The 50,581-nt window shown below is 39.0% G+C and overlaps 3 protein-coding genes and 1 long non-coding RNA gene across 5 annotated transcripts in view; 2 read left to right on the top strand and 2 right to left on the bottom strand.

The window, feature by feature from the left end:
* LOC108674621 (E3 ubiquitin-protein ligase Su(dx)) overlaps positions 1-11,865 on the top strand; it is a gene marked incomplete at its 5' end in the record, with an annotated part of 12,784 nt that extends 919 nt beyond the window's left edge. The window contains 9 exon segments of the mRNA XM_047881399.1: positions 565-693; positions 2,312-2,398; positions 3,192-3,350; positions 3,637-3,796; positions 5,172-5,321; positions 6,090-6,350; positions 7,348-7,491; positions 8,593-8,689; positions 9,604-11,865. Coding sequence (XP_047737355.1) covers positions 565-693; positions 2,312-2,398; positions 3,192-3,350; positions 3,637-3,796; positions 5,172-5,321; positions 6,090-6,350; positions 7,348-7,491; positions 8,593-8,689; positions 9,604-9,662 — 1,246 coding nt within the window.
* A 10,645-nt stretch (positions 11,866-22,510) lies between these two features.
* Positions 22,511-25,076, top strand: LOC108674628. The gene is made up of 3 exons (XR_001931052.2): positions 22,511-22,719; positions 23,130-23,221; positions 23,669-25,076. It is a non-coding gene; the product is annotated as an uncharacterized LOC108674628 (long non-coding RNA).
* Positions 25,077-30,135: 5,059 nt separating this feature from the next.
* Positions 30,136-47,080, bottom strand: LOC108674619. Of its 2 annotated transcripts, XM_047881397.1 has the most exons (9): positions 46,626-47,080; positions 37,796-37,900; positions 36,339-36,456; positions 34,942-35,107; positions 34,175-34,463; positions 33,795-33,917; positions 32,383-32,528; positions 30,728-30,892; positions 30,136-30,334 (listed from the first exon to the last, which is right to left on the bottom strand). In XM_047881397.1, exons 6-9 carry the CDS (start codon positions 33,877-33,879, stop codon positions 30,290-30,292), a joined length of 441 nt encoding a protein of 146 aa, XP_047737353.1. In that variant the 5' UTR covers positions 33,880-33,917; positions 34,175-34,463; positions 34,942-35,107; positions 36,339-36,456; positions 37,796-37,900; positions 46,626-47,080; the 3' UTR covers positions 30,136-30,289. The 2 variants fall into 2 exon arrangements, with proteins under 2 accessions (XP_047737353.1, XP_047737354.1); XM_047881398.1 differs by lacking the exons at positions 34,942-35,107; positions 36,339-36,456; positions 37,796-37,900; positions 46,626-47,080 and having other exon boundaries at positions 34,211-34,257.
* Positions 47,081-48,305: 1,225 nt separating this feature from the next.
* On the bottom strand, positions 48,306-49,744 carry LOC108674618 (histone H1, gonadal-like). The gene has a single exon (XM_018162581.2). The coding sequence runs from the start codon at positions 49,322-49,324 to the stop codon at positions 48,554-48,556; it is 771 nt and encodes a 256-aa protein (XP_018018070.1). The 5' UTR covers positions 49,325-49,744; the 3' UTR covers positions 48,306-48,553.
* Between the last annotated feature and the right edge of the window lie 837 nt (positions 49,745-50,581).

Here is a 50,581-nt window from a genome sequence, read left to right as displayed (position 1 = left end):
CGGAGGGCGAAGTTGCTTGGCCGCAGCAAGGATTTGACACCAGTCTGAACTCGATACGGTCTCATACCAAGATTTCGAGCTCATTTCCTCATCGCCATGATTTTCCTTGCTCCTAGCCAGCAACTCACACCCAACCGAGGTCGACTCTCGGCTTCGAAATTTTTGACAGTCACTTCCACGGAGGGCGAAGTCTGTCTCTTATACACATCTAGATGTGTATAAGAGACAGCCACCAGCCGTTAGGCATTGGTCTAATAAGTGCTTCCGTCGGTATGCACACAAAAATGCACACACCTCGGGATATGAGTTGCATGTATTAGCTCTGGAATTACCACGGTTATCCAAGTATACCGTGAGGACGGACCCATTTGGACCTGTCTCTTATACACATCTAGATGTGTATAAGAGACAGACCCTCCTCCTTGTACCCCTCTAACGCCCCTACCAACGCACTACCCTCCTCCTTGTACCCCTCTAACGCCCCTACCAACGCACTACCCTCCTACTTATACCTCTCCAACGCCCCTACCAACACACTTCCCTCTAACGCCCCGTGCTCCGCAGGCTGGTGGTGGAGGAGGAGCCCCTGCCCTCAGGCTGGGAGATGCGTCTCACCGAGGACGGCCGCCCTTACTTTGTCGACCACAGCACTCGCACAACCACCTTCACCGACCCCAGGGGCGGTGCCCACAGGTGAAGGCATTACCTTGTCGTTGTTGTTCGTTGCGTCGAAATTCAGGCACGCAGAAGGTGCGTCCGTGGAAGGAGGAAGGTGGGACATATGATGGGAGCTTGGCTAGGAATGCTGCAGCCTGAAAGAGCTGTCCCTCTGAGAGGAGACGGGGAGGTCTGTGGGAAAAGACGGGCAGGAGAGGATGTGTTCTGTGAGGTGGAGAGAACCCATATAGGGAGCGGCCTTTAGGGAGCGGCCCATAGGAACGGCCTTTAGGGAGCGTCCGGCCCTGAATGTATAGGTAGCAGAGCGGTAAGGGCGAGTAAGCTAAGCTTTTTCAGGGGCCCTGGGGTTAGGTGGGGCGGCCAGAACCCTTTTTTTCTCAGCGGTTACTGCGGTGTGGGAGGCGATCGTCCTGCGAAGGGTGGACCTGGCCTCGCTATAGGTGCCCGCTAGCAGGCAGCCGTCAACCATTGCGCGGGCCACGAGTTGACCGAAACGAAACTACAAGGACTCCTTCATGAGTCTTTCCACAGGAAGGGCGGAGACGAGCATTGAAAAAAGGATAGTGTCTGAAGGATACTCGCTAGAAGCTGCAAGCCACCTAGCTCCCTGTGGGTGGCCTAGAGATGGACCCTTGTTTCAGTGTGCAGGTGGTCAATGTCGTCATTTTAGGCAGCTGGGGGCGAGCATTAAGGCAAAGTTCTGTATGACCTTGGCTTGCGACAGCGGAGCGAGAGGCAGGAGGATACCAAACTAGGGCAACGTAGTTAAGGATGGGTCAGGTGATGAATTTATATAGCCATGATTAGAGAGAAAGAGGATTTATAGGTAGACACTTCCTTAGAGGAACCCCCAGCTGGTGCCGGCCAGGGCCTTCAGAATGCATAGGTTGCTGGCTGCTTTTTAGACGATTTTATTAACGTGAGGGAGAAGTTGGTGTCCCAAGTGACTGCGAGGATTTTTGATGTCATGTCCAGTGGCATGTGGCTGTTGCCGATTAAGGCGATGGGGTAAACTCAAGAACTCGGGAGTGAAAAGTGAGGCCGAAGACTTTAATGGGGCTCTAGCCTGTCTTTTGGCGGCTTACCAGTCGTAAATGCCGGACAGTAACACTGCTTGGTCCGCCTCAATACAAATGCCGGACAGTAACACTGCTTGGTCCGCCTCAATACAAATGCCGGACAGTAACACTGCTTGGTCCGCCTTAGTGATTTGTAGTCTCGGGCAGATCGAAATTTAGCAGCCGGAGATGAAGTGATTGAAGAGGGCATGAGAGATGACGGACTCTTGGGGAACTCCCGTCTAAATGTTACTGGAAAGAAATTGTTTATATGCGTACAATTTATGACCAGAGAATGCATTATAATATTCAAGGAGTCGAACAATATAATGTTCTGTCCCTTATAATGCATTCCTTGGTCACAAATTGTACGCATATAAACAAGAAAATTCTGCCAACTTATAATATAAAGGGATTGTGTGCATAAATACAGCAGTGTCATAGGGGATTGTTTCTCCTGTTGACACTGCTGTTGACATTACTGCTGTTGACACTGCTGTTGACATTACTCCTGTTGACACTGCTGTTGACATTACTCCTGTTGACACTGCTGTTGACATTACTGCCGTTGACAGCGTGGCACGCGGGCCGTACGGCGCTGCCATCTCCTACGAGCGATCCTTCCGCTGGAAACTCGGCCAATTCCGCTACCTCTGCCACAGGTAATGATTATTAATTATTATTATTATTGGTAGTGATATAGGTTCTATTTAATTACCTTATAGGCAGTAATTAACGAGCTGTAATATGCTTGTGCCTCAGGTAATAATACTTTATATAATTACCTTGATATGTGCGCTAATTATTGAGTTGTATTTTAGCTCTGCTCTATATAATTGATATGCATACCTAGCACAATAACTGTCTGTGCCTAAATGTTCTTTTATTAATGGAAAGCTCACTCCATATTCATACATGTAATTTAGTGATAATACCTGTAATTTAGTGATAATACATGTAATTTAGTGATAATACATGTAATTTAGTGACAATACCTGTAACTTAGTGATAATACCTGTAACTTAGTGATAATACCTGTAACTTAGTGATAATACCTGTAACTTAGTGATAATACCTGTAACTTAGTGATTGGAAGCTCACGAATTTGAATGTAAAGCTCACTCGTCGGTTCGTTGAGGGCATTATACTGTGGCTCTCACGCACGCACGACTTGCACGCACTGTCAACCCGTGCATTAACGACCTTTCTTGATCATTTGTGATCAAGTTCACGGTGTAGAATCAAACTTGCTTAAATACACAATAAGAGTACCTATGATATTATGTTAAAATATCGATTAACAAAGTAATAAAATATGTATAATATGTTACAGCAATGCAGTAACAGGCCACATCAAGATCACGGTGTATAATCAAACTCGTTTAAAATAACAACGAAAGTGTGATATATTAAAATGTTATTAACAAAGTAATAAAACATGTACAATTTGTGCAGCAACGCAGTGACAGGCCACATCAAGATCACGGTAGCGCGGCCCACGATGTTCGAGGACAGCTACCATCAGGTGATGCGGTTACCTGCTTACGAACTCAGACGCAAGCTCTTCATCATCTTCAGGGGCGAGGAGGGGCTCGACTATGGCGGCGTGGCGAGGTTAGTGCAGTGTGGCGAGACTAGGGTGTGACCAGATATGAAAGTGTGGTGTGACTGGGCTATAATGTGGCGAGGTTAGTTGTGTGCGTGGTGGTGCCATGCCTATGTACGTTTCCATCGATAACGCCATATGTGCAGGGAGTGGTTCTTCCAGCTGAGCCACGAGGTTCTCAACCCTATGTACTGCCTCTTCAATAACGCCATATGTGCAGGGAGTGGTTCTTCCAGCTGAGCCACGAGGTTCTCAACCCCATGTACTGCCTCTTCAATAACGCCATATGTGCAGGGAGTGGTTCTTCCAGCTGAGCCACGAGGTTCTCAACCCTATGTACTGCCTCTTCGAGTACGCCAACAAAAGCAACTATTCGCTGCAGATCAACCCTGCCTCGGAAGTCAACCCTGACCATCTTGCGTACTTCAAGTTCATCGGACGCTTTATTGCCATGGTGGGAAATTCTATATTCTTGTTTTTTTTATAATATTTTAGTTAGTATTTTTTTTTTGTTGTCTTTTAGTTGCGATTTTCTTACTTTTTTATTATATTTTAGTCACCATTTTTTTTCATTTTAGTTGCAATTTTCTTACTTTTTTATTGTATTTTAGTCGGGATTTTTTTTTTGGTTTCTTTAGTTGGGATGTGGAAGAAGTTTTATTGTAGAGCTCAGCATTCACTGTATCAGGCAGAAGTGTGTTGGGTTAATTTCAAGATAATTATATTAATCGAACGTAAATAAGATGTGTGTAGATGCCTCATCAATTTTGTTACGCTAAAGCTGTTAAGTTAATCACAGTTGTATTCATGACATTAACGCGTCAACCGATGATAGGTATCTCTTGAGAGATGCATTAGGCGCATTTGCAAGCCATCTTTCATGTACAAATATATTTTTCATAATAAATAGATTTTCAGGTTTTTTGCACACATTTTTTTTTTCAAGATGTCAACAATGGTTTAAGTATTCTTTATTCATTCAATATGTTATGATCTTTTTGTAATCAATAACGCTTTAAAGCTCATCTGTTATAATTAATTGAATATACATGTAATATATATAATTGATTAATTGACAAGACACACGCTTTATTAGAAGCGTGGTCACGCGCATGCGTTGATCAACAAAAGTTCTTTACCCATCCCTTCTCTTCTACATTTGCTTTACGTGAACATTAAAAATATGTCCGACATTGGATTATATTGGCTGGTTATACAAAGCTTGTGCCTCATTTGAACAGTACACAATTGATCGACTAATTCCTTCACACCTTAATAGACCAACATTTACTGAATGTTTGCTGTGACAGGCGCTGTACCACAAAATGTTACTGATATTACATTATTATATTGGCTGGTTATACAGAACTTGTGCTTCATTTGAACAGTACCTACACAATTGATCGATTAATTCCGTCACACCTTAACACGTTGACTACGATTGCTTCATCTTGTACTATTATTTCATTTTTTGTACTTTTTTTAAGCAGGGTTGCCAGACGGTCATTTTTTCCGGATAAATTCCGTGATTTAGTTTTTCTCAATTGCGTTGGCTGGCTAAAATTTATGATAGGGGTACTTCCTAATTAAATTTTAAATACTGCAAAAAGAAAATAAATAGAATTTTTATAGCGGAACCTACAAATAAACTAGTATACATTGAGTTATCGGCCTTTTTGGCCGTTTTTGTTCTCGGATTTGGCCGATTTTAGGCAACCTGAATTATGTACCACTACCTCCTGGAGAAATACATTTCGTGGTACGCATATGTACCAATACGTAGTCAACGTGTCAATAGACCGACATTTACTGAATGTTTGCTGTGACAGGCGCTGTATCACGGCAAGTTCATCTACTCAGGCTTCACGATGCCCTTCTACAAGCGCATGCTGAGCAAGAAACTTACCATGAAGGATCTCGAGTCCATTGATCCTGAGTTCTACAGCTCTCTGTGCTGGGTGCGCGACAACAACATCGAGGTAAACCTCCCTACAAACTACCACTCATTATTATTAGTTAAACCTAATTATTAGACAACATCGAGGTAAACCCACTACCAAACTACCACTCATTATTATTAATAATTAAACATAATTATTAGACAACATCGAGGTAAACCTGCCTGCCAAACTACCACTCATTATTATTAGTTAAACCTAATTATTAGACAACATCGAGGTAAACCTCCTGCCAAACTACCATTCATCATTATTAGTTGAAAATAATTATTAGCAACAACGTCGAGGTGAGATATACCACTTGTCAAACTGCCACTCATGTTTAGTGACAACATCGAGGTGAGATATACCTCCGCACTAAAGTTAAGTCACAAAAGTTATAATAGTAGATTAAATTAAAGGTGTCCATATTAGTTATGCATCCATTTTATTAAATCAATATATTCCCAATGCAAACAAATATAAGTATTCTGTTATTCACAAGAGCATAAATCTGAAAATTGTATAATGAGGAGTCAGGTCACCCAAGAAGCCGAAATGCAATTTGAACGTAACCTAAGAATTAGGATGTGACACGAAACAATAATGTCACCCATCCTTAGTTAAACTCCTGTTAATTTTTTGAATGTAAGATTCTAACCAAAAACTACATTTTGTTGTGCGATACTCGAATTTTCTTCCTCATTACTCCAATTTTTTCTTCATACCTGACACGTGATCATTACATGACACTAGTTTTTTTCAATTCCCCGACGCGTGATCGTGACTTGACCTTACTTTTTTCAACAGGAATGTGACCTGGAAATGTTCTTCTGCACGAACTTCGAGGTGCTCGGCAAGATAACTGAAGTGGAGCTGAAGCCTGACGGCAAAGAAATACAAGTCACGGAGGAGAACAAGGAGGAGTACATCAACCTGATGATGCAGGTGCCTTACAGCTGCTAGACCATATCAACCTGATGATGCAGGTGCCTTACAGCTGCTAGACCATATCAACCTGATGATGCAGGTGCCTTACAGCTGCTAGACCATATCAACCTGATGATGCAGGTGCCTTACAGCTGCTAGACCATATCAACCTGATGATGCAGGTGCCTTACAGCTGCTAGACCATATCAACCTGATGATGCAGGTGCCTTACAGCTGCTAGACCATATCAACCTGATGATGCAGGTGCCTTACAGCTGCTAGACCATATCAACCTGATGATGCAGGTGCCTTACAGCTGCTAGACCATATCAACCTGATGATGCAGGTGCCTTACAGCTGCTAGACCATATCAACCTGATGATGCAGGTGCCTTACAGCTGCTAGACCATATCAACCTGATGATGCAGGTGCCTTACAGCTGCTAGACCATATCAACCTGATGATGCAGGTGCCTTACAGCTGCTAGACCATATCAACCTGATGATGCAGGTGCCTTACAGCTGCTAGACCATATCAACCTGATGATGCAGGTGCCTTACAGCTGCTAGACCATATCAACCTGATGATGCAGGTGCCTTACAGCTGCTAGACCATATCAACCTGATGATGCAGGTGCCTTACAGCTGCTAGACCATATCAACCTGATGATGCAGGTGCCTTACAGCTGCTAGACCATATCAACCTGATGATGCAGGTGCCTTACAGCTGCTAGACCATATCAACCTGATGATGCAGGTGCCTTACAGCTGCTAGACCATATCAACCTGATGATGCAGGTGCCTTACAGCTGCTAGACCATATCAACCTGATGATGCAGGTGCCTTACAGCTGCTAGACCATATCAACCTGATGATGCAGGTGCCTTACAGCTGCTAGACCATATCAACCTGATGATGCAGGTGCCTTACAGCTGCTAGACCATATCAACCTGATGATGCAGGTGCCTTACAGCTGCTAGACCATATCAACCTGATGATGCAGGTGCCTTACAGCTGCTAGACCATATCAACCTGATGATGCAGGTGCCTTACAGCTGCTAGACCATATCAACCTGATGATGCAGGTGCCTTACAGCTGCTAGACCATATCAACCTGATGANATATCAACGACTGGCAGAAACATACCACATACCGCAACTACAACAAGAATAGCAAGATAATTGCCTGGTTCTGGCAGGTTAGTTATATCAACGACTGGCAGAAACATACCACATACCGCAACTACAACAAGAATAGCAAGATAATTGCCTGGTTCTGGCAGGTTAGTTACTACATTGCGTGGTTCTGGCAGGTTAGTTACAACATTGCCTGGTTCTGGCAGGTTAGTTACAACATTGCGTGGTTCTGGCAGGTTAGTTACAACATTGCGTGGTTCTGGCAGGTTAGTTACAACATTGCGTGGTTCTGGCAGGTTAGTTACAACATTGTGTGGTTCTGGCAGGTTAATTACAACATTGCCTGGTTCTGGCAGGTTAGTTACAACATTGCATGGTTCTGGTAGGTTAGTTACAGCATTAGTGCTTGATTGCATTACTGTGTTCACAGTGTAACATGCTGCGTGTAACATGCTTCGTGTTGACAGTGCTGCGTGTAACATGCTTCGTGTTGACAGTGCTGCGTGTAACATGCTTCGTGTTGACAGTGCTGCGTGTAACATGCTTCGTGTTGACAGTGCTGCGTGTAACATGCTTCGTGTTGACAGTGCTGCGTGTAACATGCTTCGTGTTGACAGTGCTGCGTGTAACATGCTTCGTGTTGACAGTGCTGCGTGTAACATGCTTCGTGTTGACAGTGCTGCGTGTAACATGCTTCGTGTTGACAGTGCTGCGTGTAACATGCTTCGTGTTGACAGTGCTGCGTGTAACATGCTTCGTGTTGACAGTGCTGCGTGTAACATGCTTCGTGTTGACAGTGCTGCGTGTAACATGCTTCGTGTTGACAGTGCTGCGTGTAACATGCTTCGTGTTGACAGTGCTGCGTGTAACATGCTTCGTGTTGACAGTGCTGCGTGTAACATGCTTCGTGTTGACAGTGCTGCGTGTAACATGCTTCGTGTTGACAGTGCTGCGTGTAACATGCTTCGTGTTGACAGTGCTGCGTGTAACATGCTTCGTGTTGACAGTGCTGCGTGTAACATGCTTCGTGTTGACAGTGCTGCGTGTAACATGCTTCGTGTTGACAGTGCTGCGTGTAACATGCTTCGTGTTGACAGTGCTGCGTGTAACATGCTTCGTGTTGACAGTGCTGCGTGTAACATGCTTCGTTTTGACAGTGCTGCGTGTAACATGCTTCGTGTTGACAGTGCTGCGTGTAACATGCTTCGTGTTGACAGTGCTGCGTGTAACATGCTTCGTGTTGACAGTTCGTGCGTGAGATCGACAACGAACGCAGGGCTCGGCTGCTGCAGTTCGTGACGGGGACCTGCCGTGTGCCGGTGGGGGGCTTCTCCGAGCTCATGGGTGAGTCAATGTCATGTTAAGATAACAGAAAACTAGTTATTACAATTCTGAACTTGTTTATTATCTAAAAAAATCTAGTTAATACTCTTGAGAACTTGTTTTTTATCTTAAAAAACTAGTTAATACAACAGAGAACTTATTTATTATCTAAATAACTTGTTGATGCACTAAAAATCTTTTTAACACACTAGAAAAAATTACATATTTTCTGTATCCTGATCAAGGTGGAATTCTACACATAAACTATCCGATAATAAAAGAAAACTGTTAACTTAATAAAAAATAGTGTTTGCTTCTCTGTGCAACGTGAAATTCTACATAACATCAGATTCAGAAACAATTGTATCCCATTTTTTTTCTTTTGTGTAAATGGAAACTTGGCCAACGAAGTTGTTGGGCTGTTCAAAGCATAAGTTTCAATAGGTTGGGAATGCACTCTACTATTACTCTGGTCTCATGAAGTGTTAATGATCCACATCTTTCTTTATCACTCTAATATACGAAGATCATTTTCATCCATACATAGTATATATGATCAAATATCATGTACCTACACCGCACATGTACAGACTGTCACCACCGTGATGTTTAAGTATTATCTAGATCCCGTTACTGTTGTAGGGTAACAGATCCGTTTAACCTCTTTCTTCTTTTGTATTAATTTCCATTTAACAGCTGAAAACTCCGCATTTTTCACATTTCATTATAATTCGATTTTCTGTTCAATAATTCTTTCCCCTCCTTCCCCAAAAGTATGACCAGAGCTGAAGCTTCTTTCCAAAACCGTCAAATTTCTAGTGGTAGACTTATCGAAGTGGCGGTATCATGAACTGTTTACTGATGGATATAAATGGTTGGCGGTATCATGAACTGTTTTGTGACGGATATAAATGGTTGGCGGTATCATGAATCAGGAGTGATGGAGAAGCTTACCTTCGCCATCGAGGAAACAGAGGGATTCGGTCAGGAGTGATTGAGAAGCTTACCTTCGCCATCGAGGAAACAGAGGGATTCGGTGAGGTGTGATCACGTCATACGTAACAACCTAATTCAGTTCAGCTCCGAGAACTACAACAATTTTAACTCCCATGCCAATTTGCACAGAGCAGCCATCACTTCAAATGTCTGCCTTCGCGTTATTCTGGGACAACATTTACCAATGGTTGCATTATTTACTGGAGATTTTACAATTTTGCTGCGCTGAACAACAAATTCTATTTCTTTTGTCATGTTCAAGCTAATTTTTTTCTTTGTGAATGATCGGCTGGGCTAAACATTCATATTTCAAGTGTTTAGACAAAGTGGAAGTGTTGGCTCAAAACTGAGATTTTCTGTATTTATATACTATTAATATCAATGGTCGACATGATGGCTGGAACGTGTGTGCTCAAGCTGTGGCTATGTCCACCGGAGAAATGGTGGCGTATTAAAAATAAATTTGTGCAGTGTCATGCCAAACTGTGTTGAACCTGTTATTGCAAGTTTCAGGAGTGTATGTATAAAAGTTTTTTTTCCAAGTTAATTTTTGCTAGAGAATTGTTCTGCAAAAGTGGCAAATGTCAACCATGTTTCCATGTCTTGACAAAGCTATTTTTATTCTGGCAACTCCATGCCACTCTTGCGTGTGACAAGACTAATGAACTGAACTTTATTTCCATGTAATTTTTTTTGTAATTAAGCAGCAGGAATATGTCTTGCCATACCAAACTTACATTTTGATTCGTGGTAATATATGCAATTGACTTTTCTAGCAATACTAAGGAATTACAAGACTTCAGCGCTGCTAAACAAGTCTCGATCTACTGGTGGAGCAATCCGACACATTTTCTCCAGCTTGCACTACTTTATTTTCTCCAGTCTTTCACCCCATCCCTCTCCTCTCTTCTCCCCCTCCATCCTCTCTATTCCTCTACCTCTCGCTTCTCTTCCTCTTCACCCCCACCCCTCTCTTCTCCCCCTCCATCCTCTCAATTCCTTAACCTCTCACCTCTCTTCTTCCAGTAAAATATAAATTGTTTAGAGTGTTTGTTGAAATATTTTAACGCTATTCATTGCAAGCCTTAGTTTAATCATTTATAGCTTAATATTTGACTTTATTCCGACTGATAACAAATCAGGAACTACGTGTTAGCAGCTCGGGACCTGTTATGTGTGCGCACTTTTACAAATGAATATCCCAATGATTAGTTGATTAGTAAAAGATTTCCTATTATATATAGGAAATACGTATATTGTGTTATATATATTGTGTTGGCTAATTCTGTACCCATAATTTGATGTGACATGGAGGTTGTCTGAACATGTGTCATTTCAATTCTATTTATTCGTTTACTAATAAATATGTGGGAATCTGTTTATTGCAACAATATCTGTGTTCTGTGAGTGATGTGTTGTTTTAAACGTATGTTCCTAATGATATCTATGCATTGGCCTCACATATTTGCTATATATTTTGCATGTTTCTATCCAGTCTATCGGTTTCTCGCACTCTGAGTTATCTGTTCATTGCTTGTTAAAAGAATTTTCTTTCTGAGAGAATTACTTGACTTACTAATCTAATTTCCCTTAAATATCTTTCGGTAATTACATCAGGATATTTGAATGCCACAAATATTGCTACGCCATGGCGAGAACCTGTCGCTCCAGCCAAGATTGCGATTATAAATTATCATGGAGAAAAAACTTACGGCATCGTTCGGCTAGTGACAGTACCTTTAGCTTTCACGACTTTAGATATGAAAATTATTGGCATTTGTCAGATATACCAATAAACAAAGGGTTATATAAGAATATTTTCAGATGCCGAGTGCTGTAAATAAAAGGATAGACTTCGCTACACTAATCACTTTCCACTAGTTATTGTGATTTTTTTTTTTGCCGTTTTGTGTGACAATGAATGAGCCAAATTTGAATATCAGATTTCAGCATTGTTCAGTATAAGAAAAGACATTGTTAGAAACTGGGGGGACATATTTGCGTTGTTGTGTGCCTCTGTATGAAGCTTGTACTTCATTTATATTCCTTCGAATTTATTAAATTATTTTTATTGACTATTACTAAAGTGTTTTGGAAGGATATATGACTTGCTTCTATCGATTTATCTAAACCTATCTCCTTGTTTTAGATTAAGTTATATTTGTGAATTTTTTATTATATTTTCCTCATTGTTTAGCTTATTACAATTGTTTATCTTTTCTGGATATAATTCTTGAATAAGGTGGAGTATAAACGCTTCTAAAATTGGTTGCAGCTCAACAAAATGAACGTTTTCTCTTGGCTATGTTAAGAAAGAGCGTCACACAAACTGTGTAAGTGCCGGCAGCCCGTATGCAAATGTATAAATTGAACATAGTTAATGAATTAGCAAACATTATTCAGTGCTATGCGTGGTGGCAGTCTCGCGATCCAAGGAAGACGAGGCTCATACACGGCATCTCGGTGGCGTTAGATCATATCTCGTCTGAAAACCAAAACATCCTTTTTAGCGCATTTTCTCATTTATGGAGAAAATGCACTATTGTGCGCTCGCCAGCCCGTCTGTCTGTCCGTCTGTCCGTGACCTCAAGTTTTCGTCGACGAGAAAATGCGCTCTCTGTCACTCACTACAGTGAGTACTGAGTTACATTTTTTTTCTTGGTAAATCTTCTATTACGCGTTACTCAATGATGCTCTCAAGCGTAAAAATTTCTCTCTTAATGAAGACAGAGCTGCAACAATTTGTACATGGTTTCAAAGCCTTGACACAATACACATGTAACAATCCAGTTATTATGATGCCCGTCAGTTCACCGTTTAGTTGCGCCGAGATTCAAGTGCTCCGAATTCGAGTGAAATGAACTCGTTTAAGTTCATCTAGATCGCGTAGGCTTGAAGCTTCTCACTTGCAATGAATAGCAAAGTTAGGCCGGACCATTTTACAATTGTGTATTGCTGTGGCTTATTTTGCATGTCCATGCAGACGTCTATTTCTTTAGTTTGTTAGTCCGGCGTGGATGTGCTTATATATTTTGCAATTTGTTATACCTGGTTAATATTCAGTGACATATCTCTCTCGTATGCGCCTAACATTTAAATAAATGTTCTGACAGGAATTATATGGTGGTTACTAATTTCTACTGCCAAAAATCATAAAAAATTAAAAACTTCTTCGAGCGACTCGGTCGTGACGTTGCCGCCAGGCCTGTACTGCTTATCTTAACAATATTTTATGTAGAATTTTGACCTGGATACATTTTGTCTTGCATTTGTACATGTCTTTCTGTTAGTACGCTCCAAAGATGATATATAAATTTTTATTTTATGAATTATGTAGCATGAATGAAAAATGAAGGTGTAGGTGATGGTCGTGGCGCCTCGTGACCAGCACGCAACCATTCAGCGTCTGCCACGCGTTGTATATATAACTACATTTATTAGTGTAGTTAGGCAGAAGTTCTTCATTTATACAGGTTTGGTTGAAGACCAGAGCGTACTTTTTATTTACGATTTTCTTATTGTTCTTTTCGATAAGCCGAACGAAATTTCTAGCTGGAGCTTCTCTGATATTTGAAATTTCTTTGTCAATCGTTCTGTTTGCATACCCGTTGTTGACAAGAATTTGTTTGCAGGTCCGGAGTTCAGTTTTTAAGTCACGAGCGGATGTATAGGTCTTGAACGCTCGATGGATGAGAGCACGTATGGTGCTGATTTTGTAGCGTTGGGGACATTCGCTTTCTTGGTTCAGGACTTTTCCGACGTCTGTAGGTTTCCACTGCAATAAAATGTCATTCGGTAATCTACTTTTTGATCTCCAAGCTCCAGCTAGAAATTTCGTTCGGCTTATCGAAAAGAACAATAAGAAAATCGTAAATAAAAAGTACGCTCTGGTCTTCAACCAAACCTGTATAACTACATTTGTGAATATATTGTTATCAAGTCGGCGTGTCTCATTCTACCTTCTAAATGTCTGTTATACTTCAGTAAAATGGCATACATTTTTATTTAAGAAAAATCAACGAGTGTTTCGTCCAAATTATGTGCCTTCGTTCTTCAAGAAATGTGGTCACAACACCTCATCTTCCTTCAGTATCAACAGGTCACAGCTTGCGTAAGTTCAAATAGATTTATGGCTCCGAACTGCCACCTAAATTATTCACAATCCATGGCATGCTGAGCTGGGCACCTTCATGCAACATACAGGGTGCATTATGAAAGTAATGAGCATTTACCCGGAAAATAACATTTATTGTTCGTAATTTGTACAAATGTTCAATATTCTTCAAAATACATTACTCCTGCATCACTACACTTACGGAGACGTGTTTGCCGCGCTTGAAAGGCACCCTAAAACTCCTCGACTGGAATGCCTCTCATGAACGTTGCAACATGGTGTTGGATGTTTTCCACGGTTTCCCAATAGTTTCCTTTAATCTTTCTCTTGAGTCGCGGAAACAAAAAGAAGTCACATGGAGCTCAACCGGGACTGTAAAGGGGTGAGGGATCATCGGGGTGTTGCTCTGGGTCAGGAAGTTGGTAATGATGAAAACTGTGTGGCTGGTAGCATTGTCATGGTGGAGCTTAGTATAGTAAAGTAGTATAGTATCTTCGGCATTGAAGAATTGGCCTGTCGCCGATTCTGATACTTTTCTTGACTTGACTGGCCTTTAGATCAAATATTTTCAACAGACGGTTGACTGTGTCTTTAATGTCAGCCTTCGCGCGCGCGATTCTGCGTTTCAATCTACATAGCAGCGCTACATTTCAATCTACTTAGAGCTGGGCAACGCAACTTTGAAATGTAGCGGCCGCTACCGCTGCCGCTACAGTAAAATGTAGCGCCGCTACATTAGCGCTACAATGGCCAAAATTATTGAAAATCTCTAAATATTTTTTGTTCTGCTATTGGAATTTACTCATAAACATTTAATGATAATAAAACATTTTCAAAACATATCAATGCAACTTTATTGCAATTAACCTAACCGAACTAGTACGGGTTAGATACAGTAAATAAAAGTTACAGTTATTTTTATGTTTTACCTTCCCTACATGGATGTCTACTTTAATCTAATAATCTCAAAAATTATCCACATATACATATAAAAATTAGTCTTTTATTTGTATATATATGTGGATTATTTTTGTATTGTGTGGATTATTTTTATTTTTGTATTGTATTTTGTATATGTGTGGATTGGTAGATTAAAGTAGACATCCATGTAGGGAAGGTGAAACATAAAAAGGACAGCCTAACCCAGTGGTGGCCCAGTGGTTAAAGTTCAGAGTACCAAGATTGGCGCAGAGAGGCGCGGGTTCGATCCCAGCTCTGTGCGCCAGTTTCTGGTCAGAATCGGCAAGGAGGCCGGGCGGTTAAGCACAGCAGAATTGTAGCAGTGAGTTGCGAGTTCGAGACCGCAAAATGCTGTGAATGTTCTGCGATGTTAAGAATCGGCGACAGGCCTACGGCCTAATAACGCTGAAACCGCTATAACCATTCCCTCCATAACCTTGCCGACTAAACTAGTGAGACTAACTGGCCTATAATTACCAGGATTTGCTTTATCTCCGTTCTTAAACAAGGGTGTGACCTGAGCGTCCCTCCAATCATCTGGAATAACTCCCTCTTGTAGTGACTTTTCAAAAATCATAGATAACGGAGCCGAAAGTTCCCGAACCAACTCCCTCAAAACTCGAGGATGAAGTCCATCCGGTCCCGGTGACTTATTTGGATTAAGTGCTTCTAGTCTCCTGGCCACATCTGCTCTGTCGATCACCACATCAGTCAGATAAGAATCAAAATGCCCTGCCTCACAAGAAGGTATGCATGATAAGTCTTCGGCAAAAAACACACTGCTAAAAAATTTATTAAGAACATTTGCTTTCTCATCATCAGATGAAACCTTACGACCCTTATCACAAAGGTCGGCAACACTATCCTTTGTTTTCATCTTAGACCTCGTGTAGGCAAAAAAAACATTTCGGGTTCTTCTTAGCATCCGCTGCCACTTTTTTCTCGTGGTCCCTTACTGCGTTTCTACATGCCTTTTTGGCCTGATTACGAGCCCTTGTGTAAAGTAAATAATCCTTTCCATCACGTGTTCCATGTATTTACTGTATGCCTGTTTCTTTCTCTTGATTTTTGCTGCTACGCTGTCTTGAATCCAAGGCACTTTCTTCTTTGCATGACCTGTCCCCAACTTGGGTATGCACTGCTCCATAGCCTCCAAGACCCCACTCTTCACTGCACTCCATGCCTGACATACATTCATGTCCTTCATCCTGTGTTCCAGGTTTTTAATTCCAAACGCCCTCCGAAGCGCCTCATAGTCTCCCCTTGCAAAATTTCAACGCTCAACACTGCTCTTCTTCTGATCTGTGTAACATTTAACCCCAAACAGCAGTGACTGATGAGTGATGATGACTCTTGCCCAGCGGCCAGCGGTGCCTGATGTCTGACGTCTATATATGATATAGTTGATGCTGAAGGAATAGTTTTCTGTTAGAAAATTTTCCATTCTCTTGAAGAAGTAGAGGGTTAACTATGCAATATTTTCATACGTCATAGCCTAGGGGCCTAATATTGGAAATATTATTCTAAGCTAACCATTGATGTTTCGTGCTGCGATTGCGACATCTTCAAAAGTGTTCCGGTATTAGAGAAAATAAGATGCCTTCATTGAAGTCAGCCTACAGCCTGTAATCAATCTTACGAATGAATTATACAGGATAAACTTTGTGCAATGGGGAACTGACCGAACTGTCAATACACAGTTTGGAAATTTTATGAACTACACTAGGACTGCTGCTCACATTTAGCCTTCCACTTTAGCCGACGGAAAATATCAATATGATGGTTCTATCTTCTCATTCTGAATAGATATTCAAATTTATTTATGCTGCGAATGTGAATGAATTTATTTATCTTCAATGTGTGCAACAGACAACAGTGCAACCAGAAGGGTACGTACATCTGGAAGTATGTGATTGACCAGTAAAAGACATTGTGCAAGAGATTTTTTCAAGTACTTTTGTGAGGAATCGAAGCGGGACAGATATCTTTCAGGATGAATAGGAAGATGAAGTAATCATTATATTGATATTTTCTGTGAAGGTTGATTTGCGAGACACAAATCCTGTTGTTGGCCATGTTTTTCTGGGTTAATTTCAAGCAGTAAACAACATTTCTGTGGAATTCTCTTTTGCGTTATCCTCAAAATGCCTCGAGAATCGCCGGAGCGGTCCCTCAAACTAATGTTGACCAATAGTGATTTCCTGAAATAATTAGAAGTGCTACACATTCTTCTCTGAAAATAAAACTTTTAAAAACATCTATTATTATACGTTAATACCAGACTTAAGATTACTGTTATTTTGCTACGGTGTATTTAGGGTCAAAGATTGCTTTACAATTTATTTTTCTCACAATTTAAAAATTAAATTAATTAAGATAAAAAATAATTTAAAGCTAATTTTTCTGACTTATTGTTTGAAAATATCTGATTTTCATTGCATTCTTATTATTAATTTTTGATGCATCGTGAGTGAACGAAGTCTTTGAAATTAAGTGAGCAATGTTGTAAACCATGGTTGAATGTATTAATTCAACCATGGTTGTAAACTGCTTGCACCGCAGCCAAAGTCGCTCAGCATGGCGGTATCTGGCAACTCACTTGTTCGATGTCGTCACTCGTCTGGAACGCGTACAGACAGCCCGTGATCAGCCTCGCCATGGCTTCAGTTAAAGCTATTTCAACATTTTATTGGCACGCTTCAGTTAATTGTAATACAGTTCAGAAAATAATAATAAGTAGTAAATATATAATTGGATAATTTTAGTAAATTACAATGAACACAAGTAACTTCGTAAAAAATATTTATAAAGTATTTGCCTGTCGACAGTGGGTCGCGCACGGGCGGGCGCGGGCTTTTCAAGACAAGACGAGTGCGAGAGGCTGAGAGCGATTGTTCTGCATTCGGTTCCTATTTTTTGGAACAACACAAGTGACAAGAGGGCATGTTTTAGTGTTTCGTTTGATGGTTGTTCTATTTACTTATGGAAGAATAATGAAGGAATACCAACGGCAACAGTTACGGAATTAATTTGTTCTATCATATTTATTACTTTTTTGGTAGACACATTTTTACAGTCATTTTTGCGTTAAGAATTTGTAATATATTACTAGAAAATTTGCACTATATGTATTTTCTGCTGTAATAAAAGTATTTAAAAACTTTAGTGTATCATGTTAGTTTTTGTTGTCCTACGCTACTCGATTCTCGGTGCCTCGAGGCTCGAAGTGCTCAACTAATGTCTTGACTCTTGATTCTAGAAGATTCCGTCATGGGTCCTGCTGTCGGACAGACGTGTGTCTTTAGCTGTTCGGTTGTTAGAGTACTCGACGCCATTCGTTCGTTTTCCCTTATAATTTGAAGAGAATTGACATCTGATAATTGTTTTTTGTGTGGGCCTTATTTGCAGCAAATCACATATTCATACGTTCTATTAGTTTTCCTAATTTATTCAGTGTTGGCTACTTATTTTTTTTCTTCGTTCTCCGCCCATGAGCGGCTGAGCGTGTGCTGTGCTGCCATGGGCCCATAGTGGCAAAGCAGAGAGTTTTTTAGACTCTCCCTCAAGTTCATTTTTTAGTCCTACAAGTTGACCAGTAAAGTATCCTGGATACCAGCATTATCATACTTAAGAAATTGGTTCAAATCTTGAGTAAATGAGGAAATTAAATATGAACTGATTCTAAAAAAGCTCTTGTTTGCCACTATGCATGGGCCCATGGCGGCATGGCACATTGGCACTAACCCTTGTTGTGTGGGGCCCAGTGGGAGTGGGGGTGAGTGGTGAAGTGCCTGTAAACAAAAATCATGTTTGCATTTCCACAAATGCAACACAAACACTAATTAGTCAAGGTCTGAAGGTCCTACAGGCTACAGCTACAGTCCTAATCAAATCAGTTGGTCTAAATGCTTGCACATTTCTTCAAAATCCTGTTGAGCGAGCTGGCTCTAGGCCTTACGCCGCCTTAGCCTGCTTAGAGACACTGCCTATGGCAGATATTCTGATATTAAGGTGAGAAGTTGAGAACTAGCTAACTTGAGGAGACACTTGGTGGTGGTAGAGTTGACATTAATTTCTAATTCAGACCTGAGCACTCTCCTTGAAGTCACAAAGGTTTAACCTGGCAGGTCAGTTGCTTTCAACCTGGTACTGACAGCTGACACTTGAGTGAGTGACTTGTATAGGCTGTTAGCGGAGTGATTGGTCCACCTTTGGTGGGAATCTCAGAACTTCTGGAGTTGGCAAAGGCAGGCTCTTTGAAGATCAAGGAAATAGTATGACTTTGACTTCCATGGATGATGGATGATGGCGCTACATGCTCTAAAAAAAGCCTTAATGCAGCGGGCGCTACCGCTACACCAACTAGATTGTAGCGGGCGCTACTGCTACCACTACAGTAAAATTTAGCGCTGCTACATTAGTTGCTACAATGGCCAAAATTATTGGAAATCTCTAAATATTTATTGTTCTGCTATTCATGCAGGTAGCTATCCAGGAACCAGGATAGTAGGCTACCTACTTTACTGCATTATTCTGCATCCTGAAACAGAAAGGAATGTGAAAGGAATGAAACGGAAAGGAAAGCAGAGAGTTTTTTAGACTCTCCCTCAAGTTCATTTTTGAGTCCTATAAGTAGACAAGTAAAGCATAGTGGCAAAGCAGAGAGTTTTTTAGACTCTCCCTCAAGTTCATTTTTGAGTCCTATAAGTAGACTAGTAAAGTATCCTGGATACCAGCATTATTATACATAAGAAATTGGTATAAATCTGAAGTAAAGGAGGAAATTAAAAATGAACTGATTCTAAAAAATCTGTGCTTTGTCACTATGGTTTTAGTGACAACCATCATATGTTTTGGGGAAATGAATCATAGTTTAGGTTAATTACTTTTCATTGTATGATGCTTGATGGTTGGTGCACAATTCTATAAATGACATTCTTGATTTTATGCACTATTTTGTGATGACCGATGTCTGATGATACACTAATTTTTATAAGTGAAATTCTTATCACTGAGCAAGGTAAATGTAATCAAAATTCTTTGCTGTTAGTCAATTTTTTTTGTTAACTGGAGCCTTTGCTAACCGAGGTTCTCCTGTAAATGCGGTTATAGCCTATAGGGGTGTCCCTTTACTCCGACTCCCTTATTACCCTGGCGGCTGGCGCCTGGGGGTGGGGGGGGTGTCCCTTATTACCCCATTGCACGGAAATGGCTGCCCCTTTTTTTAAATGAGATAGGCAAATTCCATCAATTGCGTAAATTATTGCGTTTTCAAGCCAACACCTGTGTGCAACTTTTATGTAAGTAAAATTTTTTAATACAGTGAAAATTTTTTTGCTACAGACATTAGTAGAGATACTTTTCCAAAATCTCACTTTTCACACTTTTTTTCAGCGATTCTTTAGAGATAGTAAATGTATGATTCCTTAACTAGCTTTATACATAATAGATAGTAAAAATGTTGAAGTTTATGCCACTATTTTTAGTTTTGTAATATTTTGATCGGTTTTATCTGCTACAACATTTCTACAAAATGTATTAGGTATGTCTTGATTTACCCCGCCCACCCAATATTACCTGTTTGATGGTAGCAAATGTATGATTTTTTAACTTGCTTAATGCTACGTAGATATGAAAAATGTAGAACTTGTGCCACTATTTTTAGTTTTGCAGTATATTAAATAGTTTAGCTGCTACAACATTTCTACAAAATGTTGTAGGACTGTCCCTTATTATCCCACACATCCTTTGTTACTTTGGCTGATGGTATCTTCCGTGAGGCAATAAAAACATGCATATTTTTTAGCATCAAATTCATTGTTCCATTGATGAGGACGTCAAATTCATTGTCCCAAAGATGCCTCGGTACAATCAAGAAAAGTGGCTTATGCCCATTAAGGCCATTATACTTCTCCTTGAATCATGACTTATTATCAATATTGTCAATGGCAAATAATTGAACCAGACATATGGGCATTACAACTGCCATATGTGATTTAAACAGGCTGTAGGTATGTTTTAACACAGTTTTCATCAATTGATCAATAGTTTTTGATCAGCCATGGCTGCCTATTTCAGTTCAAGATGGCTTGATGGAAAGCCTGAAAAGATGCCACTGTTGCAGCCTAAAAAAATTGTACCTCATGGTCTGGTCTGTGGTATTCAGCTAAACATTGTTTCATAAAGCTGCATAACCTATTTTAGTTTTAGTCATCAACAATGTGATGAAAATGGCACCACAAATTTTGGAAAAAACTGTGGGATCTCTGTAGGACCTTAATAAAATATGTTGACTGGATGTCTTTGGGTTGATAGAGGTTAATTATTGATTTGGGATTTGTTTACAAATTTTCTTATCAAGCCATTTTTGTTCAGTTAAAATATTGATTGGTTTAGATTAGGTACCTTGAGATCATGTGATTTTCATTGCTACTGTGTTTTTGTGTAAAATTTTAAGTAGATCTTGTGTAAAAAAGACATTTTTTATCAATGCACAAAATGTGAATTTTTCTCCAAGCCTCTATTTTTTACAGATGAACAGGACCCAGAAGAACAAGGCCACGGAGTGCTCATCTTGGTCTGTTGAAGGCTAAACTAGCCAAGCTCAAGCGAGAGCTTATCACCCCCAAGGGAGGTGGGGCTGTAAAAATTATTACATTTACCATATAAAATATGGGCAGGCTTATTGTTTCAGAAGTTATTTTATTAAGATAACTTGTTCAGGGAGCATTGACAATGTTTTTATAGTCAGGAAAATTCACATGCAAAGAAAAACTTTCATCTTCTTTACAAGCCACATTGTGGCTGGCATAACCTTATTTTTAATCTCAACTGGTTATGCTTTAAGATCATGCTTAAGTATTAGAATTAATCTCTAAAAAACTTTCTTATGGGAACTTTCGGAACTTTCCTAAAGTGAAGTTTAGAATTTCAGCCAAACTGTTATTGTGTAGGTAATGTCTTTGGTGAAAAATAATTTGCATTCTTGTTTTTTGCTCCCTTTTCCAGGATTCCCTTCAGTTGGGAAGTCTACTCTGCTGAGTAACTTGGCTGGGGTTTACTCTGAAGTTGCTGCTTATGAGTTTACAACTCTTACTACTGTGCCTGGCAGCATCAAGTTCAAGGGGGCCAAAATACAGGTAAATATGCAGGCTGGACTGAACTTTGACTTGAATTTATTATCCAACAAATAATGCAATATTATGAAGTACTTGTATATTTTCTACGTCAGTAGAGTGACGCAGGAAACATTTATTACTAATTGTTTCTTGAAACATAAAAAAGTGCTAATTATTTTCTTCCATTAATTTATTCATTTATTTGGTTTTTATTCCAAATATAATTTTTTTAACTCTCACTTTGTAATTAGAGTGAAACTATTAGCTATAGTGGATACTTTGGTGTATTCTAAAATATATATACGTGTACTAAAATGTGAACAATTAAAGTTAGCAAGTAGATTTTACAACATTTTATTCATCTGTGTTTTAATTGCATTTCTCTTTAGAGCATGAAACAAATTTAATTTCTTTCATATAGTGCGCCGCATAATAAATTTCCTCTGTGTTCACTCCTACTAATCTGTATTAAAATGCCACCCCTACTGTGCAGCTCTTGGATCTTTCTGGCATCATTGAGGGCGCCAAAGATGGCAAATTCTGTGACCTTTGCACCATTTAGAACTGAATGCTACTTCTACTGTGCAGCTGCTGGATCTTCCTGGCATCATTGAGGGCGCTAAAGATGGCAAATTCTATGATCTTTGCACCATTTAGAACTAAATGCCACTTCTACTGTGCAGCTGCTGGATCTTCCTGGCATCATTGAGGGCGCTAAAGATGGCAAGGGTAGAGGCAAGCAGGTCATTGCCGTGGCCCGCACGTGTTCCCTCATCTTCATTGTCCTGGACGTGCTCAAGCCCCTGCAGCACAAGCGGCTCATTGAACATGAACTGGAAGGTTTTGGCATGCGACTCAACAAGGTTCTACTCTAAAATGTTCTTTATTTTGACGTGACTTGATCATCATCTTTTTATTTATAATGTATGAGAGAAGCAGCAAAGAATAAAAAATTTTGTTGAGAAAAAGCTGCTACTTCAAAGTCATTTTTAGTTTTTAGGGAAAACAGCAGCAAAGTTAAAATTTTTTTTTTGCTTGACTTCAATACTTTGCTCTAGATAGGATATCATATATTTTTATATTATAGAAATTGTTCCAAATAATGTTTTGGTAAGCATCTAGAGCAGAATGTTTTGGTCATGAATTTTTATTTAATGTGCCTTCGTCTTTCCTGAAAGCCCGATCACCTGTGGCATTTTTTTACATTTCTTTGTTAGCAGGCAGCAGCTTTATGTAGTAATGTCCAAAGTTACATTAAATTAATCTCGGACAGAGCCCTCCTGACATCACCTTCAGAAGAAAAAAGGAGGCGTGAACCTCAACGCTGTTGTCGCTCAGTCTGAACTTGACGCCGAGCTTGTCAAGGTCAGTTTTGAGTTTGTCACAAAATTTAATGAATTATTTGTAATGCATTTATTTGACGTTTCATGTTGCCATTAAGAATTTATTGCTTTTAATGGAGCTGAGAAAATTTTAAACTGCTTGTGGTGGTGTAGTTTTAGAAGAGCATAATACTCTACCTCTGATTTGCATTGATTTGTTTTAGTTAAAAGCGCAAAAATTGTGATTACGCGAGTAAAAAAAATGCTGCACTGCAGTGTAGATAGTTCATTCTGATCAAGGAATTCTGTAGAATGAAATATTTTTTAAGCCTAATAGCTTGAATTATAGGTGCACCACTTCAATTTTTTCAAAAGTTTGCTTCAAACAATGCTGCAGCTTGTAGCATAAATGATGTTTTAGCTATTAAAAGCTAATAGGTATGTAATAATACTGACTGATACTAACATGTAATAATTGTGTTGTGTTCAGATACTTTGAGCGGAATACAAGATCCACAATGCGGACGTTATTCTGCGCTACGATGCCACCGCTGACGACCTCATCGATGTTATTGAAGGCAACCGCGTCTACGTGCCTTGCCTCTACATCCTCAACAAGATAGGCATGTCTTACATGTTCCTTTAGTCTACGTGCCTTGCCTCTACATCCTCAACAAGATAGGCATGTCTGACATGTTCCTTTAGTCTACGTGCCTTGCCTCTACATCCTCAACAAGATAGGCATGTCTGACATGTTCCTTTAGTCTAGATGCCTTGCCTCTACATCCTCAACAAGATAGGCATGTCTTACATGTTCCTTTAGTCTACGTGCCTTGCCTCTACATCCTCAACAAGATAGGCATGTCTTACATGTTCCTTTAGTCTACATACTTTGCCTCTACATAACAAGATAGGCATGTCTCACATGTTCCTTTAGTTCTTTTAGTTCAAGTGAATTGTTGAGCTTTTTTATTTTAGTTCGAGAGATGTGCATTAAATTGCTTGAACACTTTAGAAGTTAGGGAGAATACAAGAAATTGGCCCTTAAAATGTTCATATAGCTTTTCTAAGATGGATTGCTGTGTTTGATTGCTTAGAATAATTGAACTCTGTGATTCAATTTTGCAAACTCTATCAATGTTCAGCAAAGAATATCAATTATTATGTGCTTCAAATACGTAACCCTTCAACTGTACCTACTTTTAAAGATTCCAGATTGTCATTGTATAATGTATATGCACAGAAAATGATTAATCATCGTATAATGTATATGTGCAGAACATGATGATCATCGTATCCCCTCAGGGGGGACTTCTGACGCTTGTCTGTGCGCGTCAGAAGTCCCGCTGCCTCCAACTCATTAGCCTGCCTCGCTGCCTCCAACTCATTAGCCTGCCTCGCTGCCTCCAACTCATTAGCCTGCCTCGCTGTCTGCCTCTAACTCATTACCCTGCTTTGCTTATTCTCACTCATTAACTTCACTGATCATCCTAGCTCATTAACTTGGTCTGAACACCCTACCTCAGTAACCTTGTCATAACAGCCTACTTAAAACCTGAATTAGACAGTAATTGTTCAAATTTAGTCATATTACCAATATAGTTATAGTTCAATATTGTGATGTCAATGTGTGATGTGTATGGTGCAGCAAATTTTGTGAAGCTGTACGTATGGCTTAGAAAATAGCCATATGAAATAGTATATGGTGCATGAAATATAAATAAATCTAGAGTGCATTTAGTGTGAAGGGTGTAGAAAAAAAGTATATATATATGAAATTGTATATATGGTGCATAAGATATATACAAATCTATCTTGCATATAGTAGCGTATATGGTGTGTTGGAACCCCCTCCGTGGGTCGTGGGTCCCCTTTTTCCCCTCACTTTGGCCCTTCTCACAGCCTGTCTCTTATACACATCCCCACTACCCCGTCCCCCCCACTACCCCGTCCCGGCAAACGGAACCTGACAAGAATTTCNCGAGTACGAATGCAATCAAATGGACAGAGAACAACAGTATAGAGATAAGAAGTTACTGTCGGGAATGCGGGCTGCTGCTGCAGGTTGCGCATCAAGCATCAGACTCGCACAGCGAGCTCTAGCGCATCTCTTGAAAGAGAAAGTGGACGTGAAGCTCCAAGAGATGGTAACTAATTTCAGAATACACTCGACATCTGTTAAATGTTACAAGTATGACTCGTACAGGTACAAACATGAGCACGTTTATTATTATTATAGTTACAAACTTGAACATTTTTATTATTATAGGTACAAACATGAACGCTTTATAAAATTATTTTAGGCGGATGTCGGCCTCACGTCACGCCATGACTATTAGTCTAAAGTAAAAAGAAGCAGAGATAACGGTGTATTTGTCCTCTAGATTGCACGTTAAAAGATATTTTGTGTCCACAAATTCCGGGAAGTGGTCAGAAGATGATGTGTAGTGAATAAACAAGTTGGAACTCGTAAGAATTTGAACGGAATTTTTTTAACTAACATTCCTTGAAAAAATTGCTGAAGCAAAACCACCTAGAATAAAATTGAAGCCAAAAGTCTTTTTGGCCGTCAATTGTGACGCCCTAACATTGTTACCAACTATGGACGTAACCCCGGCACTGATCAGTTCAGTTATTTATGCATTAGTTACACAGAACCACCATTATTCCGACTGTCGTATGCATCAGTGGTAGATTGCTAAGGCCGGTCGTCGACTGCGACATCCAAAACCCGTTTCTATGTTAAACTGTGCCAATGAGTTATAATTCTATATGATGAAAGGAAATTTTATCTCAATATTTCATATTGATAAGAGTTCTCTTCATATACTCAAACAGATAATCAATATTTATAAAATGAGACTTTTGAAATGGATTATCACTAAATAAAAATATAAGCGGCAAGTGACGAGGTAAAAATTTAATGGAAATAAGCTCAAAGTTTATCCAAATTTACAATATTTTTTCATTGATTCAATGTAATAAACGGTTATAAATTTGACCCTACCATAACACGTACGAATAGGAACGGAGCAAAATGTGCCTAATAAAAGTATGTGAGGCGAAGGACTCGACCAGGCATCATCACATGAAGCCTATGCAACATCACGTCAACGAGCACCGACCAAGAAGGCTCGCACCTCGGCTTTATTCACACTCACGAGTCCGGCTGTTTTGGTTCATCTTGAACTGCTTCTCTCCTGAAACCTGCACCACAATTCGTTAGCCCCAAATAACACCAATTCAAGAAACATTATACATTATGACGTTAATATAGTAAGAAATTCTATATGGTTGAAAATTTTGAGGTGTAATTGACACCTAAGTTTCAAGACAACAGCGTATGTCAATGTTTTGTAGAAAATACATTTAAATTTGTTTATTTAAATTTCGTAGCATCAAATGAAACGCTCAGCGAACATCACAGGCTCAAAATTCGAACACAGTAGCTATCACAATTGCAACATAATTATAAAAATGCAACAGGTTGGAGGAAATAAAACTTTTGAACAAAGGTTATAACTTTCAAGTTCCCACCCAAGCTTCAAGCTTTCGCAAGTTTGACGCCTGCAACAGAAAGAACGATGTTTTTTTTACAACTTCACAGAACAGGGAGAGACAATGCGCCTACAGAGCAAATTTTAGAGCTCTCACGTCCCTTGTACAGGTCATGTGCGTACCACCGAATACAACGACGATCTCAAGACCGCAATCACACGGAACGTCGGTGAAAGCCTATCGGGTGACACAACTAATTCAGTGTTACTCTTCCCGCAAGATATTTGGTGTAGACTAAGCTTGATGCCGGCGTTACGCTGGACCTGGGGCCATACTTTCAAAACTCGCTAAGTAAACGTAAGCATTACGCTCTATTTTCTTGTCTATGATTGGTGGATTTTGCTCAAAAGGCCGTCAATGATTGGCTGATGAACTTACGATCTCTTAACTTTTTCTGAAAGTATAGGCACAGGAGTTAATCCAGACGAAGAAGGAAAGGAGGTCTCGTTATACTATAGATCCAAAACTAATCTACTATTTCGGTAATATGGATGCTTATGCATGCAGAAGTCAATTGAATACTGTCAGCGACGCTAGCGCCTATGCATCACAACAAAGAAATAGCATTCCTTCAGTAAGGCATATTTTTTAAAGGCATTCGACATCATAATTCCATAGGAATTATGATGTCGGAAACAACGAAGTTTCAATAAATAATGCCGTTCCAGTTGAGATCTAGAGTGCGGTACAATACAAAACAACTGCATTTTTTTCTTCGTTTACATAATATACAAGAATTTAAATGCATTTCGAGGCCTTGAATATTATAACATGTCTAATGTTACATTAACTGACAATTAAATGATCAACTAATCTACCAACTTGAATCAATGGTCATATATAGGACGCACCTAGACACTTCATAGGTACAAAAATATCTCTGAACGTAAATGCGTCGAAAGAATAAAAACGGAAGAGCCGGCCGGAAGTAGCGCGATATCTCGGCGCCGTTCACGCATCGCAGCCTCCCAGCAGAGACGGTCGGCGCAACTTCTTACCAAAAGAACTAAAAGTAAATTTATTTACACTGGTAACGCACAAAACGATGACTAGGCAAGAAGTGGCTTTTGAGAAAACTGCATCACGCAGCGAGGCTTTCAGCGATTTCACCGAAAAAGCAGGTGCAGTCGTTTCAGCTGAATGGCATTTCGGTCAAGACATGGCGAACAAGAGCAGAGTTAATTACTTCTGAGTAATTCACACGTAAAAGACATCACGAACTAGAAGCACCACAAGCCATACTGAATCAATTACGAAACAGGTTCTACAGGGCACATCAAAGCCCTACATAGATTTTTGAACAGTACACATAAGAAGCTCATAAAGTTATGGATTACATTACCGTATAACAGCTTGAGACATACTCTCGATAGAACATTGAGTGTATGTAGTTCCTATTTACTAATGTTGAACGATTATTAAGCACGTATCCCCGCTGTGTGATGTGCTGGTTTTATGCCAGTACAAAAGCTGGTTTTACACCAGTACATGAGCTAATTTTACACCATGCAAACCATTCTTACAAACCAGCACGTTTGTCACCTCGGACAAAGAGATTGTTAATTGTGAGGAAAGCTTTACATAGCACAGAAAGCACTGTGCTATTCAATTTATTCAAAGGACTTGAGGTCGACGACACGCATTATCACGAACACTTGCGTTCACTTGTCTCAATTACGACGAAATTAGGAAATTTTATTGAAGAACTTAGACTTGTAATCATTTTGACAAAACCGTAAAAATTAATAAAATGACAGAATTGAATTTACCTAGCAATTATATTAGACAGAATGGGAGTAGAATACAATGATCAATGCAGCCGCGACGCGGGCACTTACAAGTACTGAACGAAACGCCGCATTTTGGAAAACGATCATCATGATTAAATACTGCGTTACGACTATTATATAATTCTATACATATTGCGTTCGTTAAGACTATTATATAATTCTTTAAAAAATTACAGTCCCGAGATTGTCGAGCTGTTCACACGAGTTGAGGCCTCTAGAGACACCACTAGCCAGTGTGAACAGCTGTGGTCTGTGTCGAGAGAATGCATTTTACTTTCTGAACTATTCAGTATTTGAATATTCATTCTCAGGGTACGCTTAGGATTATACACCCTGATAAGATCGCACAGCCTTTTTTTCCGGATATCTATTTTCAGTAGAGGGGATAGCACACATAGACTACGTTCATACCTACATGTTGAACTGTTTAACATTACAAGCGGAAGAAACGAAAAATTCAAGATTCGGTGTAAATTCCACCACTGCAGAACACCTGCAGGGATGGTGCGCTATATATATATAATAACATTTTATATAATATAATATATAATATAATAACATTTATACGTAGGACAGGAATTTGCCGCTTCATCTGCAAGTTGCGCGTGAGAACGTTAACATTTTTCTCATGAAATTTGAATTCAGTAACTCAATTGCAGGAATATTAATAATAGAGCACAGTGTGTGCGTGTGAAATACGTTCACATCACAGCAAGTGACGCCGAAACGCATTCAATTGCATGGAATTTTATACGAACATGAATATAAAGAAAATTCGCATATAAAGAAGAGCTGGAGATTCTATCATTATATTAGCTTAAGAAGTTTCGATAATTAAACAGGCGAGGATACGTTTCAACATTGCAGTGTATACTGACAAATAATGGCATTTAAGTAGTCTATCAACATTAGTTCAATACTTATTAAAAGGTCGTAAACGGTCGCCGTGGTTACGTAGAGGAGCCAACGCCGTGGCTACGTTGAAAGGACGGAAGAAGTCCCGCGAACTACACTTTCATTTTACTGTACGAGAAATGAGAGGACTTTCTTCAGCAGCCTGTGCACTCGCGCACCTGTGCAGTGGAGTGGGTGAAGATTTGCTCCATAATTAACTCGCTCGAGTATCTAATTACCACCCGTAATTATGAATTATTCATTACTACATGAATTACCGAGTTAGTAGGCCTAATTAAGAACTCGAACAAGTGGCCAGGCTTAAGTCTAACACCCACTTAAAGTTCTACACTGAATTCATTATATAGTAGGCCGCTAAGTAACATGTCTGGTAGGTTCGTCCAACAAACACTTTATCTACAGATTTCTTAAAAGAAATTTAGTAGCCAGATCGAGAACGAATGAGAGACGATCTGTTAGAACCAAACTGGGCACGAAATAGATATTTATCTGGCGAGCTAGTAAACTTTCTGTTATTAATATTTAGAACCGACGTGGCAGGTGCACAATTGCTGTCTTTAGGCCTCCTCCAGGCACCTCGCCCGCAATGAACAAGCTCAGGAGCAGGGAACACTGAATTTTTCTAAGGCAGTCAGGATAATAACAACGATAACGTTGCGGATCATGGGACTAATCTGTTCAATGCTGATCGACTATAATGGTCAATGCCGCATGGTGGTTCAATAGTCAACCCACAGAGTTGCCGGGGGGATTACCAGGCCCCTCATTGTTGCCAGACGCCCCGAGTGTTGCCATATCCTCAGGGCAATTATTTTGTACGAGTTCGGCAGTAAAGCTTCTGATCATCGCTAGCGAAGGGGACAAAATCGATTGCCAGTTGCGAGGATGTCCGCCTGCAAAGGAATATATAACATTATTCTGTTTTGTTCACATTTCATAAATAAATTATTTTTTCGATAGATTTGTATGTAGTTGGTTATGTTTAGTTATTAATGCCATTTGTACCTTGAGGCTAATTATTGTATATTAAGGTCAGAAGGAAGGGGGGATTTTCTTTTCTTCATACATCAACCACCGCCAATGCTATTCCTACCTACAGGCCTGACAACGTAAGTTACCGTCAGCTGACCAAGTCTTAACATTTTATTTTCCGATACATCAAACGCTCCAAATGCTATTCTTACCTGAAGGCCCAACAGCGTAAGTTATCGTTAATACAACCCTTCGTTTCCCTGATACATTTACCACCGCCAATGCTATTCCTACCTGAAGACAAAGACATTTACCAGGCGAGCTGATGGCAAAGACTGGACACCTGGCAGCCCTGCCAGCGGGGCCCCCAGCACAACCCAGCACAGCGAGCGCCGGGGCGCCCAGCAGACGCAGGACTGGACTGCTGGACTGCAGGGCCAGGCCCAGGCTCCTGATGACGTCACCGGCAGAGTCACTGCCTGCACATTTATTTTATGAATCAATTCACGCTTATTTATTTTGCATTTATTAAATTACATTAGTGACTTTAATTTAATGTTTATTAAATTAATTTTCTTGTTATTGAATTAATTTTGCAGTTATTAAATTACTTTAGTGACTTTAATTTAATGTTTATTAAATTAATTTTCTTGTTATTGAATTTCACAGATATTGAATTAATTTTGTGGTTATTGAATTAAATTCACGGTTATTATATTGATTTCGCGATTAACAAATTAAATTCGTGGTTATCTTGTCATGTTATCTTATCTTATATGGTATTTATACACATCATCGCCAAAAGGTTTACTATACCTATACATACCTACTATTTGTATATCAATTACTCAACATAAATCAACTTTATCTTATATATCTTATCATATAAACACCAAAACATGAATATTACAATAATTAGCTATCAATATAATTAATATATAAATCATTACCGTGTAATTTAAACACATTTTCATAGGTATATATACACGAGGTAAGAGATGGGTCTATTTCCAACATAAATTCATTTGGTGAATAAATTACTCTGCATGAATAAATTACTCTGCATGAATAAATTACTCTGCATGAATAAATTACTCTGCATGAATAAATTACTCTGCATGAATAATGACCTGCATAACGTAGAGGCAGAAGAGGTCATGAGGTGTATATATAATGATGGTGATGATGGTGATAATGATGATGATAATGATGGTGATAATGATGGTGATAATGATGGTGATAATGATGGTGATAATGATGATGATAATGAAGGTGCCTTGCTCGGTGGTTCGCCTCCTGTGGCGCAAGGGGGACTCGCCCGGGGCCGGCAGCTGTTGGCCCCTGGAGCGGCAAAGGATCCACCAGGGGGCGGGGGGCAATGTGGGGTCAAGCCGCAAGGGGAGATGCCCAACACCCCTTTGCTGTTACTGAATTAATTTAAAGGTTATTATTTTACTTTAGCAACTCTAATATAATTTTTATTAAATTAATTTTGCTGTTACTGAATTAATTTCACAGATATTGAATTCATTTTGTGGTTATTGAATTAAATTCACGGTTATTATATTGATTTCGCGATTATCAAATTAAATTCGTGGTTATCTTGTCATGTTATCTTATCTTATGTGCACTTATACACATCATCGCCAAACATACGTACTATTTGGATATCAGTTACTCAACATAAATCAACTTTATTTTATATATCTTATCATATAAACACCAAAACATGAATATTAAATTAATTACCTATCAATATAATTATTAAATGAATCATTACCGTGTAATTTAAACACATTTTCTTAGGTATATATACACAAGGTCAGCGATGGGTCTATTTCCTACATAAATTCATTTGGTGAATAAATTACTCTGCATGAATAATGATGGTGATAATGACCTGCATGACGTAGAGAGAGAAGAGGTCATGTGCTGTATATATAATGATGGTAATGATGGTGATAATGACCTGCATGACGTAGAGGCAGAAGAGGTCATGGAAGAGCTGCAGCATGAGTGTCAGCACGACCATAGTCAGCATGAGCACCGCCAGCAGCACAGGGTCAGCCAGCACCTGCACGCGCTGACACGCCAGCACGCTGCTGCCCCACGTCCCTGCTCACGCAACAATACTTAGTTACTTATTATTATCAATACCCTTATCTTCGCTATTATTTCTTACATAAGTCACGGCTGAGACAATACTTATTTACTTATTATTATCAATACTATTATCTTCGCTATTATTTCTTACATNTGACGTAGATGCAGAAGAGGTCATGGAAGAGCTGCAGCATGAGTGTCAGCACGACCATAGTCAGCATCAGCACCGCCAGCAGCGCGGGGTCTGCCAGCACGTGCACCCGCTGACACGCCAGCACGCTGCTGCCCCACGTCCCTGCTCACGCAACAATACTTAGTTACTTATTATTATCAATACTATTATTTACTATCAATACTATTATCTTCGTTATTATTGCTTACATAAGTCACGGCTGACAAACATTTATTTTCATTATTATCAATACTATTATCTTCGTTATCATTTCTTACATAAGTAACGGCTGAGACAATACTTATTTACTTATTATTTTCAATACTGTTATCTTCGCTCTTATTTCTTCTGTAAGTCACGGCAAACAAAAACATTTATTTTCATTCTTAATCTTATCCATACTATTATTTTTATTATTACTACCTATTACAACCACGTTGTGGCTGACACGAATATTAATTATTAACATCAATACTATTATCTTTGTTATTATTTTGTCCTCATGTCGCGGCTGACACAAACACAAATGGAATCAACATCTCCACTCCCCAGAGTTGTCCATGTTAATTATGCTGTATTTGGTTATCAATATAAGGATGATGATATTTACCTATACGTCGCAATTTAATGCAAGTTATGATGAGAAGCAGAGATTAGGTTTTATTAACAATAGGTACATTTATATACGTACCCGCTTATCTTCAACCAAACTTGCATTAAAAAAGAGCCTTAAGCTAACAAAACAAACATCCTAATTTTTTCAACTCAATGACCTTGGAAACTAGGAAGCCAACATAATAATGATAGGAAGTTTGATTGAATAGACTGACAAATTATCATTAACGATCTGGCCGATGGTGGCATTGAATCATTAAAATGCAGCTTTTTGCTGGTCGGCTTACTGAAGTAAATCACTGAATAACGCAAGGACAGTAATTTTCAACTAATAGAAGTCGTTAAGTTCATAAATGAAGTTATTGTAGCGGTTGACACAATTGTTTGATTTAATCAGGCAATGGATGCAAAACCTCACAAACATCTTAATGATGTTTGTGAGGTTAAGGTTATATTTATCTTAAACATCTTAATAGTACTGTTTTACTGACATCCTTTGAGAGCAGGAATATCGTCCGTTGAATTGAAGTTGGAGGTGAAGGCATCAGCAAGAGGGAGCTCAGAACTGGAGTTCATCCCCAAGATGCTGCCAACCCAAGACTAAAGCAACCCTCCTGCAACAAAAATGCAATGAATATTAAATAAAGAAGTGTAATTTTACTTGAAATATTGATCAAAATGGGGCCAGAGTGCTAATATAGGGAGAAGAAACGTAGAGTCTAGAGCAAAATGAAAACAATGTCATTTCAGACGAAAATATTAGACCTCAAGAACAGTTCAATAGGGAAATATGAAAATAACTATTTTCCAAACGAATTAACTTACTAAAACTTAAACGATGCTAAACATATGATTAATTTGATCTTCTCACCAATAAAAGCATAGCAGATAACTAGGGACATGACACCTCTGATGCCAATGCCTGCGAGGTGAGGTTCATTCTCGCCATCTCCCAGAACGCAGCGTGCATCCTCCTCCCACGAGCGCTGGGCGCCAACTGAGCTCGCAGCCTCTGCTTCTTGGGGGCGGGGATGGTTGCCATGGTGACGAGGTTGCCGCCACCGAGAATGTAAACAAACGCGTAGTGCAGCCCGCAGACGACGCCCAGACACCATGCGAGCAGGGCGCGCGAATTCATGCACATGGCAGAGCTTCCAGAACTGCACAAGAATAACTTTTCATGTTCATATAGATCGTTGTTATGGACATTATTTACTGCAAAATATGCACAAATTCCCCTTGTGCTTAACAATCAGCCTCTCAGTAGTTACAGATGAATTTTAAATCTTGCTTTGTTGTACTAAATACCTACATGAACCATACACGCCTCAGACTAACAAGAAAAAATAGAAACTAAAATGCTTTAAGGAGCAATGATTGACAAAATATAAACAAGATATACATATATGTATATATTAGTTCTAGATGGCAACGAATTCTCTGGTCACTACCTATTTGCATATGTAGGTATATAGGTAGATTAGTACCTATAGGTTGGCAGAATTTCTTCTTTCAAGAAGGTTTCATTGAAGACCAGATAATTTGTTCAATTCGCAATTTTTTTATTAGTTTTTTGATATATCGAACAATATTTTTAGTTTGAACAATTGTTTGTATATAGGTAGGTATATTTATTACCTAGAGCATGGGAGTACAAGAGAAGCGAAGAGAGGATGAGCAGCAGCAGCATAGTGATGCGTGAGGTAGCTGATGCAGGACACCAGCACGGCAGTGACACACAGCGACTTCAGTCTGAGCGCCTTGTGGCACACGTGCCATACTTTGGTGCTATGGTCCTCCACAACTATATAAACAATCATGAATTAGTTTTCTGTATTTTCAGAATGAGACATACCGTACCTATCATAATCCTTTATTGTATTTCATGTCATGTATGAAAAAGATACTTTGCGGTTTTTCAACAAAACAATCAAAACTTATAGGAAACTTTTTGCCAGTTGTTCATTTCCTGAATGGAGTTTTATCATAACTGCTGTGTGGCAACATTAAACTTCTTAAGATGCCTTGCACCTAAAAGTAAATTATAAATAACAGAATTGAGGACATTAATAATTCAAGAAAAGTCATATATATACATTTGTATAAGATAGCAGAATAGGCTTGTTGAAACAGAAGTGATTAATGACCAGTGAATTCATTGATTTAAGTTTTCAGGGTTGAACAATATTCTCCAGATGACATTGGTTGTTCAAAATGCAGCTTCAAGGAAGTATATTTAATTTATTAACAAAGTTTGAAATGTGACAACAATAATTCTCAAGTTATAGCTAGCATTGAATACTGAAATTTTGGCTAAAATACGCACATGAGACACATAAATATGACACAACACAAATTTGGAACCGTGAAAATAATTCCGAAACAGTCTTAAGGTTCAGCAAATTGGGTACCTAGTTCATATGTGACTGAAAACTGGAGTCCAATGATTCTGAAAACTTGAAAATTAATGTTAATGTTGTTACATTAGAAACATTGTTGATAAATTAAATGCACTTCCTTGAACCTGCATTTTGATCAACCAACATCATCTGGAGAATATTGTTCAACCCTGACAATTTAAATCAATGAATTCTTTGATCATTAACCACCCATATAAATATACATACATATCTAAATCTTAAGCATTTAGTAAAATGAGGAAAATATTATTCAACTAATAATTAGACTTGATTACATACAATTTCGTAAAAAAATGTGTAGTCTTCCATTCTATAAATAAATGTTTTCCAGACTAAACAGTCTGTTCTATTATTCAATAGTAACAAGAGTAGATTGACTGTACACAGAAAGAATATAGGCAATAATATTTAAACCTCAGTTATATACTACCATATATATAAAGTATATATTAGTGTAGGCTGGCAGAATTTCTTCTCTTAAGCAAGTTTTGTTAAAGACCAGAGAATTAGTTTTATTTATTAGCTTCTTGTTAGTTTTTTTTTAACAAGAAGCTAATAAATAAAACTAATTCTCTGGTCTTTAACAAAAAATATAGTACTATATAATATACCTACCTGAGTAGTTGTGCACATGAACCCTGACAAGGACGAGGTAACAGAGGGTGGGCAAGAACAGTCCAGATATCCAAGAGCTCTGCCAGAGTTCCTGCACCACAGTTACTGGATGCCAGATCTGTCAAGTCATTAATAATATTAGCAACATTTAAAACCTCTCATACACCATTGGACAGAGAAAAAAAAAATGTATTGTAAAATACATTTTTGTAAAATGTATATATAATATATGTAAATATTTACATATAAATTTAAATGTAAAATATAAGGATATATACTCTATACTCTTTATACAGTGCAAGAAGCAAATTTGACTATTTTCCTTAGCATCCTACAAACAGTTACTTCCAAATATTCAACCCAAAATTTAATGTTTTCTCACAAAAATTTTAGATGAAGCTGCCACAACAAATGGCCTTCTAGGAATATAATTTCATATACTCAAGATTTAATATGTGAACCAGGCAACTTGATTAGTCTTAAGATCTAAGCCAAGTTACTAAGGTAAGGTTAGGTTAGGTTAGTCCACAAGAAAAACGTGGTTTTTTAAAAGTTTTTTTTTAAGTATTTTATTTAAATTCTTTCCAGCAATCCAGATTGGTCTGAAAGTGACTATTCTTCATACCAGCAGCCCATCTTCTGTACTGACAAAACTTTCTCAGTATTACAGATAAAATAAATAATATTGTGGTTTATATATTTTATTTAAAAAAAAACTACTGGAAAATTGTGCCATTTTCTATCCTGAACAAGAAAGGTTAAGCAAGGGCAATAGAAATGGATGAAACAGGAAATTGGACAAAAGCCGCAGGTTAGTCTGACAAAAACCCCATAATTCTGGCCAGTTTTACTCCTTTGCTAGATTTGAATTTTCCCATTTCTGAATGAACTTTTGCAACTTAAAAGTGATGTTTTTATACATTTGTAAATTGTAATCTTGCAGTCAGATTGTGTACTTTAGTTTACAATTAGATTATTATTTAGATAGAAGGTAATTTTTTTCAGCAGGAATCTTGAATGGCAAAAACCTCAAGTTGCAGCACAAAAGGTAGATGTTTTCAACACTAGCCCATTCTATGGTCATTCATAATTTCTTCAGTAAATATGAATTATAGCCTATTTTTTACAGGCAATTTATGAAAATCCACTGAAAAATATTTTTACCTGCAATTTTAAGAAAATTCTGCCTAATATTCCATATTGGCTGGAGAATGGGCATTTCTGTCTTGTTAGTTGTCTACAATTGAATTTTAACAATGTTTCTAGTTTGGACAAGCAGTAGGCCTATCAATACACCTGCTTCAACATTCAACACAAAATTCTTGAAAGTCATCTGTGAAAGTGAAACGAGCAATTTCACCAATAATTACCAGAAAAATATGCAAGATGGGACTGAATTTGAGTAAAATTGTTCAGATTAGTATTACTAGATTTTTAAGATTAGATTTTGAACAAACCTGTAGCACAAAAAAAGTCTTGAAAATGCCACATGCGAAAGAAGGTAGAACAGCTTGGACAAGAAGAACCGATGCCAGTGCAGCTGCATATCTCCATCGCAAGATCTGAACATTGATGTCTCATGTCAAATTAGTGGCAATAAAAATCATATTCAATACATCTATATCACTTCTAGGCCTATTAAAAGAGGCATGGCAAAATTTCTCAAAGCTGTGAGCAAAAGCTACTTAAGTAGCTTTTGCTTTATACGTTTATAGTACAAAGCTACCAACTCAAGCAACTAAATAAATAATGTACCTAGAAAAATATACCGTAAAATGGGGTAACTTAGACCGGCGGGGTAACTTAGACCACTTTTTGTTTTTTTAACAAAAACCCCCACAACTCAAAAACTATTTGACATAGAAAAATTTTGTCAATGGGCATTAAAGGCCTAATACTGAGGCTACATAACACAATAGAAAGATTTGAAAAGTTTGCATATCTAATAGGTTACAGAGTCTTATATATGGTAATTTTAACTTAATTTCTAAGCCAGTCAATATTACCCCATCAGGGCTGCCATTAGGTAGTCACATTTCCCTCATTATGGGGTGGTGCCCTCCATTTGCAAACTATGACACTTTCCTCAAGTTTGTCATTTGCATATGTAACTAGAAGAGTTCTACTTCAATGCACCAAAACCTGGAGTTATTTGGAGTTATTTTACCAAAAAATAGAATTGATTTTACCACCCGGTCTAAGTTACCCCAAGAGCTGGGGTAACAAAGACCATCACTTTTTTTGAAATTACATTAAGACTATAAGAGGCAGGATCCAGCAATTTATGGTGAATGAAGCTAGAGTATAGACCTGTATTTTGCATGTTTCAATTCAAGTTTAATTTAGCTAGTAAAAAAATGGCATCATTTATAAAAAATGGTCTAAGTTACCCCATTTTACGGTAATAAATAAATAAAATATTTATTTACTTAATTGGAGGGGTTAATAACCCAGACCCCAGTAGGCTAATATATGAACATGTGCACATCAGTGACATCACATACTTGATATAGCCTACCTAGTGAGGCTAGTCATAACTCATGATAAATCATAATACCTAGTTGATCTGCAATTCTGCATATAGGTAGGTATGTAATTAAATTTCACGTTATATTTTGCTAATATTTTGGAAATGATCACGGTACTGGGCTAGTTTGATCTTGAATATATGGTACGTCTCATTCAATTGACATTCAGATTCCACATTGACATTCATTCAGAGTATTCCAGTTCCACCCCGGGCGGGCTGCCGGGCTGAGTGAGAGTTTTCGACCAAATTATCTTACCTCAGTTAGGTATGTGCACAAAGTACCCTTGAACGTATACAATGCTGGCAAAATGGCGGACAGCCACTTTCCGCATTGGCGCGCATAAAGTATCTAATTTTGAAAGTCCCGCCAAAATGTTAGCTTAATTTGATTGACTTTTGTTTGGAAATGAACTAAAAAAACTTGAACTATGACGACATCTTTTTTTTTCGAGAAATGTCTATCAAGTACCTGCTTAGCTGGGATGTGCAAGAGGTAACATTTGGGCGGGAAATAAACATGGATATCGTATTTTGAAATTATTGAAAGATAATTTGAAATCAAGATTATAGTTTTTAGAGCATGCTCTCGAAATTTCAGAGATTTGCAGCCATTCGGACAGTTTTTCTACCATGTCCTGTCGCGCTGTTTATGTTCAGTTCAGTCATGAGCCAGTGAGGTACGCTGGTCCTGAACTACTGCCGAGACAGAGACATGAGATGAGACAAGACATGAGACTGATGAGAGGGTACATGAGACGAGGCATGAGACAATATACGAGACGAGACATGAGACGAGATGTGAGATGAGACGCAAGACAAGACATGGGACGAGGAGATGAGACACGAGACGAGACATACGAGATTGGACATGATACAAGGCATGGGACGAGATGTGAGATGAGGTGCGAGACAAGACATGAGACGAGACATGAGACAAGGCATGAGATGAGGAGACAAGCATGAGACGAGATGTGAGATTGGACATGAGACGAGGAGATGAGAAACGAGATGAGACAAGACATGCAATGAGACACAAGATGAAATGAGACACAAGATGAGACAAGACAAGACACAAGACGAGACATGAGACGAGACACGACACGAGGCACGAGACGAGACACAACACGAGGCACGAGACAAGACACGACACGAGACACAGGACGAGATGAGACAAGGCACGAGGCACAAGACGAGATGAGACAAGGCACGATGAAGAGGAGCAGATTGCTCCTCTTGCTTAATCTTAGATTATTAGGTTCTTGCTTTTCATTCCTGGCACTTTGGTGTATTGCTTACTTTAGGTTATGCTTCCTAATATGGTTTGCTCTTTCCATTTAATTTAGGGCTTTTGTGACTTATTATTAATGACTGTTTCCTTCCCTTGTATTTGTTTCAGGTGTTGTTGTTCTCCATCAATAATTCACTAGTTAGAGCATGCAACTTTATGCAATGTCTGAGAAGTTCAAGTGCTTCTGACTTATCATGTTTGAAGTGTAGCATGCACCATTAAGAGTCTTGATTAAGTTTAATAAGCACACCACTTATCACGCTTAGTGATCCTTGTCTGCACCTAATTGCTTGCCTCACCCGCACCCATTGCCTGAAGCTCATTTAACCCTGGAAGTCAGTGTCGACCCATTCCTGCTTGCTGAGCAACGTAGCTGCTCCCTAAGGGTGAGTCACTAAGACTTGATCAACTCAAGAATAATAATATACCTTTCCTTTTCAATCTCATGCACTTGATTTACTGCAATGAAACTTGCTTATTACTTTGTTACCTGTTTAATGTCACCTTGTTCCTGTTTTGAATTGCTTTATTCCCTTTCTTGATTGCTGTTACATTGAATTTGAATCATTACAGCTATTAGATCTCATATCAAGTGTTTGCCTTGCCATACTGTACTTGCCTTGCCATACTGTGCTTGCCTTGCCATACTGTACTTGCTTTTCTTGTCTTGCCATGTCGCTTGGACATTTGTCCTGTGTTGTTGCTGATTTATGCGTTATTGCTTGTTTTAATCCTAACCAAAATACTCCTGATTTGAGGTACACATCCCCTTTAACTGCCCTTAAAGACCATAGGCTCTAGTCCCGTTATTTTGTTAACTTGGTAGGAGCAGTCGGTGTGGGACCCAGCTGGCACGCTGTTGAGAAGACCTGGAACCCAGACCTGCCCAGTCCTGACCTTGCTGTCCTGAGTCTTCTCATCTTCCAAACTGCAGCTCCTTGAAGATCACCTTGCTGAAGCTCATTGTTTAAATGTCAACCTGGGCTTTGTTATCATTACTTAACTAAATGAGTCCTGCATATTAGTCTTGTTCATGAACAAGTCTTTAACTATTTCATGATTTCATGTGGATATACTGGTTTTAAACCAATATTTGCGAGTTACTCGGGATATATGCTCTGATGTCGACTCTTTTAAGCAGGGTTGGCAATGATTAAATCAAAATGATTAAATCATGTGATTAAATCACATGATTTTTTTATAAAAAAATCATGATTTTTTTGATTTTTTTGATTTATTTGATTTTTTTGATTGTTTCATATATTTAAAAATATTGAGTGGCAGTCTTTAATTTATATTGAGGTATTGTTATTCATGGTTTAGTATAAATGTACTATGAATGACAAATTGGTATATAAACTTGTTGCCTTTAGTGTGTATTAGGTTCCAATAAATGGAATGTTTTTGGTACAGAGGCATCAAGTGTGCAATGCATTGTACGTAGCTAGCAGCTTAGCTAATTCTTATAAGGCTATAAGTAGTCTTTAAAGCTATTTGACTATTTGTTATATATTGATTAAAATATACAATTTAAATGTGTTAGATATAGCTTACACAGGGTGCGGCAGAAATGATTGAACAGTTTTGAGGCAAAATAAAAGAGTAATGGAGGTACATAAAGAAGAAAGTTTATTTTAATCATGATTAGCATAACATACCATTCAAAATACTTATGTTTTGAAAAAAAAATATCAGGAAGATGGGGTTTGTTAGCTGCATCACACTGTTGGAGTCGTTCTCGGAAGTTTCCTACAGCACGTTCACACATATGGCGAGGTATGGCCATAACCTCTGCTACAATGATCCGTTCCCTTAGCTGTGGTAGGGTGTGAGGGCGACTTTTGAACACCCTTTTTTTTAGATGTCCCCAAAGAAAGAAATCGCAAATGCTCAAATCAGGTGACCTCGCAAGCCACTGTAAATCACCCCTTAGAGACACCAGACCTACAGGAAACATGCGTTTCAAAACATTGAGTGACATTCAAGCTGTGTGAGCTGTAGCCCCATCCTGCTGGAACCACGTCTCTCAATGCTTCATTTTCAACAATGTTTTCCATCATGGGCTGCAAGAAATTTTGCAACATTGCAGCATAGCAATTGGAATTCACTGTCATGGTTACTCCCTCCTCTGAGAACAACTCCAAAAGTGTGTTGCAGCTAACAGCCCCCATCTTCCAGATATTGTTTTCAAAACATAAGTATTCTAAATGGTATGTTATGCTAACCTCTAGGAACATAAACTTTCTTCTTTATGTCCCTCCATTACTCTTTTATTTTACCTCAAAACTGCTCAATCGGTTCTACTCCACCCTGTATATAGAGAGGTTGAGATTGTATTGACCTTTTAGGCAATTGGAAAGATTTTCCACCCTAATACGATTATTCTAATTAAAACTAGAAACAAAAGAATTACAATTACAAGACTATATATAAAATAATTAAATGCAGTGAATGGATATAAAATATTTGAATTGTGCACATGTTTATCTCAAACAGTGTTAGGCTGTTAGCTTTTCTCATAACTTAAGTCTTGTTTCATGTCGTATGAGGTTTGTTTGGTTATCGTCCAGTTTATGTTTAGTATTGGTTTATTGGTCTGAATTAAATGGGAACAGTGCAGTCAGTCACTCAGTCACTACTAGTCGGTGTGTATAGAAGGTAGAGTCTGGTAGATTTATAGGACATAAAACTAGTAGATGATAGATCTATTGATAGTGCTGTGCACTGTGCTATCAGCTACCTCTCTGTTATGTGACTCTTCAATGTTTAGGAGATCTGCATTCCTGAAGTGTTTTTGTATATTGAAGCCAGTTAAATGGTCAATATTTAGCTCCATTACCTTGCTCCATATAAACTTTACAAAGCAAATGAATAGACTTATCAATAATTGTTTACCCAAAAATCCCTAAGTGGTAAACAAAACCTTGGCCTGTTGGCCATTATTGAAGGCAATAAGTGCCTTTTTTAGCCATCCATTATGATCCACATACTGTTATTGTCAGTAGGCTAATTTAAACATAAAAAACAACACTTCAAAAAGACAAAAAAAGGTGAAAAAATCAAAAAAATCAAATAAATCAAAAAAATCATGAAAAAATCAAAAAAATCATTGATTTTTGATTTTTTTGATTTTTTTAAAAAAATCAAAAAAATCGCCAACCCTGCTTTTAAGTACAATAGGGCTTAGACTTTCGGACCACGAGTGATTTAGTTGAACAGTTGTGCAACCAACAAGTGATGTGATTGTAGCGATTTAATTATTGTCAGATAGTGTTAGTAGACGACTCATTCATGTGTGTGCCCATTATTAGCACCCATCACCTTCAATTCCAGTATTGCGGACTAGTATTAGATATTGATATTGGTGCTTGTTTTCTGTATTTCAATAATCAGTGATCATATTCAACCAAGGCGCTGTTTTAATATGCTTGTTTATCCGCAACAACGAGACGAGATGAGACGAGGCACGAGACAAGATGAGACGAGGCCACGAGACAAGACACGAGATGAGATGAGACGAGATGCGACGAGGCACGAGACAAGATGAGACGAGGCACAAGATGAGATGAGATGAGGCACAAGACGAGATGAGACGAGGCACGAGACGAGATGAGACGAGGCACGAGACGAGACATGAGATGAGGCACGAGACGAGACATGAGATGAGGCACGAGACGAGACATGAGATGAGATGAGACAAAGCACGAGACGAGATGAGACGAGTCACAAGACGAGATGAGACGAGGCATGAGACGAGACATGACATGATGATGATGATCAGTATTTAATATTATTATTAATATCAATATTTACTAATATTTATTATAATTATTTATGAATTAATATTAATAAAACTTAATAATATTACTATTACTGGTAAATTTTATTTGCATATTTTATTTAATTTCATATTTTTAAGCTCAATTATGGTGCCAAGACCATGAAACTGAAATTTATTCCATCCAATTCTGCCTTTAAGGTGGTGCTTGAGAGCCGCGAGGTCCCGGACAGGTTCCTAAGCAGTTCTTCACTAGTTAGGGTGAACTTTACTCCACTCATAAATGAGATGACGATCTGAAATTTTCCATACTTATCTAGGTATTTATTTACAATCCGTGTAAAGGAACAAAAAATATGTAAGCTTTGTATAACACCAGTTATGATAGATGATAATTTTGTACCTTGATGTTAATTAAACCGGCGTCTTATCGAAATTTTTGAGACTTTAACGTGTAGTACTATTTATTCTCTATCTGATGTTACTAAATACATGTCAGAATCAACATCCATTTTGTAAATATTCACAACCAAAAAATGTTTTCATCACTGCTAAACAGGACTTTTCACATTTTCATTGGATGCTTGCGCTGAGCACGTTGAAAGTGTCGTACGCTCATAAATCTCTGGCTTGAAGTGGCTACCCTTGTCTACCCCATAGAGGGGAAGAGGGGAAGGGGATAGAGGGTAGAGAGAAGACATCCTCTACCCCACCTTGCATGGAGGTAGACAGGCTGCACTGCTCACCCTCCCGTGTTCCCTCCTATGGCCCTGTGTTAAAGGGCTAGCATGTTTATTACAGCACTCCATTGTTAGTTCATTGGTGAGAACCCTTGTGACAACATGCGATTCTCTTGTAAGCAAACGAAAAGTCCAAGACTGTGTCTTTCAGCATACCGAATCAATAGAGGATTACAGTTAAAAAGATGGAGGTAAGATTCATCACATTTTATTGCTTATTATGAAAATATCAAGATAATAACATAAGTGAGTAATACATAAAATGATAGTTTAAAATTAATTTATCTCTTTAAGTTTCCTGCCATTATCATGTTGATGGTAAATATTAATGCTTGCGATTATGTAATACCGATTTTCAAGTCTTGGTTCAATATCTGTCTCTTATACACATCTAGATGTGTATAAGAGACAAGCACGGACACCGGCAGCTGAGGGGCAAACGCGCGATTGTGTTGATATCTAGCACAGGACGCGGGGCAGAGGCAAGATGTGTATAAGAGACAGCACTGAGGCTGACCTGGCCACTGAGGCTGACCTGGACACTGAGGCAGACCTGGACACTGAGGCTGACTTGGACACTGAGGCTGACCTGGACACTGAGGCTGACCTGGAAGTGGACACTGAGGCTGACTTGGACACCTGTCTCTTATACACATCTAGATGTGTATAAGAGACAGGGTCTACATACCCCCCTTAAGTTGAGTAATAGCATTCATATCTAGCAGTTGCACCCATTTCCCCCTAGTGGGTCATGGAGGAGTTCAAATAGTGGGTCATGGAGGAGGTCAAATAGCGGGTCATGGAGGTCAAATAGTGGGTCATGGAGGAGTTCAAATAGTGGGTCATGAAGGAGTTCAAATAGTGGGTCATGGAGGTTATAGTGGGTCATGGAGGTTATAGTGGGTCATGGAGGAGTTCAAATAGTGGGTCATGGAGGAGTTCAAATAGTGGGTCATGGAGGAGGTCAAATAGTGGGTCATGGAATGATGGAGGAGGTTAAATAGTGGGTCATGGAGGAGGTCAAATAGTGGGTCATGGAGGAGGTCAAATAGTGGGTCATGGAGGAGTTCAAATAGTGGGTCATGGAGGAGGTCAAATAGTGGGTCAAGGAGGTTATAGTGGGTCATGAAGGAGTTCAAATAGTGGGTCATGGAGTTCAAATAGTGGGTCAATTTAGTCATGCACTAAATGCCCTCACTAATAGAATGCACTCCAGAACATGAAACATGCACTAAAAAGGATATCACAAGCGAATCCAAACTTGTAATTAAGCCATAAAGAGAGTGATATTGTCTAAAGTTTATTATTCTTAATTAAGATGCGGGTTATTGGTACAAAGTAGTGTTAACTTTATGATATATTTTATTACAGTGCTCTGGTGTGGGGTTACTCCGTGAAGCATCAGCCCCAGAAGGTGGGGAAAGATCACGTACTGGAGGATGAAGATGTGGTGCAAATCATCAAAAAAATATAACTTAAACCGTCAAGTTTACCCTCTTGAACTTCGGTGGCCCCTTTTTTTATAACAGCGGTACAGCATTGAAATCTAAAAATGCATTTCATTTCTCTCCATTGCGCTTGCTTTTTTATATAGTAAGTCCCCGCTGAAGCAGCAGCTTTTTAGGTGGTCGTCCGTTCCTTGTCACCTTGTCCGTTGCCACGATGTTGTATAACCGATGTAAAGAATCAGTTCAAATAGTAATCGTGCTATATTACCTTCGTATCGAAACTTGTGTACAGAAAGTGCCGTGAATATGTATTATATTGCCCCTTCAAACTCCTGTCACATCTTCTTGTTATTGCTCCTTCGCTCTTGTCACGTCTGGCGAGTGACAGGAGCGACTTATCAGTTTTTTATTCTCGTACTCGATCTGTATAATCTGTTTAAATTGCTTAGCACGAAATTATTCAAACAAAAATACAGCTGCGCATACAGAACGTAGGTACTCACTTGGACACAGATGCTTCTCGCTGTTCTTGTTAAGATGTCCGCTGCAGAGAACTGGCTTAATGAAGTTTTAGAAAGATTCGCTAGAGAAATCGGTTCTCAATTTTTTTTGGAATGGCGATGGTGAGCACACATATACATAATTATAATAGAATTTCCGTAAAAATTTCTTTAGTATATCAGTTCCTGTGGAAGTAAAGTGAAGATTGTTGACGTACATGAGCTGTTGCGAATCATTTAGTCATATCGATGGATAATATTAGTAGCTGGGTACTTGCTTCTAACACTTGACGATCTCCAACGTTGAGCTTACCAATTAAATTTCATTATGTTAAAAAAAACTACTTCGACGCCATCTTAGTAACTTGATATTTAAGTTGCGAATTAGAAAGAATGGGAAGCTACGCCGCCTACGCGTAGCGAAAACTATTGCTGCAGAACCAAGACTGTCTTGGATGGATTCTTCAGCGAACTCAAACTAAGTAGGTTGTCCGGCCGGTAATAATACTGCTAACATCCTCAGTAGTTTACTAAAGAGTGAGGGCAAATCCAAGACAAGATGTAATTCTGCCATTGTTAAAAGTGATGGCACAAAATAACTATAGTTCGTGTGACAGTGGTAAAGTAATATGAAATTTTATAAAATTCCACACTTTTCCCCTGACTTCAGAGACAAAAGAAATTCATGACCAAAATTTAAATTCACCCATTCAATTTTTATTCGCACAATAATGCCTTCTCATGTTCGTGAAATTTTGTTGCTTTGTTTGTTATAAGTTTACAATATAGAATGGGCTCTGAATGAGAAGAATATCATTTAATCATGAAAATTCGTTCTAAGTTTCCGCTTCACTTCAGTCGTTCCAGACTTCGATGCTGTCGGTCGCAATCGTAGAGTTGTCATGCCCGCGCTCGATGTTAGCTGTGCAACTCGTTTGCTAAACTTCACGAGTGTAGAGGAAACTGCAGATGCAGTTAAGTAGATGAACTAACAAGATTGATCATCAATTGACATTTCTCATTTTTTGAAGCGGAAAATCCATTCAAAAACTTGCGTTCTCCCCATAGGATCATCCGTGTGGGCTGTCTGTAGTATTTTCTTGAGTTTTTTTCAGAAAAGAAAGCAAATTTTGAGGGAAGCTCGTCGCTCACGAAAATCAGTCATCATCAAAAAACGACGAGCGCGCAAAACAGGTGACGGAAAAAAATTGGAAGGAACCACAAGGCCTCCTAGGGCAGCGATGCTCGGCATACTACCTACGGAGACTACCGAGTCGACACATGCAATGGTGAATCTGCGTCTATTATTTCACAAATAGTAATTGCTTCTGACAACTAATCGTCTCCTTAGTTCACTCGACTATAGACCTTTCATTGAAACTAGAAGCGGGCTGGATTGTCAGACACTAGGTCACACTAGTTTAAAAGAACTTCCGCTTCTCAATAAATACAAAGCTTCTATATTAATCTATTAGCTTTTCACGATCAGTAGATCAATCTCAAAATTGTCCTCATAAATTCTTTCTTCACGTTTTGAATTTCTATGCCCGAGCAGAATACAATTACGACGCTTCAATGAAAATACTTGCTCTTCAACTAGTTTTACTATTAAGATAAGACTAATTTCACATCGATTCAGAAGCTCTGTTCAAGAAGCTCGTCAAACAAGGAGGAAAACACAAGTAATATTTTCAAAATCTTTACTAAAATAATCAGGTACATAGTACAAGCACTAATGCACATGTCCGTAGAACTTAGTCAGGCATTACAGCTTCACTGAATACACTAAATAGATTCCATTAAAGAAAAAAATGCTATAAACCGAGATAAACTTTGGTGAAACTATAAAACTACGATGAAACTTACTCCACTCCTCATCATGAGTATTTACAAATGAATTCCTTTCAACCTAATCTTCAACAACAACAAATTTACTTCTTAGGCGTGACCTTCTCGGCAACAGGTTTCTTCGCCTTGGGCTTCTTGGAGGCAGGAGACTTGACGGCTTTCTTCGCGGACTTGTTGGGGCTCTTCTTGACAGCAGGCTTCTCGGTGGTGGTCTTGGCCTTCTTGGGGGTCTTGACCTTGACAGCAGGAGCCTTCTTAGGACCGGCGGCTTTATCAGGGAGCATGAAGGAGCCTGAACCACTAGTCTTCTTGAAATCATGCTTACTAGTTCCCGGTGCAACTGCTCGCTTGAGCGCCACACGCCCGTGCGAGCGGACAGCCTTCTCGTCGAACTTGTATGTTTTAAAGGTGACGGTGAACTTCTTGATTACCAGACCAGATCCTTTGCGAACCTTCGGTACTTTGATGGAAGTCGAGATCGTCTCGGTGTACGTGTACTCGGTGTCAGGCTCCTTGACAGCAGGAGCATTCTTAGGACCGGCGGCTTTATCAGGGAGCTTGAAGGAGCCTGAACCACTAGTCTTCTTGAAATCATGCTTACTAGTTCCCGGTGCAACTGCTCGCTTGAGCGCCACACGCCCGTGCGAGCGGACAGCCTTCTCGTCGAACTTGTATGTCGTCGTGGTGAAGGTGTACTTCTTGATTACCATACCAGATCCTTTGCGAACCTTCGGTACTTCGATGGAAGGCAAGATCGTCTCGGTGTACGTGTACTCGGTGTCAGGCTTCTTAGCCTTCGCGGCTTTCTTCACAGGTGCAGAAGTAGAAGCAACGGGAGCAGCGGCGTCAGCCATGGCGATTGTTAGGCTTTATAAGGAACGGCGTAACACTGTTTAAAGCGAGAGGTCAGGATGTGTTCTAAACTCGCTGCAGTGTCGCGTCACTTCTAATCCAAACGGTCCGACGTGAAAGTAGACAGCTACTGCAGAGCGTCAACCGAGTCGACTTTGTCGCAGCAACTGGAGGATTTGTGTTATCTTGATCTCTTTGATAGCGATTTTCTGTTACTTTTTAAACAAGTAAAGAGCGTTTCTAGCATGAAATCTGATGAAAAAGAGTTTCCACATTCATTGGTTGTGATATTTTTTTGATATTTAGAGTGACAAAGGAGATAAATGGGTATCTAGGAGAAGATCCCGTTGAAGTGATCACTATTAAGGTCGGTTTTTTCATTTAAAATTAATAATAATAAATTTTTATGGCCATAAGCTATCATCAAATGAAAATTTGAAAATTTTCCTACAGAATAGGCGGTACAAAAATTCAAATATTGTTCAATGAGTTCCTGAAATGAGCGTCAAAGTTGGACATGGTAACACACTTTTCGACGCGCCATATGCTGAAGGTGAGCTGAACTGTGTGCTGCCTGAGTCAGGGAGATGTGGCGAGTGTGATGCCCATTTAAATAGAAAATACACAAACTATTCAGCATTTAAATGGAAAATATACAAACTATACAGCATTTAAATGGAAAATATACAAACTATACAGCATTTAAATGGAAAATATACAAACTATACAGCATTTAAATGGAAAATATACAACCTATACAGCATTTAAATAGAAAATATGCAAAACTATACAGCATTTAAATGAAAAATATACAAACTATACAGCATTTAAATAGAAAAGAAACAAACAAATGCGCGTATAAAAAAGTGGGACGCACAGCACTATTTTTCTCAGTGTGCCGCCGCTAGCCCTGAATTTGGCCTTCAACTTCAGAGTCCGGAGAAACTTCAGAGTTCAGCGACCAATTTCAGGGCCTCAGAAACTGCATGATGTCAGGAGTGTCAGGTGTGTCAGGAGTGTCAGGTGTCAGGTGTGTCAGGAGTGTCAGGTGTGTCAGGAGTGTCAGGTGTGTCAGGTGTGTCAGGAGTGTCAGGAGTGTCAGGAGTGTCAGGTGTCAGGAGTGTCAGGTGTGTCAGGAGTGTCAGGTGTCAGGAGTGTCAGGAGTGTATTTCGTCAAGTCTTTTGTCTTCTTGTGTATAAAATCTTTAGACTAGTTTTTGCACAATTGTGCTATACAATTGTGCTATACAATTGTGCTA

This window comes from Hyalella azteca, unplaced genomic scaffold (genome assembly GCF_000764305.2).
Source record: "Hyalella azteca isolate HAZT.00-mixed unplaced genomic scaffold, Hazt_2.0.2 contig7830, whole genome shotgun sequence".
NCBI classification, from domain to species: domain Eukaryota; kingdom Metazoa; phylum Arthropoda; class Malacostraca; order Amphipoda; family Hyalellidae; genus Hyalella; species Hyalella azteca.
Note: the sequence above shows the minus strand (reverse complement) of the source record. Positions and strands in the feature narration are given on the sequence as shown.

Excerpts from the sequence above, each read along its gene's own strand:
- LOC108674619 (XM_047881397.1), bottom strand. The coding sequence starts at position 33,879 with ATGAACTCCAGTTCTGAGCTCCCTCTTGCTGATGCCTTCACCTCCAAC. Across the intron at positions 32,529-33,794 it reads TATTCCTGCTCTCAAAGGAT|GGACGTGGGGCAGCAGCGTG; the intron begins GTCAGTAAAACA and ends TTGCGTGAGCAG. Across the intron at positions 30,893-32,382 it reads TCTGCCTCTACGTCATGCAG|GCAGTGACTCTGCCGGTGAC; the intron begins GTCATTATCACC and ends ATAAATGTGCAG.
- LOC108674618 (XM_018162581.2), bottom strand. The coding sequence starts at position 49,324 with ATGGCTGACGCCGCTGCTCCCGTTGCTTCTACTTCTGCACCTGTGAAG.